The 72,089-nt window shown below is 39.6% G+C and overlaps 1 protein-coding gene and 2 non-coding genes across 3 annotated transcripts; 1 reads left to right on the forward strand and 2 right to left on the reverse strand.

The window, feature by feature from the left end:
- The first annotated feature begins 25,240 nt into the window (after positions 1–25,240).
- LOC149022442 (protein LURP-one-related 7-like) lies at positions 25,241–31,303 on the forward strand. Its single transcript, XM_089150544.1, has 3 exons — positions 25,241–25,720; positions 26,886–27,095; positions 30,697–31,303. The coding sequence occupies exons 1-3, from the start codon at positions 25,418–25,420 to the stop codon at positions 30,826–30,828; spliced, it is 645 nt and encodes a 214-aa protein (XP_089006670.1). The 5' UTR covers positions 25,241–25,417; the 3' UTR covers positions 30,829–31,303.
- On the reverse strand, positions 25,788–25,860 carry TRNAA-AGC (transfer RNA alanine (anticodon AGC)). Its single transcript has one exon. It is a non-coding gene; the product is annotated as a tRNA-Ala (tRNA).
- Positions 31,304–54,831: 23,528 nt separating the features above from the next.
- On the reverse strand, positions 54,832–54,938 carry LOC149022444 (small nucleolar RNA R71). The gene has a single exon (XR_016172642.1). It is a non-coding gene; the product is annotated as a small nucleolar RNA R71 (small nucleolar RNA).
- Positions 54,939–72,089: the final 17,151 nt, after the last annotated feature.

The raw sequence follows: 72,089 nt of genomic DNA on the forward strand, positions 1-72,089 counted from the left end.
TAGACGTCCCATCTCGATGTTGCAGATAGCTGAAGTAGGCCTCGTACGGGAACTCGGCCTGAGGTGTGTCAAACATGTCTGGTCTCCTAACCTCCTGTCTAGGCTCGAAAGGAACCTGACCTCTGCCCCTAAGAGCACCTACGATGCGACCACGACCTCTACCTCCTCCTCACCCTCCCCTCTGCATAGTGTATCTGTGAAAGAGACAAGAGACAATTCCAATTAGTGCTATTTTAAGATTTGAGCCAAAAGGGTATTTTCGTAATTTTTTGGAAAATTTCAAATTTGGGGGAAATTTGATTTGAACATACTAGCATGTGTGCAATACTTGGAATTTCATGTCTATGAAGTTGTTTTGATGAAAATCGATCGAAAACTTGGATTAAAGCGAAAAATTCAGCAAGAAGGAAATTTGGGGATTTTGCAATTTAGGTCAAAATTGGATTTTTGAAAAGTTGAAATTGGTTAAATCAAATTGTAAGGACCTATCTACAATGTCATCTTGAGCATGTAGCATTTGATCTCGTGCGAAAATTCCAAGCGGTTTGAGAGAAAACGAAATTTTTCTAAAGATATCGATTTCGGTATAAAACTTTGCGAGATGAGCACCAATGTATTAAAACTTGTTGTCTATGCATGGCATTGTGTTTAAAACCTAGGGAATATGTTTCTAAGCATTCCTAAGCATGATTTCTAGCATTGGATACAAGTAAAACATGGTTTTATTGAAATGCAAGCATGAGAAGATGAAAATGGAAGAAAGAATGAGAAATTTACCTTGTTTGTGAAGATGGTGTGTTGTGGTGTTGTTGTTGAAGCACTAAATCACCTCAAGAACACTTGTGGGAACTCTTGGAGATTTTCCCTAGAGCTCTCTCACCTTTGGAAGAAGTTAGAATGAGGTTGGAATGTGGAAATGAGGCTTATAATGCGAATTTTCGCATTCTGTCTGCATTGGTCGACTCATTGGTCGACTGGGTCACTCCGACCAATCACTCGACCAATGGTCACAGTGACCTCATTTGCTGTTGAATTTTTGGAAAATGTGATTTTTGCCTTATGGAATATTGTTTGATGACTATATGGATATATTTGAGCATGATTTAAGTTTTCAAATCATTTGGTCAAGTGGATTTTTGATGATTTTAAGTAAAGAGTGGAAGCAAGTTGTTGATGATGTTCTTGGATATCTTGCTTCTGATTTGGAAACCAAGGTGACACACTAGGTGGGAAAAGTTAAGGAAGAGAAGGGAGTTTCACCTTGGGGAGCTCCGGTCTTGTTCGTCAAGAAGAAAGACGGTAGTATGCGCTTGTGCATCGACTACCGTGAGTTGAATAAGTTGACTATCAAGAATAGATATCCGCTGCCCAGGAATCGATGATCTCTTCGATCAGTTGAAGGGTGCAGTTGTGTTCTCAAAGATTGACTTAAGGTCCGGATATCACCAATTGAAAGTGAAGTCCAGTGATATCTTCAAGACAGCTTTCCGAACGCGGTATGGTCACTACGAGTTTAGAGTCATGCCCTTCGGATTGACCAATGCTCCTGCGGTGTTCATGGACCTCATGAACCGAGTATTTCATGATGTGCTTGATAAGTTTGTGATTGTTTTCATTGATGACATCTTGATCTATTCGAAGAGCGAAGAAGAGCATGCGAGTCATCTAAGTTTCACTTTGCAAAGGTTGCGAGAAAAGAAGTTGTTCGCTAAGTTTAGCAAGTGTGATTTCTGGCTTAAGAGAGTGGTATTCCTTGGTCATGTAGTTTCAGCCGAAGGTATTCGTGTCGATCCTGAAAAGGTCCAAGCTGTGGCTGATTGGGAAAGACCGAAGTCAGTAACGGAAATAAGAAGTTTTCTTGGATTGGCGGGTTACTACCGAAGGTTTATTGAGAACTTTTCTCGGTTGGCTGCTCCTATGACTAAGTTGACCAGGAAAGAAGAAAAGTTTGTTTGGTCTGACGCCTGTGAGAAGAATTTCCAAGAGTTGAAAGATAGATTGACAAGTGCCCCGGTTTTGACTATACCTGATAGTTCCGGTGGTATGACAGTTTATACCGATGCGTCAAAGATTGGTTTAGGTTGTGTACTGATGTAGCATGGCAAGGTCGTAGCCTATGCTTCTCGGCAATTGAAGGATTATGAGCGGAATTACCCCACTCACGATCTAGAACTTGCCGCCATTGTCTTTGCTTTGAAGATTTGGAGACATTATCTTTACGGTGAGAAGATTGCCATTTTCACGGATCATAAGAGTTTGAAATACTTCTTTACCCAAAAGGAGTTGAACATGAGACAAAGGAGATGGTTGGAACTAGTCTCCGATTATGATTGTGATATTCAGTATCATCCTGGGAAAGCAAATGTTGTTGCTGATGCTCTTAGTAGGAAGAACCAGAAGAAGACTTTGGATTTGAATGCTTTGAGTTTACCATTGTGGTCTTCTATTGAGAGTTTTGATTTGGAAATCGTTCCTGAGAATTCTGATTTTATTCTTTCTGCCATGACGGCAAGATCTGGTCTTAGAGATAAGATTGTTGCTCTGCAGAGTTCTGATCAAGAGTTTTTGATCAAAGTTGAGAAGATTTCTTCGAATCCTGAGTCGGACCCCGACTTTGGTATATCCATGGATGGTGCTTTGTTGTTTAGAGGAAGACTGTGTGTGCCTGCAAACGAAGAAGTTAAGAAAGAAATATTGAAGGAAGCACACCGGTCGGTCTTTCTTGTACACCCGGGAAGCACCAAGATGTACAAGGACTTGAAGGAACATTTTTGGTGGATTGGTCTAAAGGCGGATGTTGATGATTTTGTTGCCAAGTGTGAGACTTGCCAACGTGTGAAAGCCGTTCGACAACCTCCATCTGGATTACTTCAGCCTCTTCCTATTCCTAGTTGGAAGTGGGAGGATATCTCCATGGACTTTGTGACTAGCTTGCCTCGGACAAGTAAAGGCAATGACACTGTGTGGGTGATTGTTGATAGGTTGACCAAATCAGCCCATTTCATTCCTATGAAGATCACTCATACTCTGGATAAGCTAGCAAGGCTTTATGTGGATAATGTGGTTCGTCTGCATGGTGTGCCATTGAGTATTGTCTCGGATCGTGATCCTAGGTTCACCTCAAGGTTTTGGAATAGTTTGCGAGAAGGCCTTGGGAACCCAATTGAACTTGAGTACAGCTCATCATCCACAGTCGATGGACAATGCGAGCGGACAATTCGGACATTGGAAGACATGCTCGAGATCTTGTGTGGTGGATATGGGTGGTAATTGGGATGAACACCTAGCTTTGGTTGAGTTTGCCTATAACAACGGTTATCAAGCCACAATAGGCATGGCTCCATTCAAGGCTTTGTATGGCAGTACTTGTAGGACACCTTTGTACTTGGACTGAGACAGGTGAAAGAAAAGTCTTAGGTCTCGAGATGATTGAAGCTACAAGTGCTATGGTAGATATGATAAGGGAAAGGATTAAGTCTGCCCAGTCAAGACAGAAATCTTATGCTGATAAGAGAAGGACCGATTTGGAATTTCAAGTTGGAGAGAAAGTCTTTCTGAAGGTCTCACCAATGAAGGGTGTGATGAGATTCAATGTTAAGGGAAAGCTTAGCCCTCGTTACATTGGACCTTTCGAGATTTTGGAAAAGGTTGGACCTGTTGCGTATCGATTAGCATTACCTCCGCCTCTTGCTGGTGTGCACAATGTGTTTCATATTTCGATGCTCCGAAAATACATAGAGAATCCGGAACACATTTTGCAGCAAGCACCTGAAGGACTTAGTGCTGATTTGACCTATGATGAAGAACCGGCCGAAATCTTGGATAGGAAGGACAAGCAGCTGCGGAATCGCGCCATTCCTTTGGTGAAGATTCGGTGGAAGAACCATACCCCTGAAGAAGCTTCTTGGGAGAAGGAAGAAGATATGAAGGAGAAGTTTCCTTACCTCTTTGGAAGCACAGTACGCTTTCAATTTCGGGGACGAAATTTCTTTAAGGGGGGAGAATGTAAAACCCAGCCCTAACCTTGACCCGGAAACCTTGTTATTTGTAGGTCCGATGACCCGAAGTAAAGTAAGAAGTCAGCTTTGGGCCATCCCAGTAGAGGACTTGGTGTCTGGCTTTGAATCCATGAAAGTTGATGATGACGTTCTATTTATGGAAACTGAATCCTGATGAAGATCTAATTAGTTGATGGACTTGGAGTGCTCTCTATCTTGGTTTGAAGGCATTTCTACCTATTAGGTAAGTCACTTGACTTGTGTGCAAAACCCCTTTAGGATTGGATTTGATTTGGGCCTTCAATTCCCTGTTTTGGTCTTCTTGCACGACGATTGGTCGACTGATTGGTCGACTGGGCCAGTCGACCAATCCACTCGACCAATGAGTGTTGTCTTTGGCAATTAGGTTGTTCTTGCTCTATTTAAGTCCAATCTCGAGTCCACTTCGTATTTGCTGCCTCCAAACCCTCTGGAACGAACCAAAGACCTCTGCAAGTCATCTCTCTTGCATCCTTGGTGTTTGCTTGACGGATCTTCGTCGAAACTCTTCTTTTTGCATCAAAAGGTATGTCTACTCTCTCTTCTTCTCCTCCATCTTTGTTTTTCTTTCCTTTTTGAGTTGAGACAGTAGAAGAGATGCTGCATTCTCTGTTGCAAACATCTCTGAACATGTTCTCATGATCATCCTAAGGATTTGAGGCTAGAACAATGATCTTAACCATGATCATTGCAAGCTTTTGAAGGAATCATGATCAAACCATGATTTAATCTCTGTTAAACTTCTAATCTGAATTCTGATCTCTTTGGATCTTCTATGTTGATCATGTTAGTAGTTAATTACTGTGTTTCTTTCCATGATCCATAATCTATAGATTTCTAGTTGTTCTCTTCTACCATACTATGTGTTCTTCATGATGCATGATAGTTACATATATGGTAGGTTTTATTTCCTTATTTAGATTTATGCTTCTAAGCCTTATTCCATGAAGATCTATGTATGTTTTCATGTTTTCATTACCGAAAGCAATGATCCATCCTCCTATTGTTCTTGTCTTTGTTTTCCATTTCAAATTCATCAAGATCCATGGTTGATTTAATTATGGTAACTTTTTGTTTCCTAATTTGGATCTTGATACCTTGATTTGATTAGTGTTTTGAGGTCCCCTATTTGTTAAGATACTACTGATGTAGTCTACCCCTTGATTAGTACCCTTTTGAACCACCAAATTCGGATTTCATATCTTAAAACTCTGATTTTATAGGCTACTGTCTGCATTGGTCGACTGATTGGTCGACTGGACCACTCGACCAATCCACTCGACCAATGAGTACAGCAACTCCAGATTTGGTCTGTTTCGGATGTTTTGATATCTTTTCTGTTAGGGATCTTTCCTAATATGTTGTATATACTTGTTTAGGACCTTCTTCTCAAGTTTGCCAAGATCTTACTTGATTTCTTAGGATTCCTTTGCGAGTTAAAAGGTAAGGATGGTTATTTCCTTAATTACATAGATAGCATGAATCTAGTTTCTATATTTGAATATCATAGATATGATTCCTAAATTAGATTCTTACAATGATATACTACTGTTGCATAACTTTGATTACAGTAGCATTATTTATTCATGTTGAATTGATTCATGTATGATTTACTTACCGATTATATACAAGTGATTGTACTTATTGATTTCTTTCCATATATGAAGTTACCATATATGTGATGATATGAATTGATGCATGTGTATGCTTAAGTATGGTTTGGAAAGGAGAGGTGTCCTTTCGACACTTCTGTCCTTGGACTACTACGGGAATATTATGGGATGTTTCCGGAGATGCCCTCTGGACACCTTCCTAAACTGTTGGATGACATATCTAGGATTGTCTAGTAGTGTTTGGCTAGGATGTCCTGTTATGTCAGACCCTAATCGGAGGGGTATTGAGACCGAACGACCCGTGGTAGCAATGGGGATTCATGGGCGCTCAAGACCGGTAACCAACCCGTGAGAGGACAGGAATCACATTGTGGGGGCCATTTATTGGTAGGGTTGCATATGATTAGACTTGGGCTCACGGGCGCTTAAGACCGGTAACCAACCCGTGAGAGGACGTGAGAGCTTCCCGTTTACCATATGTGGATGATCAATAGGGTTGATGAGTCCGTAGTCCGAGTTGGTCGGTGCCATAGGATACGCCGACTCTAGTGTGAAGGATACCGGAAAGGATCGTCGGGGACGAGGAATGGAAGTATCTGGATCCGACTTGATGTAACTAAGTAGAAGACTTGCATTTGGCTAGGTTTTACCCTGACATGCGCCAGTACTTATACCAAATGGTTGTGAGAGAGTGTGTTGACTTAACCCCCTGCCAAGGTTTGTCCCGAGGGATGAAGGACCCATTACCAATCGGCTGCTCGAGACCGGTGAAATGATCCGTGAGAGAATCCAAGATATCTTAAATGGTTGAGGATGTGAGTGGACTTTCCTAAAGAAGTACGGTGTTATGACTTAAAGCATGTCTGCCAATAGAGACCAGCATACATAGAGTTAGATTCATTCATTCATTGTTTGTCTCATATCATATTGCATTCATGATTGTTCTGGAATCCTGCCATTTATGTTATTATGGATTTTTAATCGCCTTACCGAGTTTCTTTGAAACTCATTCCTTTATTGTACAATGTTGTTAGACTATCCTGCAGGTACTGAGTACTATGACGGTTCCTATGAAGAAGCGCAAGGCGAAGAGGCATATCTCCAGGAAGGTGATTGCGGTTACCACAATTACTCTGAAGATCCCGCGGGTGGTTATGCTCCGTACGATGCTTAGTCCGACCATTGAGTGGAAGCGTCCTTGTGCTATTTATGAGATTTACACTTACAAGGATGTTGTCTATAAAGTGGAGAACAATTTAGTTACCCAATGTACTTGTTACTGGGATTAGGTTTTGTCTAGTTTATTCTTTTAGAGCTACTTTTCCGCTGGTTGTAAAGTGGGATTTTTGCCTCGCTTTACTTATCTGTTTGATACTCTGATTATATTTAGTATTCTGATTCATTTATGATTCATTCTTTCTTTATTGGATCTATGATTTATCTTCCGCACTCATGTTATGATTGTTCATGATTATGTTATTGTTTATGTGGGAGGTTGATCACTCGATACCTGATCTTCGGGCTGTGGATCACACTCTCGGGTATGCCAGATAGGGTACCGGCTGGGAGGGCGTGATAGTCACCGCTCTCTCACATCACCATTTGGTCAAGTACTGGCGCATGTCATAGTAAAGCCTAGCCCAATGCAAGTCATCTACTCAGTCATATCATCTCAGTTCCAGATATGTCCATTCCTCGCCCCCGGCGATCCTTTCCGGTATCCTTCACACTAGAGTCAGCGTAATCCCGGATTACGGACTCATCAACCCTATTGGTCATCCACATATAGTAAACGGGAAGCTCTCACGTCCTCTCACGGGTTGGTTATCGGTCTTGAGCGCCCGTGAGCCCAAGTCTATCCATATGCAACCCTACCAATAAATGGCCACCACAATGAGATTTATGACCTCTCACGGATTGGTTACCGGTCTTGAGTGCCCACAAATCCCCATTGCTACCACGGGTCGTTCGGTCTCAATGCCCTTCCGATTCGAGTCTGATACGACAGGGACATCCTAGCCAAACAACTAGACAATCCTATGTATGTCATCCAATAACCCGGGAAAGAGTCGATAGGCACCATCGGAGAACATCCCATACTATTCCCTCCGGTGTCCAAGGACAGAAGTGTCAATAGGACACTCCCCAATCCCAAGTTATACCTAGACAATCACATATTCAAGTTCATCACTTCTCATGCATCCAATACATCTTCATAATACAAGTTAAATCATGATATTGAAATGAATCATCATAGACATAAGTAAACAAGAATATTAATGTAACATGACAAGAGTATAAAGATTTCAATACTACTGTTCTAACACGTATATCACAGTCTTATAACGATTAAAAGAGATCAAGAGATTCTATTCATAAATAAGAACATAAATCATAAGTTGATGATCTATATGTTTATGGAGATAACCATCCTTACCTTAGGTTGAGTTGATGATGAATTGAGAGTACCAAGAAATAGTCCAAAATAATTGTTAAGGCCCTAAACAAACATCAATAATAAGTTAGAGAAGAAGTCGGGAAGATTGGATGTCAATTGGATCAAAACTGGCCAAGGTTGCTGTCAGCAACAACTTTGGTCGATGGTTTTGGTCGATGGTATCGACCAAAATAATCCTCGGGACAGAATAGTGGATTTTGGGGATTTTGGTCCGAAATGGGTCTTTCGGGGTTCGGATCGATCTGAAACTTGGAGGGATGATTAATAACAATGTAAGAACACTACCTAGCAAGTATTATCACAATCCAATGGTCCAAATGAAAACCCCCAAATTGAGGTCCTATGTTCTAAAGACAAGAATCCTAGCATTCATGAGAAATTGATGTAATTGAAAGGGAAGCTAGAGAATTAGTTGGGGAATAGGTTAGGAACATGATTACAATCATTTGCAAGCCAGAGATTAGACTAATCATACTCCACATCTCAGTTTAGTATAAGAAATCAAGTTGTTAAGCAAGGAATCATGGTAATGTATATGTAAGGATCAAGATGCAAGTGAAGCATAGCAAGAATGAAGGAAAAGCAAGTATAAATGGGAAGAGACGTTCATGGCAAGGTGTTTGCAAGGTTGCAGCACCTTGGCCATGGTCTCATCAGTAAAAGAAGAAGGGAAGTGAGTAGAATAGAGAGCAAAAGAGAGAATCATACCTTAGAAGATGGTAGTTGGAGAAGAGAGACAAGGATTCTTGTAGAAGATTATCACCCAAGCTAAGGAGGAGCCTAAGAGGAGCCTTCCCACGTTCTCAGGTGTTGAAATGAGTAAAATATGGTTCTAGGCCCGAGGTTTCACTTAAACAGAGGAAGGAATATCCAAAAAGCATCTTTTTCACGATTCTGGGCAACTTTGGTCCTTGGTTTTGGTTGATGGTATCGACCAAAAGGATCAACCAAAACAGGTAACAGGTTTCAGCAGAAAATCCAGAAATAGTTCAGCAACTTTGAACAGGGATTCGGAGGGCTATACAAGATCAAATTGAGTGAGGTTTTCTCCTACAAGTCAATCAAGAAGTCTAGTTTCCATAAATACCTTTGGATCAAGCATTTGAGGTCATTAGGTTCACCAACTAAGCTCACCTTATTCGATGCGCAAGCAGGATTTGCCAGACACAGTTCAGCAACTTCGGACAAGGATTTGGAGGGCTATATGGGGTCAAATGGAGTGGGGTTTTCTCCTACAAGTCCATCAAGAAGTCTAGTTTGAGGAAATATAATTTTATTGGGAACAGGAGTTCATTTGGTATTTCAACTAATTCACCCCTCTTCGGTGCGCAGATTCAAAACTAACACTGACAATGCTCTCAAGTGAGTGGCATCATCGTCAATGTTCACGGGCTTGGGTTCTGACACCAAATCATCAACCAAAAGGGTCCACAAGTCTCATTTCCTCCCACTTTGGGTTTTCAGACCTACAAACATAACAGGTCCCGGGCCGGGCCAAGGTTAGGATAAGGCCAGACATTACAGATCTACCCTAAGGGAAAGGTCCGACATGGCTTCCTATGGTTTTTCAAAGATAATAATATTGAAACTAAAGTCCAACTTTAAGGTCTAATATCAAACAAGTCTTTCTTTATCCCAAAATAAAAAAGGTGTCCGGGCTAGGTTTGGGCTGGATGTTACATTCTCCCACCCTTAAAATAATTTCGTCCTCGAAATTGGGAGAGTACTAGGCTTCTAAAGAGATGGAGGACATTGCTTTTATCTTGACCTTTCTTCTCCCAAAATCTTCGGAAAACAAATAACAATAAATCTTTTGTAAGAAAAACAAGGAATAAATCTAATATGCTTTGAAATCAAATCGGAAGTATGATCATGGCTTCATGAAGATTTCACAAGGATCATGGTGAAGATCAATATGAAGATCATAAAACCATAAGAATGAAAGGAGATTGTAGAGAGATGGTTGCAAGGATGCAGCATCTTCTTCATAGTCTCAATCACAAAGAATAAAACATAGTAAGAGTAAAGTACGATCATGGCTTTATGAAGATTTCATAAGGATCATGGTGAAGATCAATATGAAGATCATAAAACCATAAAAATGACAGGAGATTGTAGAATAGATGGTTGCAAGAATGCGGCATCTCTTTCTAAATCTCAATTACAACGAATAAAACATAGTAAGAGTAGATCAATACAACCAAGAGAGATTCCTAACCTTTAATTGAGGAATAGGAAGTGAAAAGTTTAAAGTCTTGGAACAATTAGAAGGAGTAACAAATCATGAAGATCACACTTGATTTCTCTTAGAAATCATCATGTGGAGAGTTCACAAGGTTATAGGGTGTATAGAGGTCTACTCTACAATAGCAGGGGTAGAAGGATCATTATAGAGTGCATGGAGATCCTCTATACAACAAAAAGAAAAAAAAAAAAAATAAAAAAAAAAAATAAAATAACACTCACTCAACAAAAAAAAAAAAAAAAAAAAAAAAAAAAATAAAAGATAAAATCCAACCAAAAAAAAAAAGACAAAACAAAACACAAAAAAAAAAAAAAAAACAATATATAAAGTATATGTTTTTTTTACCCGGTACCAGGTTAAGATTAGGCGCGGGTCCCCCCTAATTTTTTCTCTTCTACCATACCATGTTTTCTTCATAAATCATGATAGTTACATATATGGTAGGTTTTGTTTCCTTATTTAGATTTATGCTCTTAGGCCTATTTTCTTGAAGATCTAAGTATGCTTTTCATGATACCTTTACCTGAATCAATGATCCATTCTCCTATTGTTCTTGTCTTTGATTTCTATCTTGAATTCTTCAAGAACCATGATTGATCTAATTATGGTAACTTTTTGTTTGCTAATTTGTATCTTGATGACTTGATTTGATTAGTGTTTTGAGATCCCCTATATGTTAGGATACTACTAATGTAGTTTACCCCTTGATTAGTACCCTTTTATACCACCAAATTCGGATTTTATATCTCAAAACTCTGATTTTATAGGCTACTGTTTGCATTGGTCGACTGGACCAGTCGACCAATCCACTCGACCAATGAGTACAGCAACTCCAGAAATTGGTCTGTTTTGGATGTTTTGGTATCTTTTCTGTTAGGGATCTTTCCTAATATGTTGTATACACTTGTTTAGGACCTTCTTCTCAAGTTTGTCAAGATCTTACTTGATTTCTTAGGATTCCTTTGCAAGTTATAAAAGGTAAGGATGGTTACTTCTTTAACAACATAAATTGCATATCTTAGTTTCTATATATGAATCTTGTTAATTTATTTCTTTAAATAGATTCTTATAATGTTATACTACTGTGGTACTGTCTTGATATCAGTAACATTACTTATTTATATTGAATTGACTCATGTATGATTTACTTACCAGTTATATACAAGTTAATTGTACTTATTGATTTCTTTCCATATATGAAGTTACCATATATGTGATGATATGAATTGATGCTTGTGTATGCTTAAGTATGGTTTGGAAAGGAGAGGTGTCCTTTTGACACTTTTGTCCTTGGACAACTACGGGAATATTATGGGATGTTTCCGGAGATGCCCTCTGGACACCTTCCTAAACTGTTGGATGACATATCTAGGACTGTCTAGTAGTGTTGGGCTAGGATGTCCCGTTATGTCAGACCCTAATCGGAGGGGTATTGAGACCGAACGACCCGTGGTAGCATTGGGGATTCATGGGCGCTCAAGACCGGTAACCAACCCGTGAGAGGACAGGAATCACATTGTGGGGGCCATTTATTGGTAGGGTTGCATATGGATAGACTTGGGCTCACGGGCGCTCAAGACCGGTAACCAACTTTGTGAGGGGACGTGAGAGCTTCCCGTTTACCATATGTGGATAACCAGTAGGGTTGATGAGTCCGTAGTCAGGGACTATGAGGACTCTAGTGTGAAGGATATCGGAAAGGATCGTCAGGGACGAGGAATGGACGTATCTGGATCTGACTTGATGTAACTAAGTAGAAGACTTGCATTTGGCTAGGCTTTACCCTGACATGCGCCGGTACTTAGACCAATGGTGATGTGAGAGAGTGGTGACCTATACCCCCAGCCATGGAATGTCCCGAGGGATGCCGGACCCATTACCAACTGATGATGAGTGATTAAGACCTTCCTAAAGAAGTACGGTGCTATGACTTAAAGTATGTCTGCCAATAGAGACCAGCATATGTAGAGTTAGATTCATACATTCATTGTTTGTTTCATACCATATTGCATTTATGTTTGTTCTGAAATCCTGCCATTTATGTTATTATAGATTTAACTGCCTTACTGAGTTTCTTTGAAACTCATTCCTTTATTGTACAATGTTTGTTAGACTATTCTCCCAGTGCTTGAATATCATGACGGCCCCTATGAAGAAGCGCAAGGAGAAGAGGCATATCTCCAGGAAGGTGATTGCGGTTACAACAATTACGCTGAAGATCCCGCGAGTGGTTATGCTCCGTATGATGCTTAGTCCGACCATAGAGTGGAAGCGCCCTTGTGCTGTTTATGAGATTTATACTTATAGGGATGTTGTCTATAAAGTTGAGAACAATTTAGTTACCTATTGTACCTGCTACTGGGATTAGATTCTGTCTTGCTTATTCTCTTTTAGAACTACTTTTCCGCTGGTTGTAGAGTGGGATTTCGCCTCACTTTACTTATCTGATTTAGACACTCTGACTATATCTAGTACTCTGATTTATATATGATTCATTCTTTCCTTATTTGGATCTATGGTATATCTTCCGCACTTTTATTATTATTGTTCATGATTATGTTATTGTTTATGTGGGAGGTTGATTACTCGATACCTGATCTTCGGGCTGTGGATCACACTCTCGGGTATGCCAGATAGGGTACCGGCTGGGAGGATGTGACATGCAGGACCCATTACCTATCGGAGCTGAGTGACTGGACTTACCTAAGAAAGTATGGTGCTATGACTTAAAGCATGTCTGCCATAGAGACTAGCATAGATAGAGTTAGATTCATACATGCATCGTTTGTTTCATATCATCTTGCATCATGTTATGCTTTGTATCATGTATCTATTTTATTGTGGAATAATTTGCCTTGCTGAGTTCTTTTGAACTCATTCCTTTCTGTGCAAATGTTTTGTTAGATTATTCTACAGGAACCAAGGAAATTGATGGCTAATTCTATGAAACGCCCTTTGATGAAACACACTACCATCAAGGTGCTGGCGACCATGAAGACTACAGTGAAGATCCCTTGTTGGATTATGCTTCGTACCAGGAGATCTTCTCGGGAGTAGATTCAGCCATGTCTAGTTTCTTTGGTTTATGTTTTCAAGGATATTTTGTATAAGACTGAAGAAACATTAGTTTAGATGTTTACCCCTTTATTTCTCTCTTTTGAGACTTGGATTGTAATTAACTGTTATTCAAACTACTTTCCGTTGTGACTTAGGGAGTGATTTCCGCTCACTCTCTTCATTTTGATTATATATACATTGGTATCTTTTACTTCCGCACTTTGATTATATTATCTCTCTTAATCTTGTCTTGATCTCATTGTTTATATGTTATTACATGGATTATATTTGTTCTTGATTATGTTATCGTGTATGTGTGAGGCATGGTTTCCTCGATACTTGATCTTCAGGGCTATGGATCACATACCCCAGTATGCCAAGTAGGGTACCGGCTGGGTGTATGTGACAAATGTCAAGTACATTCGAACCTGCCAAAGCTACCTGCCACAATCCTAACATCAATTCTTAACCCAATTCCGTTCGCAATGTGGGGAATCGACTTAGTGGGAAAATTCCCGAAAGCATTAGGAGGAAGAGAATTCCTAATTGTTGCAATCAATTATTTCACCAAATGGGTAGAGGCAGCTCCTTTGGCCACAATCACAGAAAGAAAGATGGAGAAATTCGTGCTGGAATCAATCATCCATAGGTTCGGGATTCCAAAAGTACTTATCACCGATCACGAACGCAATTCGATAATCCCCAGTTTGAACTCTTCTGCAACACTTACATGATCGAGCACCGAATGTCGTCAGTAGCATATCCTCAGAGTAACGGCCAAGTGGAGGTGATGAACCAAACATTGCTCGACAGAATCAAGAAAAGGCTTGAAGCCAATAAGACCTTGTGGGTGGAAGAATTACCAAATATTCTATGGGCATACCGAACTACTATTCGGACACCCACTGGAGAGACTCCATTCAAATTGACGTATGGTTCAAAAGCATTAGCACCAGTCGAGGTAATGGCAGGAACCCTTCGGGAGAGGGAGTTCGAACGAACAAGGTCTGGTAGATAGCCTTGAATTATTAGATGAAGTTCGAGAAAAGGCAATCACTCGAACTCAGCAATACCATCGAAGAATAGCGTCCAATTACAATGCCCGAGTAAAGCATCGACAATTTCGAGCAGGAGATTTGGTTCTAAGGAATACTCTAGCATCAGACCCGCGCCACCACAGAAAGATGGACCCCGCATGGGAAGGACCATGCATGATTATAAAGCAAATAGGTTCAGAAGCTTATAAATTGATGCATTTGGCAACAGAACGCGAGCTTGACCGATAGTGGAACGCAAAACATTTGAAGAAATACTTTTCTTAGCTGGTTCAAGTTTATTCAATTTTAATGTAGGAGACTGAAAGTTATTCAATGCAAATTCTATATTTCAACTACCAAATCTTTTGATTGGGGGCAACACAGCATAAGGAATGATATATAGAATCAAAAGGTTTCGGGTAACACCGATGAGACCTTCGAACGCCTCAAAAATTTCCAGGAATTTTCAGGTAAAAGGCTTTGGGTAGCACCGAATGAGACCTTCGAACACGTAGAAAAATTTAAAGTAATTTGCTAGGTCTAAGGCATCAGGTAACAGCGAATGGGACCTTTGAACGCCTCGAAAAAATTCAAAGGAAAATTTTAAGGTAAAGGGCATCGGTCAATACCAAATAGAACCTTAAAAAGCCTACAAAATTTCCTGAATTTTGTAGGTAAAAGGCTTTGGGTAACACCAAATGAGTCTTTCGAATGCCTGCAAAATTCATGGAATTTTCTATGTAAAAGGCTTCGGGTAACACCGAATGAGTCCTTCGAACGCCTGCAAAATTCAAGGAATTTTCTAGGTAAAAGGCTTCAGCGAGTGAGTCCTTCTAACACTTCAAAAAGTTCCAAGGAATTGATATCACGTTGGAAAACTAATAATAAAGTTCGGCTAGATTGACTCTCGAAGGTTGAAATACAACAGTCAAATCGGGTAATTTCAAGACAAAAATGAAAGCTACTTAATAAGTTCTTTTTCATTTATAGAAGGGCCAACAGGGGCCAACCTTTACAAGACTAAGGATATTTTTGTATCTCAATTATAAACTGCTTCTGATGCAAAGACAAATGTCAACAAGTTAGCCTCCTCGGTCGATACAAGGAACTTCTGATGCAAAGATGAATGTCGTTAAAGATCCTTCATTCGAGCAAAGATAGTATCTGAAAGGAGGAACATTTCTCTAAACAAAACAAGAGCTTGACCAACGACTGGGAGGAATAATTCCATACCCTTCGTCTAGCTTTTCCTGACCTCAAACCCTTCGTCTGGCGGAAGAACTTCATCTTCAGTCGCTGCGAAGAGTTCCATAAGCTCCCACCAAGTAAAGGTAAGAAGACTGAAGAAAGAGCCAAACAACGAGTCCTAGACCTTGTCTCCCGCAGTCCCTCTGATCGTTGTGGAAGAAAGATTGGCGCCCATGGGATTGACATTTGGGGCGCTTCTTCTTTCTCTTCTTCTACAATCTCTTCTATAATAGGAGTCAAAAGAGGAGAATCGTCAAGAAAGAGCATTATATCTGGATCGAGGATGGGCAGATCTACAATGTATTCGGCCCAATCGGGAAGAGGAAGCTATAATTTGGAGAAGACTTCGAGATGACAATGTTTCTGACAAGGAGCCGTATCAAAGTTCGGGTCCCTCCTTAGAATTGATTGGAATACCTCGTTTTGACCATCCCGATCATTTAAAATGTCCAACAACTTATAAAAAAGCTTACTGTCCAAATACTTATGGATGCAAGCCTTCCGAATCTCGGCAGGGATACAATCGAGATTGGGAGGAACTATTTGATTCCGCAGTTTAGCAACCTTTGCTTCGGAATCATTTAGTTCCCCCAAAAGTCTCACGATCCTCCGCTCGAAACCCGGATGCTCCCCTTAGCAACATCTAGATCTTGGGAAAGACGCTCGATCTCAATATTCCTTGCATTTTCCCGATCTGATAGGCCACATCTGCCTGTTTGTGGAAGTTATCCACGGTACTCTTGCAACATCAAAAGGTTCGTTCGGGAATCAGATGTGCATAAATAAAAAAAAATAAAAATAAAATAAATAAATAAAAAAGAAAAGAAAAAAAAAAGAGAGAAGTGACTTCAATTCATAAGACTTACATCACTAACGATTTCACGAACGCGTCGTTGGGAACATAATCAAAGGTTTTACTTTCGGCTGGTGTTTGGGCAAGAGTGCACCATTCTAGTGCTCTATCAAAGCTATCCGTCACATGATCAAACCTTCTCAACTTCCAGGAAGGCCTGTAAATCTCCTCACCAGAGTGTGAAGGCCTTTTTGATGCAGAAGAAGCTGACACCTTAGAAGGAGAATGTTTCGAAGACACCGCAATGAAGCAAAAACATTAGATAGGCTCACTATCAAAATAAGTTTTCCGACCTAAGAATCTAGTCCGAAGAAAATGGAAGAGCCATAGGCAAAGGAAGAAAAGTGATAGAACTTCTTCAAGAACGCCAAGAAAACAATTAAAGAAGATAGACTTACTTGTTTAGTCAGTAGGAAGCAAGTCTTCCGTAAGTCTTCAAGCCCTCAGCCACTGAGGTAGAAAAGCTCTGAACTTTGAACGACTAAAAAATCCCAAGCATGAAGAAGTGAGCAGAGGAAGAGCGAAGGAGGGTTTAAATAGCCTCAAAGGAAAAATGAAAAGACTCGTCCAAGACAAATCAAGGGTGGAGAGTCAGCGATGGTTCAGATGCTAAGAAATCAATGGTGGTTAGAGGGCAACCCTTCGAAGTTTGAAAAAAAGGATCTAAACCTATCAAATCCACCCACGTGGTAATTACGGCACCGGTTACGAAGACAGCTGAATCGAGAGATGAACCGCCAATCAGAGCAACTAATGCAAGGCAACGATCAAACTTCCCAGCAAAGATTACGCAAATAGGACATTCAGAAGAGTAAGGGTTCGAAGATACCAACCGCAAAATGCCTAAACGATACAACAAGGAACGAAAGAATTCAATCATTGGGAAGGGATCGTGTCACATCCTCTCAGCCGGTACCCTATCTGGCATACCCGAGAGTGTGATCCACAGCCCGAAGATCAGGTATCGAGTAATCAACCTCCCACATAAACAATAACATAATCATGAACAATAATAATAAAAGTGCGGAAGATAAACCATAGATCCAAATAAGGAAAGGATGAATCATATATAAATCAGAGTACTAGATATAATCAAAGTGTCTAAATCATATAAGTAAAGTGAGGCGAAATCCCACTCTACAACCAGCGGAAAAGTAGTTCTAAAAGAGAATAAGCAAGATAGAATCTAATCCCAATAGCAGGTACAATAGGTAACTAAATTGTTCTCAATCTTATAGACAATATCCCTATAAGTATAAATCTCATAAACGGCACAAGGGCGCTTCCACTCTATGGTCGGACTAAGCATCGTACGGAGCATAACCACTCGCGGGATCTTCAGTGTAATTGTTGTAACCGCAATCACCTTCCTGGAGATATGCCTCTTCTCCTTGCGCTTCTTCATACGGGCTGTCATGATATTCAGAACCTGTAGAATAGTCTAACAAACATTGTACAATAAAGGAATGAGTTTCAAAGAAACTCAGTAAGGCAGTTAAATCCATAATAACATAAATGGCAGGATTTCAGAACAAACATAAATGCAATATGGTATGAAACAAACAATGAATGTATGAATCTAACTCTACATATGCTGGTCTCTATTGGCAGACATGCTTTAAGTCATAGCACCGTACTTCTTTAGGAAGGTCTCATCACTCATCATCAGTTGGTAATGGGTCCGGCATCCCTCGGGACATTCCATGGCTGGGGGTATAGGTCACCACTCTCTCACATCACCATTGGTCTAAGTACCGGCGCATGTCAGGGTAAAGCCTAGCCAAATGCAAGTCTTCTACTTAGTTACATCAAGTCGGATCCAGATACGTCCATTCCTCGTCCCTGACGATCCTTTCCGATATCCTTCACACTAGAGTCCTCATAGTCCCTGACTACGGACTCATCAACCCTACTGGTTATCCACATATGGTAAACGGGAAGCTCTCACGTCCCCTCACAGGTTGGTTACCGGTCTTGAGCGCCCGTGAGCCCAAGTCTATCCATATGCAACCCTACCAATAAATGGCCCCCACAATGTGATTCCTGTCCTCTCACGGGTTGGTTACCGGTCTTGAGCGCCCATGAATCCCCAATGCTACCACGGGTCGTTCGGTCTCAATACCCCTCCGATTAGGGTCTGACATAACGGGACATCCTAGCCCAACACTACTAGACAGTCCTAGATATGTCATCCAACAGTTTAGGAAGGTGTCCAGAGGGTATCTCCGGAAACATCCCATAATATTCCCGTAGTTGTCCAAGGACAAAAGTGTCAAAAGGACACCTCTCCTTTCCAAACCATACTTAAGCATACACAAGCATCAATTCATATCATCACATATATGGTAACTTCATATATGGAAAGAAATCAATAAGTACAATTAACTTGTATATAATCGGTAAGTAAATCATACATGAGTCAATTCAATATAAATAAGTAATGTTACTGATATCAAGACAAATACCACAGTAGTATAACATTATAAGAATCTATTTAAAGAAATAAATTAACAAGATTCATATATAGAAACTAAGATATGCAATTTATGTTGTTAAAGAAGTAACCATCCTTACCTTTTATAACTTGCAAAGGAATCCTAAGAAATCAAGTAAGATCTTGACAAACTTGAGAAGAAGGTCCTAAACAGGTGTATACAACATATTAGGAAAGATCCCTAACAGAAAAGATACCAAAACATCCAAAACAAACCAATTATGGAGTTGCTGTACTCATTGGTCGATTGGATTGGTCTACTGCCCCAGTCGACCAATGCAGACAGTAGCCAAAAAAATCAGAGTTTTAAGATATAAAATCCGAATTTGGTGGTTCAAAAGGGTACTAATCAAGGGGTAAACTACATTAGTAGTATCCTAACATATAGGGGACCTCAAAACACTAATCAAATCAAGTCATCAAGATACAAATTAGGAAACAAAAAGTTACCATAATTAGATCAATCATGGTTCTTGAAGAATTCAAGATAGAAATCAAAGACAAGAACAATAGGAGAATGAATCATTGATTCAGATAAAGGTATCATGAAAGGCATACTTAGATCTTCAAGAAAATAGACCTAAGAGCATAAATCTAAATAAGGAAACAAAACCTACCATATATGTAACTATCATGATTCATGAAGAAAACATGGTATGGTAGAAGAGAAACAACTAGAGATTGATAGATCATGGATCATGAAAAGAAAACACAGCAATTGACTACTAACATGATCAATATAGTAGATCTAAGGAGATCAGAATTCAAATCAAAAGATAAACAAAGACAAGACCATGATTTGATCATGATTCCTTCAAAAGCTTGCAATGATCATGGTTAAGATCATTGCATTAGCCATTAATCCTTAGGAAGATCATGAGAGACAAGTCCAGAGATGTTTGCAACAGAGAATGCAGCATCTCCTCTACTGTCTCAACTCAAAAAGGAAAGAAAAACAGAGATGGAGGAGAAGAAGAGAGTGTAGACATACCTTTGATGCAAAAGGAAGAGTTTTGACGAAGATCCGTCAAGAAAAAAACCAAGGATGCAAGGGAGATGACTTGCAGAGGTCTTTGGTTCGTTCCAAAGAGTTTGGAGGCAGAAAATACGAAGTAGACTCGAGATTGGACTTAAATAGAGCAAGCAAGACCTAATTGCCAAAGACAGCACCCATTGGTCGAGTGGATTGGTCGACTGGTCCAGTCGACCAATCAGTTCAGCAACTCCTAAACAGGGAATTGAAGACCCAGATCAAGTCCAATCCTAAAGGGGTTTTGCACACATATCAAGTGACTTACCTAATAGGTAGAAATGCCTTCAAACCATGATAGAGAGCACTCCAAGTCCATCAACTAATCCGATCTTCATCAAGATTCAGTTTCCATAAATAGAACCTCATCATCAACTCTCATGGATTCAAAGCCAGACACCAAGTCCTCCACTGGGATGGCCCAAAGCTGACTTCTTACTTTACTTCGGGTCACTAAACCTACAAATAACAAGGTTTCCGGGTCAAGGTTAGGGCTGGGTTTTACAGATCGGGAACCTTAAAGGAACTCCAACTCTTATCACATTGGGAGGACTAGAGCCCGAATCCCGCTGAAGATTGAAAGTTGAATCTAGGTTCCTTCATGAGAAGGACCATAGGTGATAGTCAACCAAGACGGATCGGGAGTGCATTAGCAGAAGAACTACACAATTTTAACAAATTGTGGAATGCAAGACATCTCAAAAACTCCAAAGCCTATTATCTTCTGAATGAGGGGCTATATGAAGGGTATAACATTACAACACAATCAATTCAAAAAGATTCGGCTTTGGCAGATTGAGCCTTAAGAAGGTGCGTGCCCGAATGAGGACCCCAAAAGCTTCTGGTCAATTCGACTATAACAAGCGATGTTAGAAGAAAAAAGTTTTCATTAAGATCAAAGACCCAAAAGGGGAGTGCCTACCCTTACCAAAAAAAAAAAGAAAAAAAAAAAAAAAAAAAAAAAAGAGAAATACAAGAATTCTTGAAAACATTTATAGATTCGCAAGAGGATCAAGGATTTGGTCAACAATGGCTTCAGGAGTCTGATCTTCGGGAGCTTGATTCTGGACATTCGGTTCTTCATTGTTTTCTGCCACACCTTCCCATTCAGGAGACATCTCAGGCTCATCACTCAGATATCCTTCAACGGTCGGATTAGCAGGCGGGGGATTGTTCTTCTCCGCAACCCAATTCGGGGTAGGTTGCTGCAACTCCTTGAAGATCTCTTCATAGATGAGGTCTTCATGTTCTTTGATTGGAAAGGAAGGATCCGCCGTCAAAATACTCTTCCAGACATCGTTGACACCAGCTCGATAAGCTATCACGTTATACAGGTTGAGCAGATCGCCGAACGGCTAACTATTCAGATATTTGTGGACACAAGCCTTTCGAACCTCCGGCTTCAGATCTTCGGGATGTTTAGGAGTAACAGCAGCCCCCTGTTTTCCCTCCAGCTCTTGCCTCTCCTGAACGAGATCCTCGATCTTGGACTCTGAGGTCAAGACAATATTCCTCAGCTGTCCTAGCTCCCTATCCATCTCCTCCATTCGGGACTTGGCTATCACAAGCTCCTCGGCAGAAGAACACAATCGGGCAATCTTCTTTGTCAGCTTTGAGACTTCCCCTAGCCTTTCCTCAGCAATATCATCGCTGCGTTTAGCCAGAGCACTCAGCCGGCCAACCCTTAAATTTATCTCCATTTCACGATGGAAGTTCTCGACAAGAACTCTGCGGCAAATAAACATTCAAGAGCAAGTCAGCAAAGTAAAGCAAATTTTGTTGAAAGAAAAGATGAGTGTTCGGGATATACCTAATGTTAGAATTCACCAGCTCATCATCAGACACCTTGTTCAAAGCCTTACTATCGCTCAGCCGCCGAGCGTTGACAGCCCAGTCAATGGATGCGTTTGTATCCATAAGGATCAGGTCTAGAAGGTTCACTTTCCATTTGGGGGCATAAATAGCCCCCTCGACCTTGCTTCTTTTAGAAGTAGCATCATCGGACACCTCTCGTCTCCTCTTGACGAGAGCAACATCATCCTGGGTGGACTCCTCAACTTCCACCATCTCTTTTCCTTTGGCAGCATGATCCTGCCTGGTCCTCAAAAGCCCCTTTGGGGAATGAGTTACCCCCTTCGAGGCAGCAGCAGATGAAGCCCCCTTTGGGGAAGGGGCACTCTCAGGAGCGTCCCTGTTTTTTACCTTTCGGGGAACTCTCTCCTCAGCTGCTGCAAACTTCTGTTGAGCCAGCAATCTAACAGTATTACGATTGAACTTGGGAGGCACTGCAAGATCAACAGGAAATCATAATTATCATAAGTGCGATAAGGAAATACACAACAAAGAAAATAAGAGCTTTAAGCACTCACCATGTCTCAAGCCCCAGTAGTAGAGAATCGCTTCATACTCCATGGCATACCCATGGATTTCCAAACGCCAAGGGATGGCTTTGATGGCCCAAACCGCTTCTTTTTCGCTGTCGGAAAGAAAAGAAGGACGACTGATCTGAGTGAAGGAGTCCGGGGTGCTCCATCCCATCCGGAATTTCAAATTTGATTTGGGAACCCTACAGAAAACGAATCTGTTCCACCATCCCTTATGATTGGAAGGGCAGGTACCTTTGGTGAGGATTCCCTCTTGCCACTTTAAGTCAATTTTCGGGCGCTTGGAAAAGAACACCCACCTGGGAGGATTCGACTTACTCAAACTATAGAAATGACAAAAAACACCTAAGGAGGGAGTTAACCTGAGTTCGTGACAGAGTCTCAAGTAACCAATAATATGCCTTCAGCTATTCGAGAGGAGCATATAGGGGAAAATATCCCAGTGGTCGAGAATTTCAACGATAACAGAAGAATAGAAAGGAAGTCGAACTCCACTCTTGAAGGAATCAACGTAGATGGAGAACTCCCCTGGAGGATTGGAGTTGACTCTCTCATTCGAGTCCGGGGCACGAAGGACACAAGAAAGAGGAATTGAATAATCAGAATAAAGACCCTTGAGGTCTGCTGGAAAACCTCAGATACATAGTCTGAGGGGCTAGTGGAAGGTCTTTTTGACGGTCGGGAACTCCCAGCCGTCGGTTTCTTAGGAGCTTTCCTCTTCTTTGAGGAAGTCCTTTGAATTTCAGAGGCATTGCCAGGAGGATCTCTAGGGCTAGCAGGGGCAGATTGTAACCAGTGTTCGGTCACCCTATAGTCCCGATCACCAAAAAGTTCAACAGAAGCCGTAGGAGTTCTCTGTTCGGCAGATTCCTCACCCTCAATCATACTGTCGATAGAATTGTCATCCAAAGTCCTACCACTACCCATTTTCACAAAGAGAAAGTACTGGACAAGGGGGGTTTGTAGCGAAAAAGGAAAAAGACTAGCAGAGGCAAAGCAAATTGTCTGAATGCAAAAGAGAAAACAAGAAAGAAGATGTAACAAAAGTAATGAGAGTAAACTTACTTGTGATCTTAGGAAAACTAGAAGAATGAAGCTTGAATCGCACAGGCCAAAACTAGAAACTTGTAAGAACACAAGCAGAAAAGCTTCAAAGCAAGAGTAATTTATGAAGCAAAAATAGAAACGTAAAGAAGTGAAAAGGAGAAATGAGGCAAGAGGAGCTTTTTATAGATTCAAAATTCAAATGAACACACGAGATTGAATTTGATCAACGGAGGAGATTGTGCGTCGATTCGAGTAGAGCGAACAAATGACCCAGATCAAAGATCATCAATGGTCTTTAATCGAAGACGGTTTGAAAATCTTAGCAATGATGATAAAAGTCTGAGACATGACGGTTCGAATGACAATACACAATGTCCGCACCTCCCCGATTGCCACGTGGTGTACTAAGCACAAGGAGCGAGGCGTTAGAATGGCTCGATGGCACCTTACTGGATTAGGTGTCAGGAGCATTAAATGCGAAGATATCTTAACATGAAAAGACTTCTCGTCTTCACTCATATTCGATAGAAATGCAAAACCAGACCAAGCATTCCACGGCGTTGCTCGAACGCTCGGTCTGCCGGGCAAATGATATGAGGAAAATTGCACTTAACCCATTGGACTGGGTTCACAACCTTCGCCTTGGTTAGACCATGATCGGGACCCACCTTAACCTAATCTAAACGGTTGTGAGGGCGCCACACTTTAGTTACCAGTCATGAATGACCTCCTGAATCTTGCGGTAGGCAAAGCTAACTTGTAGGAAGCAACTATCATCAAAGCGAAGAGAGAATCGTGCTAAGATCAGTAACTACCTGCACCCCCGAATATCTAGGGCAAAACCCTATGAATCGGACAGTCATCTAAAGAGATCGAGAATTCACTCAATGGTTGAGAATTTGAGGTAAAGTCTATATAAACAGGTGATCTACTCACTCTAAAGGTATCTGAATCGTTTCCCAACTATTTGTATTCATTTTTAGACTCTGCATTCAACCAGAGTATTGTGATCAGTTCAGCGACTGACTTAAGCTTCGGAGGTGGTCTCCCAACCCCAGCGGTCGTGTCACGTCTAACCGTGTTTTGTAGATTATCTTCATAAATCCGAAGGCTTAACAATTTCTGGACACATCAATCTACAAATTCAAAAATAACCCTAAGATTTTACTAACTTACACTTTATATTAAATTATATTATTAAAAAAATTACCATAATTAAACAATCTTATTTTTTAATCAAAATAAAGAGCGAAAAAAAAAAAAGAAGAAAGATCTCGTTTTCAAAATTTAAGAAAATAAAAAAAAAATGGTATTTCTTTATATTCTATGTTTTATTTATTTACTTTTAATTTGATATTATTAAATCTTAGAATGTTCTTACTTCCAATTGATTTTTATTTATTTACTTTCTAATTTGACATTATCAAATTTAGGATGTTCTTATTATTGATAGAAGAAAAAAATTTGTGTGTAAACCAAAATAATAAGAATATAAGTATAAAATTGATATTTCATATAATTTTTTTCTAGATGAGGATAATATTGTTCTTTGGTTTCTTAATTCAGGAAAGATAAAATAGATATTAAATGTTCAACTATATCACTCTTTTAACAATTAAGAATTAAAACCCAAAAAAGAAAGAAAAAAAAGTACCTCAACGGGTGGCTATGCAATTTATTCTTTTCTCATCATTTTATGCGGGTTGCGATGTGAATCACAATTCACCACCGGTTAAGGTTTACAATAGGACAGTATCTGCGCGCCAACGAAAAATGACTCATTCCGATTATAACAGTCGACAAAAACATCACGCCTCTTTCCACCTCTGAAAAGAAAGCTGGGAGTTTCAACGGTTTAGCTATGTTTCTTTTAAAGCTTCCCTCCTCTAATGGGTTTGATTTCCCCTCTTCTCGATGAGTTCTGATGATTCTTCACCATCGTCACCACGAATCAGTTCAATTCAACTGGATCAAACGCCTGAACCTTCTGCAAGCAGTTCTATCGCCGTCCCATACCCGCCGATTTCGTATTTGCCGATTGATCTGTTCGTCCGAAAGAGACGTCAAGACCTTAAACGTGGCCAGTTGACGTTCATGGATTCTTCCGGCAATCTCGTTTTCAGAGTCGACGGTGACTGCTCCAAATCCACTCCTCGACCCAGGAGACTATTGCTCGATGCTTCAGGAAATCCCATCTTTTCTATCTTCCCCTTCGATGTAAGATTCTTCTTTCTCTGTTGATTTTTCCTGAGATTTTATGAATAGTGGAAAAAAAATAAAAAAATGGAGATGCGGGGTATCGATCCCCGTACCTCTCGCATGCTAAGCGAGCGCTCTACCATCTGAGCTACATCCCCAACATGTTTCCAGTTTGCTGTTTTCTCATTTTTCTCTGATGCAAAATAGTTTCATGAAGTACTTAGGGGTTCTGATACATTAGTAGTACAACTCTCATTGTCCACTTAGCACAGTACCTGTATATGCACAATGCTGGATGTACAAAGGCAACTTTTTACAAGGATTTGAGAGAGTTTGACTGAATTTAAGGCATCCAAAAGGTGGATCAGTAAAGGCACCAAGTAGTATGGCCATGATTCATGTATTGGGCTTGGTAGCATAGTAGATACTTTGGTTGAATTAGTCGACAGCTGAGATAAACCGATTCCACCAATATTCGCTTGGTTCAATCCCTCTGTCATCCCATCTAAAATTGCCTCCAGCATAGTATCAAAAGGGCAAGAGTTGATCACACTATTTATAAGCTGTCCTTTATGGACCAAAAAGTATCCCCATTTCCAACTGATCATCCCATCGGGTTGAACACCTGTAACAATTAAAACTGAATCACTAATGGTGCTTCAAAGTGGTTTAGGTGGAAGAGAATACTCACAAAGTGGCAGTTCAGATTCAGCTGAACTTTGTTATTGATAAATAGATAGGTCTGTGGACTGAGATTTATTTGGATAATGCATTTGAAGTTTGGATATCCAATGTTGAATGGTGTCTAATATGGACATCGGCTGAAGTTATTAGAACGAAAAAGAGATTGACTCCTATCTTTCCAAATGTAGTAAAATGAAATGGCGAGTACTGAGAACGTCCAGTTCATAATGTAAGCATTCCACTGTAGTGCAGCACTCCAGTTCTAGCACATTTCAAGAAAAGAATTACCAGTTACATATTCAGTCCTTATTCTCAAGGACTAGCAAATAAAATATGTTTTGAAATATCACAGACCATGAACAAATGCCAAAGTGTTTCATCACATTTGTTACACAGAGGGCAAGTAGGAGAGATTGAGCACCACTTACCTAATACAGTTTTAACTAGTAAACCATTAGATAACATTTTATAATTGTGATTTTGGTTTACTTGTTTGTAGGGTAAATGGCAATGCTTTAAAGGGGAGAGTGACGACTGCAAGGATCTAGTGTTTAAGGTGCAAAAGACCTACTTGTCGCTTTTGATTACAGAGTTAGATGTGTTTCTGGTTGATGAGAACTGGGGAAGTTCAACATCAGATTTTAAGATTAGAGGTTGCCCCTTTCAAAGGTCTTGCACCATCTACAGAGGAAATTCCATTGTTGCTCAGGTAATGACTTAATTTTATTTCTTTGATTGTTTCCTTCCTAATGCAGTTCAGGTTGCATTTCTGTAGGTTGAATTAAGTTTACTTTAGATGTTACCCAAATTAATGTTGTTTAAAGTATAGACTCACATAAAAATGCTTCTGCATTCATATCAAGTTCCAACTTTGTCTTCAATAGCATTTTGTTTTCCTCCTATCTTAAATTGGTTCCCCTCTTACTAAAGTGGAAGATATAAATCCCCGAAAGTAGAATATTCAGTGCACATTTTTTGCCCTTTAAGTCTGTCACCTAGAATCTGTTCTGGAAGGCCTTCTCAATAAATTCATTCCTTCTCCCTCCTAGCTACCCTTCAGACTATCTTCACTGAGTCTGAATCCTGGTTGTTTTCATCTCTCAAAGGCTAACAGAGCCCTTGTCCAGATGGGTTCGATATGGATTTTCTTTGTGTATGTTAGACATTATTAAAGTGAATTGGATCTTATCAAGGTCTTTCAAAGCTTCTTCTCTAATCCCAGTCTGAGCAAAGGGATATTTCTCATTTGCCTGATTGCAAAGAAAGTGGGTGCTTCTTCTTGGGTTGTTTTCTCCCTATATCTCCTTGTAACTTGCTTTACAAGTTTATGGCAAAAGTCTTGTACAATATGATCAAATTTGTGGTTAATTTCCTCTTCAGTGATGACCAATCAGCATTCTTTCCTGGTCAAAAGTATTTTGGGAAACAGACACTCCCAAAAATTATGTCATAAATCACAGGTATCACAAAAGTATGCCAAATTGGCAGACGTCCCCTTTTCTGTTAGCACCATGAGTTGGAGAGAGGACAAGACAACTGTACCCCTCCTAGCATTCCTCTTCTAAATTTCAAATTTCCACTGTACCCATTTCAATATCCCTCTATAAACTGAAAAGATTTCTGTCATATTGTGCTCGTATTCCTTTTCAACATACAAAATAAGATTTTATTCAGAGGGAGAGAAGACAAAGAGGAAGAAGCAAGGATCGAATATGTGAAAATGGAAATTCATCCACCTTCAATGGCCTACCAAGAAGACCCAAACAACTTCACTGCTCCATCACCCACTCTCCATATTCTTCTTCTTGTCTTCTCCAATCCAAAACCCAACTTTGACAATCCTTTCCAGCCTTCTCTCCTCATCATCGTAATCTCTGTCAGCCCAGGTTTGTTAGGATTAGAGCGATCAATCACACACAATCGTATAGAAAACAAGGAAGAAAGGAGACATGGATTTTACCCTGGTTCACCTCAATGTGAGGCTACATCCAGCATTAAATTTTTCACTATATTCAATGTTCGATTACAAGAGAATATATATAAGCGCTAGAAACCCTAAGCCATAGCTATTCATGGGCTCAAGCCCAAACTCTAAAAAAACTCTGAGTCCCACAGAAACATGGACTCTCTACAGGCTATGGGGTGCTGCCCCCACACCCCCGCTCGCTCACTAGGGAGCGGGACCCCATTCCGTCGGCAACACAATGTGAAGCATGAGCCATACTCAACAATCCTTTCCAGCCATCTCTCCTCATCATTACAATCTCTATCACCCTAGATTTAATGTGTCACTGCACTAAAGGAGACACCATGTCATAACACAAGATAGGTGTTGAAGCTGATTATGCTATAGAACTGCTATCAAATCAAATGGTAAACTTATCTCTGCAAATTTAATATGAAATCAACCATCAAAATTCTCTCTTAGATTTTCTCTTCCTCTGTTTGACAAACCACCCTTGCTGCTATTCCACAACCCTACTAATTTTTTATATGTAAATCTTGTTGATTGGAGAATTTCAAACCCATTGAACAGAACTAACTTGCGGAGCTCCTATTTCAGAGGGGATGGGGGGATGATTTAATCAAAACCAGGAGTGACCTGTGTTTAATGAGCAACTTGCTTTTAAGCTTGTGACAATGACGGCATTGATGGAAGAAGGGGAAGACATGGGTGAGAAAATTAAAGTTTAGGGCCTTCCAGTTGGGGAATTTGATGGATGGCTTGGGTGGAGCTTTTTTGAATCCATGCCAGAAGAAGAGCATCAAAGGCTACCCGTGTATTACGTGGCCTGAATCTGGTGCTCTGGTGGCGTCTCTTTTGAAATTGCTACTCAAAGATTCGCTGCCAAGCTTGGAACATCTTGGGGATAGTGAGATTGATGAATGGTGGTAATCTTGATTCAAATTGTTGATTCAGGTTGAATTGGTGGATCCACACTTGATTTCTTGGGTTGTGGAGAAATACACGAAAACCAATTCATTTCACCTGAACCATGGTTGTACATCGTTGTACAACTTTGAAGAACAAAACAGAGATGAGTATGCAGGCTCAAGTAGTGAATCAGATTGTGAGTGCACCCTTAGTCCTCTGCAGAGAAGAACATGAGTTCTTAGGCAGAGAGATCAAGAAATCTCTTGCAAACTATTTAAACAATGAAGAGAGAATGCAAGACACAAGAGTAAGATGATAACTAAAGCCAGAGGTAATTGTAATGAGAAGGAGGAGGAGATCATCGGAAAGTCCTCCAATGATGGCATCTTGCTAAATACTATTGATTATTTTACTAAGGGCAAAACGTAAATTCACAATAGAATAAGGATATTTTAGGGATTATAAAATTATACAACCATGACTTGACTGAAAATACTAACAAGATGGACTATAGTGTTCAATTTTATTGGTAACGATTGTGGTGTGTTTGCCAATTTGGCATGCTCGCGGGATGGCTGTGATTTGTACTGTAGTTATTGGGGTGTATCTGAATTTTTCCCTATTACTTTTTACATCATTCTTCTTTGGCTTGAGATAGTGAGAGGATGTGATAGAAAGAATCATTTCACAGTTGCCTTTGTAAGATTGATATCCATAGGCTCGGTTCTTTGCAATGGGATCTTATTGTCAATGTCACGAACAAGATCTCATTCCCATTTGCCTTCATTGGTTGTGTTTACCATTGCACTTCTTCCCCCCTCCTCCCCCTCAATTATCCAATGGTTTTCAAAGACAGCCCTATTGGGTACTCTTATCTCCTATAGTATCCACCAAGGTTGCCCCTTTTCCCCCTAAATCTTTACTGTAGCTCTTGAAGCCTTCTCCAGAAGCATCCAGTCATGTACAGACCATCGGTTATTATCCCCGTCCATAATTGCATGGCCATAAGTTCTCACTAGTCATACCCTTTAGAGTTCTCCAGAAGCAATTCTTAGTTCTGGTTTTTCTGACTTGAAGGGTTTAATTGGAGCTGAGTCATTCTTGATCTTAGCCTTGTGTTATCTAGTCTCCCTATGCTTTACTTTTTCTGGGTTTGGGCTGATGGGTTCAAGTGTTACTATAGAGTTCGATGGGAGCTACTGGTTCTCTAAATGTGCTGTAGTTGGTTGGAGTAGCCACTTGGATATTGAAATCCCAAGTAATTTTCATTCATTTAGCCTCTTTTTCTTGTGTGACTGCATGCTTGTGTTTTTTAGCACAGTGGGGGTTCGGTGTCCTGATATTCACATTCTGCGTATTACCCATCAAAATGTACTTGCATCATTTGGCATATTGAGAAGTAATAGACCTGTTGAAGCTTTTCTTTTTTTTGCAGACGAGCCTGCTGTACAAGCTTAGGAAGATTATTGTTGGGAGGCGAAGATTTAAGTTGACAATATTCCCTGGATTTGTTGATCATGCTTTGATCGCGGCTTTGGTTGTAATCTATTTTGATGGGCGAAAATGACAAGAGATCCATTTAAGTATGGGCAAATCTGTTTGTAACCATTTTATCTTCCACAACGGGGTACTGTTTCCTGCCTCTCTCTTCAAACCCAATCCAGAGCACACCACGGTATGGATACCCTGTTTTCCTTCATCAGACCTGAAGTCATGAAGCCTGTTGTTGCCATCTTGCTGCAAGTGCAAATAAAGTTCCAACACAGAGATGACTCCTCCAAAGGCTAATGTTTCTCCCACAGTTAAACCAAAAAGCTCATAAAATCACTGAAAACTTTCTTCCTGTCATTGTGCCCCATTCTCATGTACTTCAAAGTCAATAATTCTTCACTTCAAAAAACTTAGGGGCCCTTCTCTGAAAATGTAGGGTAGGACAGTTATTCTTCATATGGAATCCATTCTTGTCAACATTTGTGACATTTCTTTGTTTCTTAATGACATTCTTCACATAGAATTTTAAAGTTCATCTTAGAGCATTTCATTGCTTCTTACTCCATACCTTCAAGATATGCCTTTGTTTAAAAAATATATAAAGCTCGTTCTAATCAAGTGGAAGTCGAATTAAGCATAACTTCTTATACTGTAGGAAAAGTTATTAACGTATGTGGTGTTTACTGTTTAGGCCAGGTTTAGGGTGGTTTAAATCAAATTTGGTCTAGGTTAGCATGACAAAATCCTAAATGTCTGTTTTGGTTTTGGTTTATTATAGTTTCTTAGTACTAAATTAATATCTATTAATTAGGGTTTTCTTAGTTTTTTTATTGTTGGTTGGTGTCCCCACATAGAGAAATGAGTTGATCCAAAATAAAGGAACCAAAAGAATTATAGACAAACTTAAAATAACCTTAGGAGAAGTAATTGGCTGGCTAGGTCTTATGTCCAATATGACCTTCAATATAATTGAGAGAACCCCTTCCATCAAAGGGGGAAGGGGCACCTTGTGACAAGGTGGACCCCCTTGAAAATATGATGGCACAGGGGAGGGGGAGGGGGAGGGATACCATCTACCTTTGGTCAAATTTGAATAAAATTGATTTGATTGGAAGACAAAGACCCCATGTAGCCCCCATCCCATTTAATTGGGTTAAGGCTTGTGTCGTGGGTTTACTTTTCAAACAATATTGAATTCTTATTACATTTTAATTCATTTGCTAAACCAAGAAAAAATTTGATTGATCTACTCATGTTTATAATATTAGATTTTTGGCATAATGGTCGTTAGCTTGATTGAAACAAAGTTTTAGATTGAAACTAATTATATAGATTTGGACCCTCAAATATTACAAGAAATGATCATTGTACTCAGTCCATAAAGACCAACAACGCCTTATAGTCTGAGGCCGTCAGACCAACAAGATTTGCTCAGACGGTAAGCCCATGGCACAGGGTGAACAATGCAGCACAACTCAAGAAGCAGAGGAGTTCGATCCACCCTTACTTCCTCATCCCTTTCCTTTGCTTGGAAACCACCATTCAGCAGCAGTCATTTGTCACAATATAAGAGAATCCAGCATCATTGCCTCATCCCTACCCATGCCTCCTTCTCCAGTTTAATGGGCTTACTTCAGCAACACAGAAGAGATTGTTCTAGTGTTAAGGCCTAGTTTGAGAGTCATGAATCAAAGGAATTCCACATATCATTCTTGACTAGCATTTTGTATAGATCTAGATCTAAATCTTAGTTTCTCACCGGATTTTGAGAAACCATTTGATGCGTCCAAAATCTGCTCAGCCCTTAGATCTCCTGAGAAGGACCTGCAAAACAAAGTGTCAGATGTGGCCCGACCACTGGGGTCGGGAGTCCACCTCCGAAGGCTAAGTCAATTGATGAACTTAATCACAAACGGCTCTGCTATAACACAGAGCTAAGGAATTAGTAACGGGAATACGATTCAGATAATAAGCATCTAAGTGTTCACGTTCAAGTGTGTGTATCTAGATCCCTCCCCCTTGTGGGGAGGCGATGTTTATATAGAGTGTACATTCGAATCTTCTTCGTTAGATGTATATGAGCATTCTTCGGATAGTCGTTGGATCTTAATAGATAGATCCGTTGAGTGATAGACTTCTACTAGTTTGGACTAGTAGAGTACTCCTAGGATAATCCGATCGTTTTCTGATGATTATCCTTTTGAAGGTGATAAGTGACAGTCGCCGAATTCTGCCTGTCGTCATTAGGTTAATTAACCTCCTCCATAAGTATTGGATTAGGGTGTGCCTGTAGCTGATTTAGTTTTCTTCCTCAGCAAGCGACTTCCTGAACCCGGCTCGTTCGGAAACGAGTTGATTCCCTTCGTCTCGACCGGAGTCGAAGGTTGAACCATGAATGAACCAAGTTCGATCATATTTTCTCCGTATCACCATTATAACAACCTTAAGACATTGCCCATCAAAGATCGAGGATCAAGGTTCAAAACCAAAATTATAACCAGCTTAAAGAGATTGTCCTTCAATGGTTTCTAATTCACTTATATCACAGCACAGCTATAACACCGATCAAGCTCTGCTGGTTTTGGATTCTACCAATCACTTGCAAATCTTGATTCAACTTCTGCCTCTCTCTTCCCCTTATTGGGTTTCTCATATTATTGAATAGCAGGAATTTGATGGATAGAGTGAAAGAATAGATCACATTGCTGCTTTTATGCAGTCAGTTTGCCGGCACATCTTCGGATTTTACATGATTGACATAATTTAGATGAACAAGCATAATCCTCGGCTTCTCACATATCCAACTCACCAATTAATTAGTCAGTGCACTTATCAATCAAATCTGATATGCAAGCAGATAAAATTCACACAGCAAATTGAATCTGAATCCTGACCTTATATGTATCCTTACATAGACAATACTCCCTTTTTGAAAAAAAAAAAAGATTCATTACCTTATATGTATCCTTACATAGACAATATTCTTTTCAGAAAAAAGAGTTTTTTATACGGCATCCACTTTTTTTTGGGGTGAAACTAGTGACCACGCACTATTATGTTGTAAATTACATGGCACCCACTTGAAAAATTATTAAGTTACCCATAGTTAAGTTTTGTTGTTAAAGTAAAATTACCTAAATGCCCTTACCCCCATTTAAGTCATTTAAAATTTAGAACAAATTGCACTGGCACCCCAAAATAAAGGCTTTAAAACACTGACACCTCACTTTATGTTTAAAAAACACAGACACCCCAATTCATTAAATACATTAGTCCATTCAGTTAGTAATGTTAGTCTTGTTTATTTTTTTCTAAATTCCAAAATTGCCCTTACTAAAATCTGAGAAAAAAAAAAATCTGACTTGAAAATCAAAACCATTCATATTCTCAATATTAATATCCTTACCTGCCTACGATGGCTTTCTACCTCTCCATTCATCTTCTCAAAATCTGAACCGAAAATCAAAACCATAGCTCTTTGAAAATCCAAAGCAGGTTGTAAGAAGAAAAAAAAGTTGTATTGTAAATCCCATTGATACTGGATGAGACCAAATTTGTTAAGCTTCCGATTCTGATCATTCCCACTTTCCCGCTTTCCGCTTCTGCTTCTTCTTCTTTTTTTTTTTCCCCTTTTACTCCTTTAGTTTAGATACTTCTTTTCTGCGATGGAGATTAATCGTTGTCCCTGACCGCCTGAACTTGAAATCTATAAAAGATTTCATTCAAGTTTGAGCAATCAGGTGACTCCAAAATTGAAAAACGTTTGCAGAGAATATTTCTCAACACCCTCTATTTTTTCGCTTGGTTTCAGAGTATTCTTAGGGAGAGAAAGTGAGAGAGAGTTCCTGACCGCTCAAATTTGATGCTCAAGACTCACGCCGCTCAAATTTGAAATCAATAAAAGATTTCATTCAAGTTTGAGCAATCAGGAACTCTAAAATTGAAAAAAACGTTTGCAGAGAATATTTCTTGACACCCTCTATTTTTCACTTTGGTTTCAGAGAGAGTTCCAGACCGCTCAAATTTGAAGCTCAAGACTTATGCCTTGCTCTATTTCTTCTTTTTCTTTTTTCTTTTTTCCATTTTTTTCCCATTTTCTTTTTCAGTTTCAATTCTTCAATTGTGTGTGAAGAAGAGAGATAGAAAGAGAGGAGGATTTCATATGGTAGATCAGATGAGATTCATTGCCGTATACCACCCATCAGTTTCAGTTATTTTAGATTTTAGTTGAGAAAGGGTATTTGAACCCATCGAGCATTTGAACCTCTCTGCTAGGAACCCATCGAGCATTTGAACCTCTCTACTGGCACTTTGGTTAGATGCCGGTGGGAACCGGCTTGGTGGAAGGTTTGCAAGGATCGATATGGCTATTGCAGGTCTGAGTGAAGGAGCTAACAGAGCCCAGTTTCTCATTTTCTGTTTTAGCTGTAACGTTGATGCGTCATTGTGTATATGAGGGTATAATAGTCTTTCAAATTGTATAACTAACCATATTAACGGAATAGGACCTGTGTGTTTTTCAAACATAAATTGGGGTGTCAGTGCTTTTAGGCTTCTATTTTGGGGTGTCCGTGTCATTTGCTCTAAAATTTAAAATACAAATTATGCAAATGCCCTTTAGGCAGTGAATGATATTTAATACCCTTACATACCCAACCCTTAGGCACCTATCTTCTACCTACACCTCATGGGAAAGTGCCCACCTTCACCGAAAATCTCTACCCACCCGAAATCTCTGTGTGCTTGGATTGCTTGATCTCCTCTCCAATCTCTCAAACACAATTTTAGCAGAAGAGTTGATCCGAGGACTATTGACAGTGAGCTCTCCAGTAGGACAGTAGGAATGGTGGTTGAATCAGGTGCTCTACGAATCGGGTCTTGCTCTTACTAGTGGATACTTTGCCGCAAAAAGCCTCATGTTGTCGATGGCAGTGATAGCTATCAAATGGCTTTGCTATTCTAGGGAAAACATCATCTACTGTGCACAATAGTACACATAAATACCAAATAATAGGCTGAAATTGAAGCATGATTTCAAATTTAGAAAGTCCAAAATAGGATTTCCCCCCCCCCGCTATTCTAAGCTTCGGAGGAGGGTTTCTATATCGACAAATTATTTGGTTTGGATTCGACTTATCTGAATCTAGAGAAAGTCTTGGGAGATCTTTGTGGTCAGAACCCGAAGAAGACGAAGAAGAAAGTGAAAGGTAAGAAGAAATAGTAACTAACTCTAAATCAAAATCTCTCAGCAATGGAAGACTCAATGAAGAATCCGCACTTGATGAAGAAGACTTAGAACTCCTATGAAGAAAATGCTTCAAAGACTTAGTTAGCTTTGATGTAGAAAAAGACCAAGATTTTTGCAAATTCTATATAGCTTGATTGATCGGCTGCTTCCTCTACATGAGAACCCCTCTCCATTCACTCAAACACTTCGACGCTTTGGGAGAGAACAAGTACAGATCCGTTTTAGATACCTCAATTCTCCACGCGAAATTTCGTCGTCTCTGAGAGCTTATCTCGTCCGACTTCGTTTTTGAAGCAACTAAAAGATGGACAATTGTGCGTCGCATAGGTACAAGCTTTCCATCAAAGAAGAGCTCATTAGTTGGAAGCATTGTAACCACATCTTCGAGTTTGAACTCAAAATCTTTGACTTCTTTCGCAGGAGCTTCTGGATCTTTTTTCTCCAGTAATTTCACCAATTTTTCGATGACGGAAGACATCTTTGATTCTTCTTTGTTGGGAAATCAGGACTGAAAGATGCTTGAGGACTCGACCATCTGTTGGTTATCTTTCTATTCTATAAATTAATGGAAGATAGATCCTTACCTGGATTCACTTTTCCCAATATAGAAAGATCTGCAGCGGGAAAATTTGGAATCCACGTTCTCATTCCTCCACGAAAAATCACCAGTTAATTTCCATAATCACATGAAAAGGGAATAGACTTCACAACCCACATGCTATTGTGGATGAATGGTAAAAGATCGAGATCCAAAGCAAAAGGAGAATGAGATCCTGGAAAAAAAGCTTCCTCCTTCTTGCGTTTTTGGAGAGATGAGAGCGAGAGCCGTTTTTAGAAACTTACGAACGCCGTAATGCAATTGTGTTACAAGTGATGCGGTTGTTACCAAAATATAAACCTATATTTTGTAACCGCCCAAAAGTGAGTTTTCACTTTTTCCCTTGGGCATATTATTATTAATAAATGCCAACATCTCCCACTTGCACAATGACAAGTGTCAAACTCTTTGTCACAGGTGTGCCCGAGACATAAATGTATATCCCAGATATACACATTTCGATCTCTCTATCACAGTGTGTCCCAGACACACATGTATATCCCAGATATACACATTTCGATCTCTCTATCACAATGTGTCCTAGACACACATGTATATCCCAGATACACACATTTTGATCTCTCTACTATGTATCCTAGATACATAGACCACTTATGTCCTAGACACTAACATCCACAAGTCATACTGGCAAATGGGTTGTGCGATTGGTGATATACCTGCACTCGTGAGCCCCAAACTAGAAACCTTCCCAGAAGGCCAGAATGGTAGCATCACTCAACGAAACACATCAAATAAGCATTAGTATACCACAGTGTCCTAGGTTTATTCAAACTCACCAGACAAAAGGTACCTCGATCCCTATAAGAGATCACCTTCTTGTCCTTAGAATGTTCATTAATGTAACTAATATAGTTTGCGCTAGCAAACACTCTTAAGGTGCAGTTGAGTCAAGCTTTTCCTTTTGCCCCAAATCATCATTACACTGGGGATTGACTCCTTCCCCGGTAATGCCACTTTAGGTCGAATTAGTCATGACCATAAGTAACACCCCAAAGTAGCCACATCAACCCCTCGTTTCATGATGTTCCCAAAACCCCAAAGCACACTAAGGCCCCAAAAACCCCCCCCCCCCCCAAAAAAAAGGGGGGGGGCCCCCCCCCCCCCTTTCCCCTTTTTTTGGGGCACATTTTTTGGTTTTTTTTCCCCCCCCCCCCTAAATCCACCAAGGGGATACCCTATTTGGATTACCCGGGGAGTGAATTACAGTCCCGCCGATCAAGTTTAGGAACGATCATAGTCACTTAGCACAATAATATAATCAAAAGCAAGAACAATTCCTTGTATCCAAATAATTTAATAATAAAAGTCGAGAAAGTACCTCAGAAGGATTCACAAATAACATCAGAGTGCAGAAAGGATTTCATTAGTATAAACAATCAAGTGTGAAAAGGAGGGAGGAAACCCATCCTATAATAATAGCGGAAGATGAGACGACTAAAAGTAAAGGTTACAACCGATTCACCAAATAACAAGTGAAACAACTAAGCTATAGTCCCGACAATTCAAATAAAAGGTTAAAAAGGGAATGAGGCGACATCCCATCCCTAACACACAAATATAAAACTGAACTCGCTACAAACAAGTCCCGATCTCGGTCTACTCGCCTTTATCAACTGGTTCATCGCCACCAAGATATGATACAAGTCTTCAACTCGGCCTCCAGAGGGTTGACTGCCACAATCAACAAGTGGTAGTACCGCAGAAAGTCTAACAAAATATGTTGCAAAAAGGAGTGAGTTCGAAAGAACTCAAGAAGGTAGTCATTCCATAAAATATAAACCATATGATACAAGCCATAGCATGATGCAATATGATATGGAACACATGATGCAAGTATGGTTCTAACTCTATGAATGCTGGTCTCTAAGGTAGACATGCTTTAAGTCATAGCACCATACTTCTCTGGGTCGTCTGTCATTCTCCCGCTCCATATCTTGGGAATGCCCGGGAATATCGGTAAAGTCCTCAAAAAAACCATGGTTGGGGATTTAGTCACCACTCTCTCACATCACCATTTGGTATAAGTATTGGCGCATGTCACAGTAAAGCCTAGCCCAATGCAAGTCATCTACTCAGTCATATCAACTCAGATCCAGATACGTCCATTCCTCGCCCCCGGCGATCCTTTCCGGTATCCTTCTTACTAGAGTCAGCGTAATCCTTGGATTACGGACTCATCAACCCTATTGGTCATCCACAAATAGTAAACAGGAAGCTCTCACGTCCTCTCACGGGTTGGTTACCGGTCTTGAGCGCCCGTGAGCCCAAGTCTATCCATTTGCAACCCTACCAATAAATGGCTCCCACAATGAGATTTATGACCTCTCACGGGTTGGTTACCGGTCTTGAGTGCCCACAAATCCCCACTGCTACCACTGGTCGTTCGGTCTCAATGCCCTTCCGATTCGGGTCTGATACGACAGGGACATCCTAGCCAAACCACTAGACAGTCCTATGTATGTCATCCAATAACCCGGGAAAGAGTCGATAGGCACCTTCGGAGAACATCCCATACTATTCCCTCCGGTGCCCAAGGATAGAAGCGTCAATAGGACACTCCCCAATCCCAAGTTATACGTAGGCAATCACATATTCAAGTTCATCACTTTTCATGCATCCAATACATCTTCATAATACAAGTTAAATCATGATATTGAAATGAATCGTCATAGACATAAGTAAACAAGAATAGTAATGTAACATGACAAGAGTATAAAGATTTCAATACTACTGTTCTAAAACATATATCACAGTCTTATAACGATTAAAAGAAATCAAGAGATTCTATTCATAAATAAGAACATAAATCATAAGTTGATGATCTATATGTTTATGGAGATAACCATCCTTACCTTAGGTTGAGTTGATGATGAATTGAGAATACCAAGAATTAGTCCAAAAGAATTGTTAAGACCCTAAACAAACATCAATAATAAGTTAGAGAAGAAGTCGGGAAGATCGGATGTCAAACGGATCAAAACGGAGCAAGGTTGCTGTCAGCAACAAGTTTGGTCGATGGTATTGGTCGATGGTATCGACCAAAAGGATCGACCAAAATTGTCTTCGAGACAGAATAGTGGATTTTGGGGATTTTGGTCCGAAATGGGTCTTCCGGGGTTCGGATCGATCTAAAACTTGGAGGGATGATTAATAACAATGTAAGAACACTACCTAGCAAGTATTATCACAATCCAATGGTCCAAATGAAAACCCCCAAATTGAGGTCCTATGTTCTAAAGACAAGAATCCTAGCATTCATGAGAAATTGATGTAATTGAAAGGGAAGCTAGAGAATTAGTTGGGGAATAGGTTAGGAACATGATTACAATCATTTGCAAGCCAGAGATTAGACTAATCATACTCCACATCTCAGTTTAGTATAAGAAATCAAGTTGTTAAGCAAGGAATCATGGTAATGTATATGTAAGGATCAAGATGCAAGTGAAGCATAGCAAGAATGAAGGAAAAGCAAGTATAAATGGGAAGAGACGTTCGTGGCAAGGTGTTTGCAAGATTGCAGCACCTTGGCCATGGTCTCATCAGTAAAAGAAGAAGGGAAGTGAGTAGAATAGAGAGCAAGAGAGAGAATCATACCTTAGAAGATGGTAGTTGGAGAAGAGAGACAAGGATTCTTGTAGAAGGTCATCACCCAAGCTAAGGAGGAGCATAAGAGGAGCCTTCCATTGTTCTCAGGTGTTGAAATGAGTAAAATATCGTTATAGGTTCAAGGTTTCATTTAAATAGATGAAGGAATATCCAAAAAGCATCTTTTTCTCGATTCTGGGCAACTTTGGTCGATGGTCCTTGGTTGATGGCATCGACCAAAGAGCATCGACCAAAACAGGTAACAGGTTTTAGCAGAAAATCCAAAAATAGTTCAGCAACTTTGAATTGGGAATCGGAGGGCTATACAAGGTCAAATTGAGTGAGGTTTTCTCCTACAAGTCAATCAAGAAGTCTAGTTTCCAGAAATACCTTTGGATCAAGCATGTGAGGTCATTAGGTCCACCAAATAAGCTCACCTTCTTCGATGCGCAAGCAGGATTTGCCAGACATAGTTCAGCAACTTCGGACAGGGATTTGGAGGGCTATATGGGGTCAAATGGAGTGGGGTTTTCTCCTACAAGTCCATCAAGAAGTTTAGTTTCCAGAAATATATTTGGATTGAGCACAGGAGTTCATTTGCTATTTCAACTAATTCACCCCTCTTCGGTGCGCAGATTCAAAACTAACACTGACAATGCTCTCAAGTGAGAGGCATCATCATCAATGTTCACGGGCTTGGGTTCCAACACCAAATCATCAACCAAAAGGGTCCACAAGTCTCATTTCCCCCACTTTGGGTTTTCGGACCTACAAACATAATAGGTCCCGGGCCGGGCCAAGGTAGGATAAGGCCAAACATTACAAATCTACCCTAAGGGAAAGGTCTGACATGGCTTCCTAAGGTTTTCAAAGATAATAATATTGAAATTAAAGTCCAACTTTTAAGGTCTAACATTGAACTAGTCTTTCTTTATCCCAAAATAAATAGGGTGTCCGGGCTAGGTTTGGGCTGGATGTTACAATATACGTGCTATGGTGGAGCATTCTATACACAATAGAACGTATGTCCTTCCCAACACCATACAGGTCTTAGTCTAGTTGCACCTCTTGCACCTAACCCGAGTTACTTTATTGTTGCTAGCCTAGCGCCACATGAAGTAGTCACACCTGTGGCTTCTATAGGCAACATCAATAGTGGGGACATTCATGTCGATTGTAAAACCCAGCCCTAACCTTGACCCGGAAACCTTGTTATTTGTAGGTCCGATGACCCGAAGTAAAGTAAGAAGTCAGCTTTGGGCCATCCCAATAGAGGACTTGGTGTCTGGCTTTGAATCCATGAAAGTTGATGATGAGGTTCTATTTATGGAAACTGAATCCTGATGAAGATCTAATTAGTTGATGGACTTGGAGTGCTCTCTATCTTGGTTTGAAGGCATTTCTACCTATTAGGTAAGTCACTTGACTTGTGTGCAAAACCCCTTTAGGATTGGATTTGATCTGGGCCTTCAATTCCCTGTTTTGGTCTTGCTGTCAGCATTGGTCGACTGATTGGTCGATCGGGCCATCGACCAATCCACTCGACCAATGAGTGCTGTCTTTGGCAATTAGGTTGTTCTTGCTCTATTTAAGTCCAATCTCGAGTCCACTTCGTATTTGCTGCCTCCAAACCCTCCGGAACGAACCGAAGACCTCTCGCAAGTCATCTCTCTTGCATCCTTGGTGTTTTCTTGACGGATCTTCGTCGAAACTCTTTTTTGCATCAAAAGGTATGTCTACTCTCTCTTCTTCTCCTCCATCTTTGTTTTTCTTTCCTTTTTGAGTTGAGGCAGTAGAAGAGATGCTGCATTCTCTCGTTGCAAACATCTCCGAACATGTTCTCATGATCATCCTAAGGATTTGAGGCTAGAACAATGATCTTAACCATGATCATTGCAAGCTTTTGAAGGAATCATGATCAAACCATGATCTAATCTTTGATTAAACTTCTAATCTGAATTCGATCTCTTTGGATCTTCTTTGTTGATCATGTTAGTAGTTAATTACCGTGTTTTCTTTCCATGATCCATAATCTATAGATTTCTAGTTGTTCTCTTCTACCATACTATGTGTTCTTCATGATGCATGGTAGTTACATATATGGTAGGTTTTATTTCCTTATTTAGATTTATGCTTCTAAGCCTTATTCCATGAAGATCTATGTATGTTTTCATGATACCATTACCGAAAGCAATGATCCATCCTCCTATTGTTCTTGTCTTTGTTTTCTATTTCAAATTCATCAAGATCCATGACTGATTTAATTATGGTAACTTTTTGTTTCCTAATTTGGATCTTGATATCTTGATTGGATTAGTGTTTTGAGGTCCCCTATATGTTAGAATACCGCTGATGTAGTCTACCCCTTGATTAGTACCCTTTTGAACCACCAAATTCGATTTCATATCTTAAAACTCTGTTTTTTTAGGCTCTCGTCTGCATTGGTCGATCGATTGGTCGACTGGACCACTCGACCAATCCACTCGACCAATGAGTACAAGAACTCCAGTTTGGTCTGCTTCGGATGTTTTGATATCTTTTCTGTTAGGGATCTTTCCTAATATGTTGTATATACTTGTTTAGGACATTCTTCTCAAGTTTGCCAAGATCTTACTTGATTTCTTAGGATTCCTTTGCGAGTTATAAAAGGTAAGGATGGTTATTTCCTTAATTACATAGATAGCATGAATCTAGTTTCTATATTTGAATATCATAGATATGATTCCTAAATTAGATTCTTACAATGATATACTATTGTTGCATAACTTTGATTACAGTAGCATTATTTATTCATGTTGAATTGATTCATGTATGATTTACTTACCAATGTTATACAAATGATTGTAATTATTGATTTCTTTCCATATATGAAGTTACCATATATGTGATGATATGAATTGATGCATGTGTATGCTTAAGTATGGTTTGGAAAGGAGAGGTGTCCTTTTGACACTTCTGTCCTTGGACTACTACGGGAATATTATGGGATGTTTCCGGAGATGCCCTCTGGACACCTTCCTAAACTGTTGGATGACATATCTAGGATTTGTCTAGTAGTGTTTGGCTAGGATGTCCTGTTATGTCGACCCTAATCGGAGGGGTATTGAGACCACGACCCGTGGTAGCTGGGGATTCATGGGCGCTCAAGCCGGTAACCAACCCGTGAGGGCGATCACATTGTGGGGCCTTTTTGGTAGGGTTGCATTGGTTAGACTTGGGCTCACGGGCGCTTAAGACCGGTAACCAACCCGTGAGAGGACGTGAGAGCTTCCCGTTTACCATATGTGGTGATCAATAGGGTTGGTGAGTCCGTAGTCGGCATGGGACTCTAGTGTGAAGGATACCGGAAAGGTCGCGTGGCGGGTGGTATCTCGGTCGCTTGTGTAACTAAGTGAAGACTTGCATTTGGCTGGTTTTCCCCGCTGCGCCGCTATACCAATGGTTGTGAGAGAGTGTGTTGACTTAACCCCTCGCCAAGGTTTGTCCCGAGGGATGAAGGACCCATTACCTCGGCGCTCGGCCGGTGAATGATCCGTGAGGAATCCAGTTCTTAAATGGTTGGGTGTGGTGGACTTTCCTAAAGAGTCGTCTTGACTTAAAGCTGTCCCAAGAGCCGCATCATGGTTAGATTCATTCATTCATTGTTTGTCTCATATCATATTGCATTCTGTTGTTCGAATCCTACCATTTATGTTATTATGGATTTTTACGCCTTCCGAGTTTCTTTGAAACTCATTCCTTTATTGTCATGTTGTTAGACTATCCCAGGTCCGGTACTATGCGGTCCCTATGAAGAAGCGCAAGGCGAGGGCTTCTCCGGGTGATTGCGTTCTACTTACTCAAGTCCCCGGGGTTTGCCCGTCGATGCTTAGTCCGACCATTGGTGGAGCGTCCTTGTGCCATTTATGGTTTACACTTTGGTGTTGTCTATGTGGGAACAATTTAGTTACCCAATGTACTTGTTCTGGGGATTAGGTTTTGTCTAGTTTATTCTTTTAGAGCTACTTTTCCGCTGTTGTGTGGGATTTTGCCTCCTTTACTTATCCGTTTGATACTCGATTATATCTATTATTCGATTCATTTATGATTCATTCTTTATTGGATCTATGATTTATCTTCCGCACTCTTGTTATGATTGTTCATGATTATGTTATTGTTTATGTGGGAGGTTGATCACTCGATACCTGATCTTCGGGCTGTGGATCACACTCTCGGGTATGCCAGATAGGGTACCGGCTGGGAGGGCGTGACATCGATTCTCTTCACAATAGAGACACTCATCTTGATTCCAAATCAAGGCAACAACATGATTATGAATTGACCTACACAAGGTCATTCACAATCCGTCTCATCTCTGCTCGCCTCCAAAGCACTAGAGGCGAATGCTCGTGTGAGTGAGCCATTCTTATGCCTATTGACATATTATGTTTTATGCTAGAAGAACACAATCACATAGAAAGTAGAAAATTAAATGTTGGAATGAACTCATATTACTCAATAATAAGAAAGTTTCAGTACAAAAGTAAGTCACAATCTACGCAAGCCCAAGGACTTTACATGAGAAATAAAAACATCCTTGGTGATAGGTTTGGTAAGAGGGTTAGCTACCATATGACTAGTAGATATGTGTTTAACTACAACTTTTTTCCTTACTACAATGTCTCTAACAAAATGATATCTCACTTGTATATGTTTGGTCTTTCCATGATACTTGGGGTTCTTGACATAACTAAGAGCTTCCATACTATCATAGAAGACAAGGGCAGGCTCTTTGGATGTCAACACAAATCCAGTATGTAATAGGAACATTCTCAACCAAACAGCCTCCTATACTGCAGCTGAGCATGCCACATACTCTGCTTCCATGGTTGAGAGTGATATACAAGTCTGCTTCTTGCTACACTAGGAAATGGCCTAGCCATTCAACAAGAAAGCATATCTAGAGGTTGATTTGTGCTCATCAATGTCTCTAGCCCAGTTGGCATTGTTATAGCCAACCAATCACAAATCCGATCCTTGGCAACACAACATGTAGTTTACTCATTCCTTTTAGATATCTCAATATCCTCTTGGCTGATTTCCGGTGTTCTATGCCTGGGTTTGATTGGTACCGACTAACCAACCCGCTGCATAACAAATATCCGGCCTAGTACACATCATAACGTACATAAGGCTACATATAGCACTGGAATGTGGAACTCTTTCCGTCTTTGTTTTCTCTTATAGAGTCTTAGGGGACCCATATCAAGGCTTAAATGCAAACCCTTCTCCACTAGAGTATCTATTGGTTTGCAGTTGTGCATCTCGTATCTCTTCAAGTCATTGTCTATATAGGTCTCTTGAGATAAACCTAGTAATCTCTTTTGCCTATTTCTGACAATCTTGACACCAAGCACATAGCTTGCTTCACCTATGTCCTTCTTATCAAATATGGAGGACAAACATTTATTAATGGTTTCCAATAGCTTCTTACTATTGCTAGCTATGAGTATGTCATCTACATACAGTGTCAGAATGACATAATTACCATCAAATCTCTTGGTGTAAACTCAATGATCTTCCTCAAGCATGGAAAAGCCATTTTCCATCATAGCTTGGTGGAAGCACACATTCCATTGTCTAGATGCTTGCTTTAAGCCATATATGGACTTCTTGAGCTTGCACACTTTGTGCTCCAGTCCCTTAGCTTCAAAGACTTGAGGTGATCCGTACAGATCTCTTCCTCTAGTTCTCTATTGAGAAAGTAGTCTTTACATCCTCCATCTGAGCAACAATAGCTATTATGGGGCGGATGGAGGCAAGCCTAACCACAAGGGAAAAAGTTTCCTCATAATCAACGTCCTCTCTTTAGGTGTAGCCCTTAGCCACTAAACGAGCCTTGAATCTCTTAATAGATCCATCCGCCTTTCTTTTAATCTTGAGAACCCACTTGTTCCTAATTGCCTTTCGGCCTGGAGGTAAGTCAACCAAGTCCCAGACATGGTTAACTTTCATCGACTCCAACTCTTCTTCTATCGCTTTCAACCATTCCTTTGAGCTCGTTCCTGTAAGAGCTTCTTGCATGCTCTTCGGTTCATGATCATCGACTAAAGTCATCTCAATCACCTCATAGTTAGTCTCTTCAGGAGCTACCATGTAGGCTTCATCCTCTATGTTGAAATGTCGATGAGGAACTAGCCCACATTCACTATGGCACAAATGCATGTTAGATTGCTCACTCTCTAAGGAGCTATCACATCTGCACTCCCACTCCCACTATGATCTACTGGATGTACCCCAGGTTTATTATCCAAAATCTAAATCCCTAGAGTGACAATATCACTATCTTGTATTTCAAGGAATTCCGATGATTCTTACTTAACTCCTGCAAGTTATGGAAAATCATTTTTCAAGAATGTTGCATCCCTAGACTCGAGTTTCATTCTCCTCTCACTCTCACCTAGCTCAATAAAGACATGGCCCTTCTTGTGTTCAGAATATCTCATAAAGATACACTTTCTTACTCTGGGTCCAAGCTTCCCATATTAGTGAGAGGTAGAGTGAACATCTGCTACACAACCCCATACGCACATGTGATTCAAATCTGGCTTCCTTCCAGTCCACAACTCATATGGTGTGGAAGGAACTAATTTGGTTGGAACCTTATTGAAAATATAGCGTCACATCCAGCCAACTGGTATGTGAAATCCAGCCCTAGCCTAACCCTAACCTTGACTCAGAAACCCTGTTTGATTGTAGGTTTGAAGACCCGAAGTGGAGGAAGAAGCCAAATGTGGGCCCTCTCAGTAGAAGACATGGTGTTTGACCCTGAACCCATGGAGATTGATGATGGTGCTCCATACTTGGAAGCTTTGTCAATGGTTGATAAGAAACTGCACCTTGAAGAAGGGGAGTTTAGTTGATGGACCTAATGCACTCCCAGACTTGAATTGAAGGTAATTCTCTGACCTAGACTAGTCATTTGAGATGAAGGAAGAAGCCCCTTTGATTTTGAGTTGATCTTGACTTCCAATTCCCTGTCTTGAGTTGCTGCCCTAGCTTGGTCGACTGGCCAGTCAACCAAGCCAGTTAGCCAGCTACTTATTAAATCTGAGAATCTTTGGTTTTTAGATCATTTTAGGCTCTACTTAAGTTGACTTCGTAGTTATAACCATATTCTATTGCTAGAACTCTCTGAGAACATGGGAAGACTCCTCTTAGGCCTCTCCTTGGTATTGGTGAAGTGCTCTTGCAAGATTCTTAGTTTCTCTTCTCTAAGTTCATCTCCAAGGTATGTAATCCCTCATTTTCTCTCTAATCTACTCTTGTCTAATCTTATTCTTGCTGTTGGGACTATGAAGAAGGTGTTGCAACCTTGCAACCACCTCTTCTATTGTCTCTTTGCATTTGTATAAACCCCCTTCTATTCTATCAATGCTATGCATCTCATATTTGATTATTAACCTTGTATTCTTATGATTTTCTTTCATGACAACATGATTTCTTTCCTAATATGATTTCTCTAGCATATTAGGTCTGAGTATATGTTAGTAATTATTTCTAATCTATTGCTCATCATCCTATTGATTGAATCCCTAATTTCTCTTTGCATTTATGGTTGATACCGTTGAAGAGCATAGTTTTATCAAATTGGGAAGTCTTGATTTGATCCTTGTTTAATGTTAAATCTTCATTAGATAGTCTTAGTCTATTGTTCCTAACATTCCTTTCAAATTTCGGAGTGATCTGAGTCCCGAAAGCTAGGTTTCAAATCAAATTTCAGTTTTGGCCCTGTTACTGTTCATCTGGTCAAATGGGTCAGTCGACCAAGCTAGTCAGCCAGCTGAATACAACAATGGTGTTTTCGTCCGATTCGATCTGTTTGACCTTCGATTTTCTTGATTTTTCTTCTGATATTGCATCTATGATTGTCTAGGGTTCAAGTACCAACTTTGGGACCATTCTATTTGATCTTCGGACTATCTTCTATTCAAATTAAGGTAAGGACGGTCGTTACCATAATTACATAGATTGCGTGAATCTTGTTTCTATTTTGGGAACTCTTTAGATTCACTTTCATTATTGTATTTCTTAATGTTGTATTACTGCTGTAAGTACTTCAAGTACAATAGTAACATGTTTATGCATTCTTTGTTATTATGAATATTTATTCTTGTAATGAGTATCTTTCTATGATGAAATATCAGTTGTGTATGATATGATTGAATTGGGAATGTGATTGATTAAGTATGATTTGGGATTGGGGAATGTCCTTTTGACATTTCTATCCTTGGACATCAGTGGGAATAGAATGGGATATTTTTGATGATGCCCTTGGACGCTTTCCCTGATTATTGGATGTCATACATAGGGCTTGTCTAGCGGTGTTTGGCTAGGATGTCCTTGTTGTATCAGACCCGATTCGGAAGGGTATTGAGACTGAATGACCGGTGGTAGCAATGTGGATTTGTGGGCACTCAAAACCAGTGTGTTATATCTGTGAGAGGTCATGGATCACATTGTGGTTACTCGTGAGAGGCCATTTATTGGTAGGGTTGCAAATAGTAGACTTGGGCTCGTGGGCGCTTGAGATTGGTGAATTATATCTGTGAGAGGACATGAGAGCTTCCCGTCTATTATTTGTGGATGACCAATCGGGTTGATGAGTCTGTATTCCGAGTTGGTCGTAGCCATAGGATACGCTGACTCTGGTGTGAAGGATACCGGAAAGGATCCCGAGAGGGGAGGAATGAAAGTATCTGGATCTGAGTTTATATGACTAAGCAGATGACTTGCATTTGGATAGGCTTTACCTTGACATGCGCCAATACTTAGACCAAATAGTGATGTGAGAGAGCGGTGTCCTAAACCCCAGCCATGGATTTGTCCGAGAGGGATGCAGGACCCATTACCAACCGATGATGAGTGATTTGAGACTTTTCCCAAAGAAGTATGGTGCTATGACTTAAAGCATGTCTGCCATAGAGACCAACATACATAGAGTTAGATTCATACATGCATTGTTTGTTTCATATTATATTGCATTATGCTATGTTTTGTATCATGTTATTTATGTTATTATGGAATAATTTGCCTTGCTGAGTTCTTTCGAACTCACTCCTTTTTGTGCAAATATCTTTGTTAGATTATCCTGTAGGAACGGAAGAACATGATGGCCCATATTACGAGACGCCTGTTGATGAAGCATACTACCCTCAAGGTGCTTGCGATCACGAAGATTACACTGAAGATCCCTCGATGGATTATGCTGCATACCAAGATTAGTCCCACCCTTGAGCGGAAGCGACCATGTCTTGTTTCTTTTGTTTATGTTTATGAGGATATATTGTATAAGACCGAAGAGACATTATCTTAGATATTTATCCCTTTCTTTCCCTTCTTTTGAGAACTGGATTGTAACCTTAATTGTATTTGAACTACTTTTCCGCTGCGTTTGGAGAGTGATTTCTCCACATACTCTCTACTTGTGATTTTTCATATACTGGTATCATTTATTTCCACACTCTAATTATATTGTCTCTCTTCTTCTTATCTTGATCTCATTGTTCTTATGATATTACATTGATTACATCTGTTCATGATTATGTTATTGCATATGTCGGAGGTTGGTTTTCTCAATACTTGATCTTCGGGGATGTGGATCAAACACCGGGGTATGCCAGGTAGGGTACCGGCTGGGTGGATGTGACACGGTACCCTATCTGAAATACGTAGAGGAGTGATCCACGGCTTCGAAGATCAAGTTTAGGAACGATCATATCCACTTAACACAATAATATAATCAAAAGCAAGAGCAAATCAATGTATTCAAGTAATTTAATAATAAAAGTCAAGAAGGATCTCAGAAGGATCACAAAAGAACATCAAAGTGCGGAAATAACAAGATACCAATCAAAGAAATTGTAGAGTATTGCGGAATTATACCCCCACAAACAAAGCAGAAGGTAAATCAAAAATGAAGATTACAACCGATTCCCAAAATAAAAAGGGGAACAAACAACTAAGGTCTCAACGGAACTATAAAAGTAAAAAAGAGGATGGAATGATATCCCATTGCTAGCACACAAGTGCAAGAGTTGAACTACTCCTGATAAGTATCAGTCTCATACTGGTACCCTTCACCGATGTAGTCACCATAACCAGTATTGTATGAGTCATCAACTTGGTCTTTATAGTATTGACCATCATAATTAGCAGTACCTGCAGATAAGTCTAACAAAAGATGTTGCAAAAAGGAGTGAGTTCAAAAGAACTCAGCAAGTATTCAATCACAATAAACATCTTCACACACATTCCAAGGCAAACATAAATGCAAAGACATGAAACAATATGTGCAAGTATGCTTCTAACTCTATGTATGCTGGTCTCTTATGGCAGACATGCTTTAAGTCATAGCACCATTCTCCCATGGGTAGGGTCCAAAATCACTCTTCCCTCACGGCTTTGATGCACGTCTGTTGGGTTCTCCAGTTGGCAATGGGTAATGAAACCTTCTTGGACAACCTTGGCTGGGGTTTAGGTCAACACTCTCTCATGCATCCGTTTGGTCTTAGTACTGGCACATGTCAGGGTTAAGCCTAGCCAAATGCAAGTCTTCTACTTAGTTATATCAACTTATATCTAGATACTTCCATTCCTCCCATCCCGGGATCCTTTCCGGTATCCTTCTCCCTAGAGTCAGCGTATCTTTATGGAATCCACCATCTCAGACTACAGACTCATCAACCCTATTGGTCAAACTTGGCAGGGAAGGACGAGCAGGATTTCGTATCAAACTTGGTAGGGAAGGATGAGCCAGATTTTGTATCAAACTTGGCAGGGAAGGATGAGTAGGATTTCATATCAACAATTGGCGCGGTCTGTGGGAAACGCATCAAGAAGTCATGGTGCGAACCAGATCAATGGTTGGAGAATCAAGTGAGGAAAAACATGAAGTCAATAAGGGAAATCCTCCCTCAAAAACTGCAGAGATTCCTCAACAGAAGGAGCAATTGGAGAAACCTAATCAATTCGCTACTGTGAATTAGTTTGATGAGCTCCAAAAACAAATCTCATCTTTGAACGAATTGGTTAGGGTAAGCATTTGTCATCTAGTCACCGCAAGAGCTGGTTGCTAGGGTAACCTAATCAACCCTGACAGGACTAGAGAAGACCGACCACTGATTCCCTATCAAACTCCCCAACCATACTAGAGAGAATGGGAAAAAGGAAAGGAGAAGGTAGGAGAAAAGATTAGAGCATCAAAGGAAGCAACTCCAAAAGAAATTCCTCTGGTCAATAATAATGAAGATCGTGGAAGCAACACCCATCCGATCAAAGATCCAAAGGACAAAAACAACAACAAAGGTCCAAATAGGCATGAGGACTACATGAACAGATGTTTCGAAGAATTGGAGGAGAAGCTGAAGAAATTGAAAGATCCAGGTAAGGATACACTATATTCTGTTTTAAAAGAAGATCCTTTTATTCGGATCATGTCGGAAGTAGAGATGCCTATGAACTTCAAATGCTCTACCTTTACTATGTTTGATGGGACAAGATGCCCAAGACACCATATCATGCATTACAAAACCGTCATGTCCTCATACAATTGTAGTGAAACAGCTATGTGTAGAATTTTCCCTGCCTCTTTGATCGGAGCTACTTCAAAATGGTTCTTGGGACTCCCGAACGGTTCTATTGAAAATTTTGATCACCTTGGTCGGGTTTTCCTATCGCGCTTCAAGAGCGAGTAAGCACCAAGAAGAGAGAGGATATTTTGTTTTCTATTAAACAAGGTTGCATAGAATCCATAAGAAGCTTTCTTCAAAGGTTCAAAATTTGACTATTCAAATTGAAAATTTGGATGAAAAGATTGCACAAAGAAAATTCATGCTCGGCCAAAGAATTGTGACAGGAGCAAGTACTATGAATTTCACAAAGATCATGGTCATTGGACCGGTGATTGCAAAAAACTGAAGATGGAAATTGAGAAAAAATGCCAAGGGCAATTGAAGAAATACTTCCAAACTAAGCAAGGAGCATGACCAGCAATTAAGGTAGGTCGGAAAAGAGAAAGATCGGCCAGTCATGAGAGACAAAGAAGCCCGACCGAATGCCGACCAGAGGGCAAAGATTACCGAAGCATGAGCTATGACTATACTTCATAGAGACCACTTCAACAAACTACAATTGTTATTTTGGGTGTTAACCCACAATTTTGTCAAAAACATGTGCCCATAGCACATATATACTAATACTTCACTTTTACTTCATGAAATTGTCTAAGCTACCATGCTTAGGGAGCTCATTAGCCAAGCCATAGCCAAAAAATACAACATGGCTCGCCAAGACATCATAGGTGGTAGCACAACGTACTAAAGCTCAGAGTACTGAACACCTAAATCTCGAATAAAATAACTCAATGGAACAATGCATGCTCACTTCGATACTTCAATTAACGTCATGTTCGGGAAGAACTGAACACAAATTTATTTACTTCAAGCAACGTCGTGTTCAAGGGTAGTAATCCTAAAAGAATCAAACACAAAGATTTATTTACTTCAATCAACGTCGTGTTCGGGAATAACCGAACACAAAGATCTATTTATTTCAATTAATGTCGTGTTCGGGGAATAATTGAACACAGAGATCTATGAATTAATTAACGTCGTGTTCGGGGAAGAACACAAAGATCTATTTATTTCAATTAACGCTTTGTTCGGGAAAGAACACATAGATCTATTTATTTCAATTAACGTCGTGTTCGGGGAAGAATGCAGAGATCTATTTATTTCAATTAATGTCGTGTTCGTGGAAGAACCGATCACAAAGATCTATTTACTTCAATGAAGGCACGACATCCTTTGGTATGAACCAGCTGGCCAAATATCCCGAGTACGGGCATAATATAATCTCTTGACCCAAACACATAACTTACAAGATCAAGGGATTGGGGGGGCTTATGTTAATGATTAAAATGGTCATTCTATCCTGGCCGGTCCGACCATTAGGTTTATACGGTCCGACTACTAGTTTTATAGAACTTGGTCTGACCATCCGATCTAGGGTCGGTCCAACCAACCTGTCAAGGAAGCTCAATCAAAGTAGTCTTCTACTATTTATCAACTACCTAGAAGAAGGAGACAGGTAAAAGACTCTCCCAAGGGTTGGAGTCCAAATCTAACTCTATCATCTTACACTATATAAACACCATAAGCAGGCATAAGAAAGTAGGTATTCAGATTCTGGTGTCATCGGTTACTTGAGTTTCTCATTAAGTAATTGAGTTCTTATCTCATTGGTACTAATTTGCTTGCCGGAGACGTACCTCGACCCCCCAAGGTCGAGCACATGTTTTTTCAGGAACTTGGCAGGGAAGGACGAGCAAGATTTCTTATCAAACTTGGCAGGGAAGGACGAGCAAGATTTCTTATCAAACTTGGCAGGGAAGGACGAGCATGATTTCGTATCAAACTTGGCAGGGAAGGACAAGCAGGATTTTGTATCAACACCTGGATTTGCTTATCCCCAGTAAAAAAAGATTGCAGTGGAAGTAAAACTAGAATCCACGTCTTCGTTCCTCCACGAAAATGTCACCGACAAATCCTCCACAATCTCGAGGAAAGGGAAGAAAGTCCACAACCCAAATACCGTTGTGGGTGGATGAAAATTGAGATCAAAACCATAGAGAGGAAAAACTTTCACGGAGCTCTCCTTCCGTTCCCTGTTCCTGAGTTTCTTGGAGAGAGAGAGAGAGAGAGAGAGAGAGAGAGAGAGCAATTTTCAAACCTGAATACCATAATGCAATTGTGCTTTGAGTTGTGCAGCAGTTACCAAAGTATATCCCTAGATTTTGTAACGGCCCAATAAGTGAACTTCCAGATTTGCCCTTGGACATATTAATAAATCCCAACATGTTTGCTATTTACTCTATAGTCCTCGAGGGAACGATTCTTTCATCATTATGGCGGCGTGCACTAGCATTGTTAATTTTCACATCAAGTTTTTAGCACCGTTGCCAAGGACCATTAGATTAATATATCAATAACAGTTATTGCTCATTTTAATTTGAACATTTTATTTTATTTGTAGTTGTTAATTTGATTTTCTTTTAGGTCCTTTTGATTTTGCGTGAGAATGAGAGGAAACAATAATTTACTTCCTTTTGATCCTAAAATTGAAGCAACTTGTTGAAGGAACTCCAAAGCAAAGAAAGATAGAACAATATCATCTTCCACTTCTAGAGCAATGGATCCTGAAAATAATCCACCACATCTTGAAATTGAAACACCAAGGGGCAAGACTTTAGGAGAGTATGTTGCGCTAACTATAAGAGATAATAAGAAAGCTATAAAAGCTAACAAATTTGAAATCAATCCTACTATCATCACAATGGTGCAAAATAATCAAATTTTCTGGATTGCCTAGTGAAAACCCAAATCTTCACATTGATGGGCTATTGGACATTTTCAATACATTCAAGAGCAATGGCATTACTAATGATGCCATAAAATTGAGATTGTTTCCTTTTCCATTAAGGGACAAGACTAAGAGTTGGTTGCATTCTATACAACCAGGATCCATCACTACTTGGGATCAAATGGCTTAGAATTTTGGTAAAATTCTTTCCACCAGCTAAGACTGCTAGTTTACTAATAGATATTTCTACATTTTTGCAGCATGATTCAGAAATACTATTTGAGTTATGGGAAAGATTTATGGACTTACTAAGGAAATGCCCACACCATGGAATAGAGCAGTGGAGGCAAGTTCATATTTTTTTGATGGCCTATCTAGTCCAACCAAAACATTAGTTGATATTGCAGTAGGAGGATCAATCATGAACAAGGATCCAATATAAAATTTTGATCTCTTGGGTGCTATGGCCTCAAATGTATCAAAGGCCAAGGGATACCCCAAGAAGAACTATGCAGAGGAATGACACTGATCCCATGACAACCATTGTCACATCCACCCAGCCGGTACCCTATCTGGAATACCCGAGTGTGTGATCCACGGCCCCGAAGATCAAGTTTAAGAATGATCATATCCATTTAGCACAATAATATAATCAAAAGCAAGAACAAATCATAATATTCAAGTAATTTATTAATAAAAGTCAAGAAAGGATCTCAGAAGGATCACAAAAGAATATCAGAGTGTGGAACAATAGATACCAATCAAAGATAACTGTAGAGTATAGCGGAAATATACCCCACAACATATGCGGAAGGTAGATCAAAATCTAAAGCAAAGCTCTAAGCTAATACATGTAAAATAAAAGTCTACAAGAAACAAAAGAAGTCTAATCAACATCTTCCATCGGCTCTTTTTCTTCTTCTTCAATCTTCATCTTCATCACCTTTGGGTTATGCTCTTGAACCTTCAAATCAGCATCTAGTGCACAATCCCATCGGCGAACAAGACGATGCCAGCTGCAGTCAATAGGAGCCATCAATGCAGTCCAAACTTGAGTGTTGGCTGCCTCACTGGTCAACACCTTGTCCAGAGACTTCCGGAGTTGTACCATATATGGAAGGGTCCTCCATACTGTGGCACGGGTTCTCTTTCGGACCTACAATGTCATCTAAAACAAGTCCCCCGAAGGGTAAGCTCAAAAGAACTTAGCAAGTAATCCAAACACAATAAGCATCTTCACACACAAGAAAGAGCAAATATAATGCAATGATATGAAACAAGTAAGAATTCTAACTCTATATATGTATGCTGGTCTCTATTGGCAGATATGCTTTAAGCCATATCACCATACTCCTCTGGGTCTGGTCCAAATCACTCTCCCTCAACCATTTAAGATATCTTGGGTTCTGCCGGTTGGTAATGGGTCCTGCATCCCTCGGGACATTCCATGGCTGGGGTTTAGGTCACCACTCTCTCACGCCACCGTTTGGTCTGAGTATTGGCACATGTTAGGGTTAAGCCTAGCCCAATGCAAGTCTTCTACTTACTTATATCAACTTAGATCTAGATCCGTCCATTCCTCGCCCTGAGCGATACTTTTCGGTATCCTTCTCACTAGATTCAGTGTATCCTATGGCTACAACCAACTCAGACTACGGACTCATTAACCCTATTGGTCAGCTACATCAAGTTAACATGAAGTTCCCATATCTTCTCACGGATCATTTCACCGGTCTTGATGTCGAAGGGCCCATGTTCCACTTCTACAATTGTACCAATGAATGGCCCCCACAATGTGATCCATGTCCTTTCACGGATCATTTCACCAGTCTTGAGTGCCCACAAATCCCCATTGCTACCATGGGTCACTCGGTCTCAATACCCTTCTGAATCGGGTTTGATATAACAGGGTATTCCTAGCTAAACATTGCTAGACCAATCCTAGGTATGTCAACCAGTAGTTAGGGAAAGAGTCAAGGGGCACCATAGGAAAGCGTCCCAACCACCCAGCTAGTACCCTACCTAACATACCCGGGTATGTGATCCACAGCCCCGAAGATCAAGTATCGAGGAACCATGCCTCCCACATACGTGATAACACAATCATGAACAATATAATCAATGTAATGTCATACAAACCATAAGATCAAGACAAGATTAAAAGAGATAATAAAATCAGAGTGCGGAAGTAAAAGATATCCATGCATAAATATAATCAAAATATAGAGAGTGAGTGGAAATCACTCCCTAGGTTGCAGTGGAAAGTAGCTCAAGAATCAAAAGGGTTACAAATCCAAGTCTCAAAAGATAACATAAATAGTTAAACATCTAAACTAAAGTTTCTTCGGCTTTATACAAAATGTCCTCATATGTGTAAATAAAAGACACTAGACATGGCCGCTCCCACGCCAGGGTAGAGCTAATCCTGGAACGTAGCATAATCACCCGCGGGATCTTCAAGGTAATCTTCGTAGTAGCCAACACCCGGAGGGTAGTATGCTTCATCGGGGGTCTCCTCATAGTGGGGGCCATCAAGTTCTTCAACACCTGTAGGATAGTCTAACAAAACATTGTACAAAAGGAAGTTGTTCAAAAGAACTCAGAAAGGCAAGTTATTCCATAATACATAGATACATGATACAAAACACAACATGATGCAAGATGATATGAAATAGATGATGCAAATATGATTCTAACTCTATGTATGCTAGTCTCTATGGTAGACATGCTTTAAGTCATAGCACCACACTTTTCTTGGGTGGGTCCAGTCACTTGGCTCGGTAGGGCTGTGGGTCCTACATCCCTCGGGACTATCCATGGCTGGGGTTTAAGTCACTGCTCTCTCACAAAACCATTTGGTATAAGTATTGGTGCATGTCACGGTGAAGCCTAGCCCAATGCAAGTCATCTACTCAGTCGTATCAAGTCAAATCCGGAAACTTCCATTCCTTGCCCCTGACTATCCTTTCCGGTATCCTTCACACTAGAGTTGGCATAGTCCCTGACTACAGACTCATCAACCCTATTGGTCATCCACAAATATTAGACGGGAAGCTCTCACGTCGTCTCACAGGTTGGTTACCGGTCTTGAGCTCCCGTGAGCCCAAGTCTAGCTATTTGCAACCCTACCAATAAATGGCCTCTAACGAGTATCCGCAATGTGATCTATGTCCTCTCACAGGTTGGTTACCGGTCTTGAGTGCCTACAATTCCCCATTACTACCATGGGTCGTTCGGTCTCAATGCCCTTCCGATTCGGGTCTGATACAACAAGGACATCCTAGCCAACACCATTAGACAAGTCCTACATATGACATCCAATAATCCGGGCAAGCGTCAATGGGCATCGTCGAAAACATCCCATATTATTCCCTCCGATGTCCAAGGATAGAAATGTCAAAAGGACATTTCCCAATCCCAAATCATACTTATCCAATCACATTCTCAATTCCATCATACCATACATACATGATATTTCATCATATAATATAGCATGGTCAATCACATATGTAATTAACAAGAATGACTAATCATGATAATCAAAATGACATATAACATGGTACTACTGTCTTGAAGTACATACAACAGTCATATGATGTTAAGACTATAACAAAGAATGTAAATCTACTAAGTTTCTAACATAGGGGCAAGATTCACATAATCCATGTAATTATGATAATAATCCTCCTTACCTTAAATCGAAATGAAGATAGTCCAAAGATCACAAGAGAATGGTCCCAAAGATAGTACTTAGACCCTAGACAAACATATGTTCAATATCAGAAGAAGAATCAAGCAAATCGGAGGTCAAACGGATCAAATCGAGCAAAATCAACAATTCTAGGTTTAGCTGATCAACTGGCTTGGTTGACTGACTCAATCGACCAAGTGACCAGTGTAGGAGCTGAATAGTGATTTTTGGTGCGAAACCTAACTTCCGGAGCTCGAATCACTTTGAAATTTGGAGGGATTGTTAGGAACAGTAAATGAACACTATTTAGCAAAGAATTAGCATCAAACAATGGTCTAATTAGGAATCTCCAATTTGAAACCCTAACATCTATATGCTAAACATCATATTCTATAATGAAATCGATTACAATTGTTAGGAACAATAGGGAATCAACTAAGGGAATGATGAGCAATAGATTAGAATCATATACTAATAAGAAATTAGACTTAGCATACTATACAAATCAGTTTAGGACAAGAAATCAAGTTTCTATGAAGAGAATCATGTAAATGTATAGATAAGAATCAAAATGGGGCCATAGCATAGCTTGATTGAAAGGGGTTTAAGCAAATGAAAAGGGGGAAACACATGAATGGGTGGTTGCAAGGTTGCAGCACCTTATTCATGGTCTCAACAGCAAGAGAGAGAAGAGGTGAGAGTAGAATAGAGAGAGAGTGAGAGAAAACATACCTTAGAGAAGAGATTTGAGCAAAGAGACAATGATTCTTGAAGAAATGTTTCACAACTACCAAGGAGATGTCTTGGGAAGCTCTCTCCATGTTCTCAGGAGGCTAAAGGAATAGAATAGGGTTCTAATCACAAGGTTCCCTTATGTAGACATAAAATAATCAAGAAAAATGCAATTTTCGCATTTAATAATCTGCTGGTTGGCTGACTCAATCGACCAAGCAGTCGACCAAGCAAGAACAACAACTTGGAAGGCCAGATCAACTCAAATTCACTTGGGCTATCTCCTACAACTCAATCAACAAGTCTAGGTCAGAGTATTACCTTCGGATCAAGTCTGGAAGTGCATTAAGTACTTCAACTAATCTTCCCATCTTCTAGGTGCAGCTTCTCACTGAACACTGACAGTGCATCCAAGTAGGGGCACCACCATCAATGTCCATGGGCTTGGAATCAAACACCATATCTTCTACTAAGAGGGCCCACAGCTGTCTTCTTCCACCACTTTAGGTCTTCGGACCTACAAACAACAAGGATTCCAGGTTAGGGTTAGGGTTAGGCTAGGGCTGGATTTCACACCACTGGTGTCCAAAGACGGAAACGCCAAAAGGGCATTCCCCATTCCACAACTACAACCTAGGCATCCACAACATAGCATGATTCCATACAATTCACATCATAGTCCATATCACATTCACAACATTAAAACATCAATTCTAATATGTAAATAACATTATGAACATGCTACTATTTTTACATAAGTAATACAATGGTAAGAAAATAAAACAGTAGTTAGGTTGGCATACAAGTCATACTACAAAAGGCATGTAAATAGGCATATTGTGAGTTGGAATACTCACCTCGTAATTCGAACTTATAATCTTCAAGTAAGAGATCAGAGAACAGATCCAAAATCACCTAAACAAGCTTGAGAAATCATGTATAGGTCATGAGAAGCAAATCCAAGAGATAGGGGTCGAAATAGAGAAAAATTGGAGTTGTTGTCAGCCTTGGTCGATTGGGTGGTAGCTTGGTCCAGTCGACCAGTGTGAACAGTACACGATAGCAAACACTAAATCGGTCATTACTTCTTCGTTTGAAGTCTGATTGCTCCGAAATTCGAAGGGGAACTCCACATAAACATAATAAGACTATACAGCATGAATTAGACACCATCCATGGTCATAATCAATGACTTTCTATTTTGATAAAAAAACATGGTTTTCAATGAAAACAACCATGGCTACAAAGGAGAATTAAGGATTTACTCAAGATGATCATTAGCAATAGATCAGAGATGAATACTAACATGAGAATGGATCTATCATACTAGAGAATTAAGATTAAACATGCATTCATGAAGATATCAATGATCCCTTTTATAAAATCAAATATGGAGATCATAGCATCAACGAATGAATGGAGATTCATTCAAAAGGAATAGAATACAGTAGATCATGCTTAGAAATTGATAAGAAATAAGTCTACGATAGGTTAGGAAAGCAACTTACAAGGATAATGAATCATGTTAACAAAACCAATAAAAAACATGGAGAATTGCTATATGGCTTCAAGGAATGCATAAAGTGATTGGGGATTCACTTTAAGACACAAGGAGATCAGAGAATAGGTAGTTACAATAGTGTAACACCTTCTCCACAATCAAAACAATAAACTAGAACAGTAGAGAGAAGAGATTAGAGAATAAAGAGGTAGAATACCAACCTTGTTAAAGAGAAACCAGATTAGAAACTAGGAGGAATGCTTGAGGATCTTCCACAACACCAAGAGAGGCTTTGAGAGAGACTTCCCACGTTCTCTAAGGGTTCTAGCAACAAAGGAGGCTAAGAAGTACGAAGTCTAAATATATAGAGCATCAAAAACCCTAAATAGAAGATTTTCTCAGATTATATACTTATTGGTCGATTGGCTGGTCAACTAGCCCAGTCGACCAAGCATGATAGCAATGCCAAAATAGGGACTTCAAGGCCCAATCCACTTCAAACTCAAGTGGGCTTCTCCCAACTCATCAAATGACATTCCTAGCACAGAGAAGTACCTTCCAATCATGTCCAAATAGGCTTTAGGTCCATCAACTAAACTCTTAAACATCAAGGTGCAGTTCATCTCCAATTCATATAAGGTATCCAAAAAGAGAACTCCATCATCAATCTCCATGGGTTTTGGGCCAAACACCATGTCTTCTATTGAGATGGCCTGCAAGGTCTTCTTCCTTCACTTCGGGTCTTCGGACCTACACTAAGGGAGAGGTCTGACTTGACTTCTTAGGACCTTCTAAATATATACACACTGAACTCAGGGTCCCACTTCAAGGTCAAACATCAACAAGTCATCTCTTTATCCAAAACAAATAGGGTGCCCAAGCTAGGTTTGGGGCTGGATTTTACAGCCATGGCCGTCCAACTTGAAGTATTGACAAAGCAAGTGGGGTTGTTAGCAACTCAAGGCACCAAATCACTAGCTGTAAATGCAACTATTATGAGGGAGCACATTATAGCAATGAATGTTACATAGGTAATTCTTTTGAGCAAAATCTGTCACATCCCGCCCAAATACACCCAGCCTATACCCTAACTAGATTACTAGGGGGAGTGACCACAACCCAAAAGATCAAGTTTAGGAATGATCATATCCATTTAGCACAATAACATAATCAAAAGTAAGAACAAATTATTGTATTCTAATAAGTTAATAATTAAATTCAAAAAAGGATCTCAGAAGGATCACTGAGAATATCAGAGTGCGGAATAACAAGATACCAAATCAAAAGACAACTATGGAGTATAGCAGAAATATACTCCACAAACATATGCGGAAGGTAGATCAAAATCAAAGTAAAGCTCTAAGCTATTATAAGCAAAATAAAAATCTGGAAGAAATGAGAGAATCTAATCCACATCTTTAGTCAGCTCTTATTCTTCTTCAGTCTTCATCTTCTTCACCTTTGGGTTATGCTTTTGAAGCTTCAGATCAGTATCTAGCGCACGATCCCATCGGCGAATAAGACGATGCCGGTGGCCGTCAATAGGAGCCGTCAGTGCAGTCCAAATCCGGGTGTTGGCTGCCTCGCTGTTCATTACCTTGTCCAAGGACATCCGGAGCTGTACCATGTACGGAAAGGTCCTCCGTACTGGGGCACGAGTTCTCTTTCGATCCTGCAATGTTATCTAAAAAGAAGTCCCCCAAAGGGTAAGCTCAAAAGAACTTAGCAAGTAATCCAAACACAATAAGCATCTTCACATGCATTCACAAGCCAACATATATGCAATGATATGAAACAATATATGCAAATATGCTTCTAACTCTATATATGTGTGCTGGTCTCTATTGGCAGACATGCTTTAAGTCATAGCACCATACTTCTTTGGGTAGGTCTCATCACACAACGCCGTTTGGTAGTGGGTAGGAACACCTTCCAAACAACCTTGGCTGGGGTTAAAGTCACAGCTCTCTCACATCACCATTTGGTATAAGTATTGGCGCATGTCAAGGTTAAGCCTAGCCAAATGCAAGTCTTCTACTTAGTTATATCAACTCAGGTCCAGATACGTCCATTCCTCGCCCCTGGCGATCCTTTCCGGTATCCTTTCCACTAGAGTTCTAATAGTCCCTGACTACGGACTCATCAACCCTATTGGTTATCCACATATGGTAAACGGGAAGCTCTCATGTCCCCTCACGGGTTGGTTACCGGTCTTGAGCGTCCATGAGCCAAAGTCTATCCATATGCAACCCTCCAATAAATGGCCCCCACAATGTGATTCCCGTCCTCTCACGGGTTGGTTACCATTCTTGAGCGCCCGTGAATCCCCATTGCTGCAATGGGTCGTTCGGTCTCAATACCCTTCCGATTCGAGTCTGATATAACGAGGACATCCTAGCCAAACACTGCTAGACAGCCCTAGGTATGACAATCAATGATTCGGGAAAGCGTCAATGGGCAACCCCGGAAACATCCCATACTATTTTCGATAATGTCCAAGGACAGAAGTGTCAAAAGGACACCTCTCAATCCAAAACCATACTTAATCAATCACATCTCAGATCATTCACAATCATACATGTCACACCATAGTCCAAATCGCATTCAACATCATTCATGATTCATTCCAATATGTAAATCACAATATTAACATCCTACAATAATTGCAGAGGTAACATAATATAAAGAAAGTAATTCAACAGTAGCTAAATCATGCATTCGAATCATATCATAACAAGGTATGTAAATATGCATATTGTGAGTGGAATACTCACCTCATAATCCGAACTTATAATCTTCAAGTAAGAGATCAAAGAACAGTTCCAATATCACCTAAACAAGCTTGACAAAACATGTATAGGTCATAAGAAGTAAATCCAAGAGATTGGAGTCGAAACAGAGCAAAATTGAGGCTACTGCCTTCATTGGTCGATTGATTGGTCTATTGACCCAGTCGACCAATCAGTCGACTAACCGAGTCAGTACGGAACTGCAAAAACTAGATTGATCATAACTTCTTCGTTTGAAGTCCGATTGATCCGAAATTCGAAGGGGAACTTCCTAGAACATATTAGAACTATAAAGGAAGGTCAAATCATCAAGTCAAGGTCAAAAGATGGGTTCATGATTTGAACCAAGAAATTAGGGTTTCAACCTTAAGGCTCTCATGAAAAGGCTAGGGTCACAAGATGAAACGGAATAGTTTCTTAGCAATTAGATAACAAGGAAATCATTGAAAAAGTTTAGATTAACATAAATATTACTCATGTGGTTACCCTCACATGGAAGGTTACCCAAGGGTTCCAAAAGATCGTACGGGGATTAACGTTTCAAGAAGAATATTCAGGGCTAGGGTTGAGATCACGATGATGATCATAGATCTCAAAGAATAGAATGAGATCATGGAATAGATGGTTGCAACAATGCAGCATCTTCTTCCTAATCTCAATCAAGAACAAGATTGGAGAAAGAATAATCTATAATACAGAAGAAATACAAACCTTGAATTGGCATATCAGAGATGAGAGGCTTCAGATTCTGCAGAGGAATCATCGAAATCACCGAAGAGATTTCAAACGAGTCTTCCCACGTTCTCAAAGTGTTTTGGAGGCAGAGGATACTAAGAAACACGAAGTTCACTTAAATAGAGAGCTAAAAACCCTAAATTGAAGATTTTCTCGGATTTCTGGCCCTATTGGTCGATTGATTGGTCTACTGGCCCGAATCGACCAACCAGTCGACCAATGCACGGTTCAACAACTTTGGACATGGATTTGGAGGGCTATACGGGTCAAATTGAGTGGGGTTTTCTCTTACAAGTCAATCAAGAAGTCTAGTTTCCAAAAATACCTTTAGATTAAGCACAAGAGTTCATTAGGTACTTCAAATAATTCACCCCTCTTCGATGCACAGTTTCTCACTAAACACTGACAATGCTTCGAAGTATGGAGTACCATCAACAATATCCATGGGTTTCGGGTCACACACCATGTCTTCTATAGAGAGGGCCCACAAAGACTTCTTCCTTCACTTCGAGACCTTGGATTTACCCTAAGGAAAGGTTTGACATGACTTCCTAAGGCTTTCATAGGGTAGTAACACTGTTATCAAGGTCCAACTTCAAGGTCAAACATTAAACTAACCTTTCTTCACCCAAAACAGATAGGGTGTCCTGGCTAGGTTTGGGCCGGATTTCACATAATCAGTTGGAGCAAGCAAAGTATATGGGGAACTTTAATTGAAAAATAATCCATACTCCAATGCATACAATCCATGTCACATCCCTCCAGCCGGTACCCTATCTGGAATGCCCGGAGGTGTGATCCACAGCCTCAAAGATCAAGTTTAGGAATGATCATATCCACTTAGCACAATAATATAATCAAAAGCAAGAACAAATCATTGTATTCAAGTAATTTAGTAAACAAAATCAAGAAAGGATCTCAGAAGGATCACAGAAGAATATCAAAGTGCGAATAACAAGATCCAAATCAAAAGACAACCATAGAGTATAGCAGAAATATACCCCACAACATATGCGGAAGGTAGATCGAAATCTAAAGCAAAGCTCAAGCTAATACCAATAAAAGGAAAAGTTTAGAAGAAAAGAGAAATCTAATCAATATCTTCCATCGGCTCTTCTTCTTCTTCAATCTCCATCTTCTTCACCTTTGGGTTGTGCTTTTGTAGCTTCAGGTCAGCTTCTAGCTCACAATCCCATCGGCCAACTAGACGATGCCAGCTACCGTCAATAGGAACCATTAATGCAGTCCAAACCTAAGTATTGGCTGCCCCACCGGTAATAACCTTCTCCAGAGACTTTCGGAGCTGTACCATATAAGGAAGGGTCCTCCATACTGTGGCACGAGTTCTCTTCCGGACCTGCAAAGTCATCTAAAAACAAGTCCCACAAAGGGTAAGCTCAAAAGAACTTGGTAAGTATATCCAATCACAATAAGCATCTTCACACACTATCAAAGGCAAACATAAATGCAATGATATGAAACAATATATGCAATATGCTTCTAACTCTATATATGTATGTTGGTCTCTATTGGCAGACAGGCTTTAAGTCATAACAGCATACTCCTTTGGGTGGGTCTCAGATCACTCTTCCCTCAACCATATAGGTATCTTGGGTTCTCCGCTGGTAATTGGGTCTTGCATCCCTCTAGGACATTCCATGGCTGGGGTTTAGGTCACTGCTCTCTCACATCACGATTGGTCTGAGTATTGGCACGTGTACAGGGTAAATCATAGCCTAATGCAAATCATCTACTTAGTTATATCAACTTAGGGTTGGATACTTCCATTCCTCACCCCCAGCGATCCTTTCAAGTATCCTTCCCACTAGAGTAAGTATCCTATGGCTACAACCAACTCGGACTACGTACTCATTAACCCTATTGATCATCCACAAATAGCAAACGGGAAGCTCTCATGTCCTCTCACGGGTATAACTCACCGGTCTTTAGCGCCCATGAGCCCAAGTCTACCACTTGCAACCCTACCAATGAATGGCCCCCACAATGTGATCCACGTCCTCTCACGGATATAACTCACCGGTCTTTAGCGCCCATAAATCTCCATTGCTACCACGGGTCACTTGATCTCAATACCCTTCCAAATCGGGTCTAATATAACAGGGTATTCCTAGCCAAACACTACTAGACCAAACCTTGGTATGTCAACCAGTAGTTAAGGAAATGTCAAAGGGCACCATAGGAAAGTGTCCCATACCACCTCCACTGGTGTCCAAAGACAGAAACGCGAAAAGGGCATTCCCCATTCCACAACTACAACCTAGGCATCTACAACATAACATGATTCCATACATATCACATCATAGTCCAAATCACACCCACATCAATCCATAGTCACTTCCATATATAAATCACATTATAAACATGCTACTGTAATTACAGAAGTATCATGATGTAAAGAAAACAAAACAACAGTGCTAGATCATGTATTCATATCGTATTACAACAAGGCATGTAAATAGGCATATTGTGAGTTGGAATACTCATCTCGTCATCCAAATATATAACCTTCAATTGAAAGATTAGAAATCAAGACCAAAATCACCTAAACAAGCTTGAGAAAACATGTATAGGTCATAAGAAGCAATTCCAAAAGATTGGAGTCGAAACAGAGCAAAATTGGAGTTGATGTCAGCCTTGGTTGATTGGCTAGTCTACTGGCCCAGTCGACCAGGTGAACAGTACGTAGCAGTAAACACAAAATCGGTCATAACTTCTTCGTTTGAAGTTCGATTGCTCCTAAATTCAAAGGGGAACTCCACATAAACATACTAAGACTATCTAGCTTGTATTAGACATCATCAAAGATTAAAAAAAATAATAAATAAATAAATCATGACTTTTTAATTTGGAAAACATGACTTTCTAATTTGATCAAAACATTGTTCTCAATGAAAACAAATCATGGATTCAAAGGAGAAACTAGAGAGAATAATGATTCACTATAGATGAATATCAACAACAGATCAGAGATGAATACTAACATGAAATCAGATCTAACATGCTAGAGAAATCAAATTAAAGGAATGATCATGGCTTCATGAAGAAATCATATAAATCATGGCTAGAATCAAGTATGAAGATCATAGCATCAATGGAATGAATGTAGATTCATTCTCAACATTGGAGATTGTAGAAGAGGTGTTTGCAAGATTGCAATACCTTCTTCATAATCATAGTAGTAATAATTTGATCATGCAAGAGTAAATCAATAAGAAGTTAAGAGATTACTAACCTTGAAGATGAACAAGAGATGAAGAACTTGAGATCTAGCAAGAGTTCTTCAACAATACCAAGGAGGGGCTTTGAGAGAGGCTTCCCACATTCTCTGATGGTTTTAGAAACAAAAGAGGCTAAGAAATACGAAGTTCTATTAAATAGAACACCAAAAGACCTAAACAGAAGATTTTCTCAAATTCTGTCAGCAGCTGGCAGCTTGGCTGGTCGACCAGGCTAGGACAGCAAGGCCAAATAGGGAAATGAAGGCCCAAAACTCATCAAAAGTGGGCTTCTCCCAACTCAACAAATGACTTACCTAACATAGAGGAATGCCTTCAAACCATGTCCAACTAGGCTTTAGGTCCATCAACCAAGCTCTTAAACATCAATGTGCAATTCAACTCCAAAAATAGAAAAGGTTTTCAAAAAGGGAACTCAATCATCAATTTCTATGGGTTTAGGGTCAAACACCATGTCTTCAACTGAGATGGCACACCGAGTCTTCTTCCTTCACTTCGGGTCTTCGGATCCACACTAGGGGAGAGGTCTGATTTGACTTCCTAGGACCTTCTAAACATATCCACACTGAACTCAGGGTCCCACTTCAAAGTCAAACACCATTAAGCCACTTCTTCATCCAAAACAGTTAGGGTGTCCAGGCTAGGGTTTGGGCTGGATTTTATAATCTAGGGTGGAGAAACCATCCAAATTTTGAATGGAGAAACAATCAAGACACTAAAAAACCACATGAAAATCAACAAGCTTAGCAAATTCAAAAGAAAGCTCCCTAGGAAGATGCTCTTGAGAAAATGGCTACAGTTTCTTCACAGATTATGCAAAAGCAAGAGACTACCAATCATAATCTTTTTGCATCTATTAAAAATTTGGAAATAAAAATGGGACAAGTCGCGCAAGGGATGAATTACAGGCAAAAAGTACCTACTAACATTGAGACAAATCCTAGAGAGCATGCAAATGCTATTTAGCTTTGAAGTGGAAAAGTATTAGAGGAACCCTAAAAGAAGATTGCAACAACTGAATCACCTTCTAAGGTGGTTCATGATAAGCAAAAAGATGTAGAGGAAGCCAAAAAGGAGAAGAATAATCCGAAATCCAAATTTCTTCCAGACAATCCACCTCCTTATAATTCACCTATTCCATACTTAATGGTTCAGGAAGTAGAACTAGATAAGCAATTTTCTAAATTTCTTGATGTATTTAAAACATTGCATATTAACATTCCTTTTGCATATGCTTTGGAACAAATACCTAGTTATGTTAAGTTTATAAAAGAAATTCTTTCTTAAAAGAGGAAACTTGAAGATTATGAGACTGTGGCATTGATAGAGGAATGTAGTGCTATTTTATAGATGAAGCTTCAACCTAAGCCTAAGGATCCAAGGAATTCTATAATTCCAGGCACTAATTCTCATTTTGATAAAGTTTTATGTGATATTGGTGCTAGTATTAATTTAATGTCTTTATCTATTTTTAGGAAACTAGGCCTGGAGAAGTTAAACCTACCATAGTGTTACTTCAACTGGCAGATAGGTTGATGAAATATCCAAGGGGAATCATTGAGGATGTCTCAGTCAAGGGGGACAAGTCTATATTTCCAACGAATTTCTTTGTACTGGATATGGAGGAAGATCAAGACATGCCTATTATTCGTGGAAGACCGTTATTAGCAACTGAGAGGACCCTAATTGATCTTCAAACAAATGAACTTACTATAAGAGTGCAAGAAGAGAAGATCACATTCAATGTATATAAGCTATCAAGTTTCCAAATGAGGTGGATAGGTGCTTCAAAATTGACTCTATTGAGAAGTGCACAAAGAAGGTATTTTGTATAAGCTGTCCAATTGAGGCTTGCTTGGTGGATGTGACAAATGCAAAAAGTAAATAAATTTAGAATGTGAGAAGCATTTAGAGGCTTTATCACCTATATTCATTCACATACCAATTGAGGATCTTAGGGTGGAAGCAGTTGCACCTCCAATTAATGATGCATGGATTGTGGTGAGCTTCATAAAGAACAATGTTTTTACCCGTTTTGGCACTCCTAGAGCTATTATCAATGATGAAGGGAAGTACTTTTATAGCAAGGAACCATCTTCTTTATTAGCAAAGTATGGGGTTACACACAAAATTGTTGCAGCTTACCACCCTCAAACAAATGACCAAGTTGGAATTTCTAACAGGGAATTGAAGAGGATCTTAGAGAAAACAATGAGCTTGAATAGAAAGGATTGGTCTCAATTGCTTGAAGATACACTTTGAGCCTACCGGACAACATTTAAAACTCCAATAGGTATATCTCCCATAAGTTGGTGTTTTGAAAGGCATATCATTTACCAGTGGAGTTGGAGTATAAAGCATATCGGATAATGAAATTGCTTAATTTTGATCTTCAAGCAGCTGGAGAGAAATGTCTTTTACAATTGAATAAATTAGATGAAATGGATTAAATGCCTGGTTTAAGTTTGGGGAGGGTAATTTAGTTTTCATTTAATTTTTTCCCCTCTTTTAGGATTATTTTTAAATTTTAGTTCATTAAGGACTAAAAAAATAAACAAAATTTGTCTAGTGTAGTGTTTAATTGGGTAGAAAACCTACCTATGATGAGAAATGAATTATAATTTATGTCTAGCATAAATTTTGAAAAAGAGCAAACACTCTCTTTGTGTCTACTTATGTTTTATTTTAGGGATAATTACTATTGGCCCCCTGTACTTTGATTTTATTACTAATGTATCCCCTGTACTTTACAAAATTACTAATCCAACCTTTGACTTTGTCTACAATTACTATTGCCCCCCTACCGTTAAGTTCTGTTAGTTTACTGATGATGTGGCAACTTTATATTTTCTCAAAAACCCCAAAATACCCTTATACTTATCTCTTTACTTATTTACCCTTTTGTCAAGTTACAGTAGTACCCTTAATTAACTGTGGAGAAAAAAAAAGTAATTATAATCCGTTTTATTCTTAAAAAAAAAAAAAAAAAAAAAAAAAAAGAAGAAAGAAAGAATGATTGAATAAAAGTCAAATAGAAACCGAAGAGGAAGGAAAATCAAATTCAACTCGAATTGGAAACTGAATATCACTTAAAATATTTTCAAAATAAATGAAGTTTATTGGATTTGAATTTTGCCCATTTCATTAATTCAAAATAAATGAAGTTTAGGGTAAAATTGACATTTAATATGGCTTTTATAAATGAGGTAGTATCATCTTTTGATTTCTTAATTTTCATGAAGGCCAAATTAGACATTACATATTCAAACTTAACGGCAACTTAACACCGTTATAAGGAAGGGGGGCAACAGTAATTCCATAAAGAACAGGGTTTTATTAGTAATAAAATCAAACTACAGGGGGGCAACAGTAATTATCCCTTTATTTTATCGTTGAACTAATTATGAGCACATAACCTTGATACCATTCACATTGCTTATTTAGAGAAAGTTTATTTAACTTAGTAATGTTTGTGATTTCACTTGAATGTTAGAACTTCTTTGATTGCCACTTGAGGCAAAATCCTATGCGACATAATATTATGGAGATGATTTAGGCCATCTTTAGACCGTTTGAGCCTTTCTAGCCACTTATATTTATTGAGTATCTTAGTAAACCCCTTTGAGCTGAATTTAACATGTTTCTTTGTTTTTTTCCTAATTTTGATATCTTAGCCTTTCTAATAATTTTTCTCAACCTTTTACCCTCATTCATAGCATATGCTTGTTGAACTATTATTGTCAATTGAGTGATGGAGTGGGTATAATGAAAGTGAAAAGAGGGTGAAATGGAGCGCCACAAAAAAAAAAAAAAAAAAACACTCATCTATCTAGAGAAAAATAAATAAATAAATAAGAGAAGAAAAGAAAATTGACAAAGTCAATAATAAGTTTGCGAATGTATGGAAAAATGCTAGAAAACTCATAAATATTTGAAGATGAACTCAATTGTATGTGCTATGAATGTTTTGAGCCTTAAAGTTATATTTTTATCATACCTTGACCTTAGCCTTACATTACAAACTTAATAAGAACTTTTGATCTTTGATGTTGTGTTGTTTACATTAGTAGAGAGTGACATGAAAAGTAAGTCTATGGAGTTCTTTAATGCCTTATCTAGAGATCATGGTTATTACTTATTTTTTATAAACTAATCCGAATGGCATTTGATTAAGTGTTCAAGGCTAGTCACACACACACTCAAGGGTCTGAAGTGAGATATGGTAGATACTTTAATTTACGATATGATTTTTTGTATGTGTTTGTGGTTTTGTTGCTTGGTTTATGGCTTGATGGAAATTTCTAAGGCACGTGGTTAGTATACTCACTTGTCATTGGATGTTTTATTGGTCAGCTTAATTTGGTTTTTGTTTTCTTTTGCTTGGGACTAGCAAAATGTTATGTTTGGGGATATGTACATTTTTGGCCTCATTAATATTTATGGCTGCATGATATTAACTTAGAAAGCCTAGTGGCAAGCTCTTCATTTTTTACCCTCCAATCTATGAGTAGTTAGTTTCTTTGGCTTTGGGTATGATTTCCTTACAACTATCCTTCTTGTTTCAATCCCTTGCAGATCTGAGGGGCTGTTGATATAAACCATGAGTGAGTGCATAAAGAAGTATAACTTTGGTCTCCCTTCTCAACAAAGAAAGATTCAAAAATTTCTTCTGTAACAAAATTTTTACAATCAAAATTAATGGTAACATAAATTAATGTGTACAACCTTTCTAGAAACACGGTTAAGTTTAGATACCTTAACTTGACCTTCATCCAACCAT

Source organism: Hakea prostrata, chromosome 3, assembly GCF_041222555.1.
Source record: "Hakea prostrata isolate BN-2017 chromosome 3, UWA_Hpros_2, whole genome shotgun sequence".
NCBI lineage: Eukaryota > Viridiplantae > Streptophyta > Magnoliopsida > Proteales > Proteaceae > Hakea > Hakea prostrata.

Bases quoted from the DNA above. Each gene is read 5' to 3' on its own strand.
- LOC149022442 (XM_089150544.1), top strand. From the start codon at position 25,418: ATGAGTTCTGATGATTCTTCACCATCGTCACCACGAATCAGTTCAATT. The intron at 25,721-26,885 runs GTAAGATTCTTC...ACTTGTTTGTAG, and splicing joins TTTCTATCTTCCCCTTCGAT to GGTAAATGGCAATGCTTTAA. The intron at 27,096-30,696 runs GTAATGACTTAA...TTTTTTTTGCAG, and splicing joins GAAATTCCATTGTTGCTCAG to ACGAGCCTGCTGTACAAGCT.